The 72,089-nt window shown below is 37.2% G+C and overlaps 1 protein-coding gene across 1 annotated transcript; it reads right to left on the reverse strand.

The window, feature by feature from the left end:
• Positions 1-13,399: 13,399 nt before the first annotated feature.
• On the reverse strand, positions 13,400-52,131 carry LOC120144671 (the record flags this gene model as incomplete). The annotated part of the gene is made up of 7 exons (XM_039158693.1): positions 51,475-52,131; positions 21,913-22,701; positions 20,256-21,834; positions 19,367-19,911; positions 14,446-14,983; positions 14,204-14,283; positions 13,400-13,777 (listed from the first exon to the last, which is right to left on the reverse strand). Coding segments are annotated over exons 1-7 (4,566 nt in total), but the record flags the coding sequence as incomplete, so codon positions are not given.
• Between the last annotated feature and the right edge of the window lie 19,958 nt (positions 52,132-72,089).

Consider the following 72,089-nt stretch of genomic DNA (forward strand, 5'->3'; position numbering starts at 1 on the left):
GACGCCACAAGTATAAAATACTTGATAAGTCGATAAAAAGTCACCAGGACTTAAGAAGAGAATAATCTCACTTTAATTGAATAAAAGGTGTGCTTACAAATGAAATATTCTTTCCTATTTATAGGAAATGGAAGGATTTGGCCGAATGGTTACAAGAGGTTTCGGCCAGCCCTTGTGCCTCTATAAAATGACATAATTTAATTAAAAATAGAGAGGATGGTTCGGTTTAAGTGGAGGAAAATATCCTTTGGCCGAATAGTGCTTGTACCCCTTCAAGTTGGCGCCAAATTGGAGAGTAAGGAGTGCTTGGCCGAATGGTAAGAGGACTCTTCATCTTGGCGCCTAAATGAAGTCACACGCCAATCACATGGTGGTCTGATCACAAGGCGTGCACATGGCCTCTCTAGGATGCTTGTGGTGTAGCCTTGCGCATGGAATGATGGCTGATCATGGGTTCCATCTTAGGCGTGCATGTGTCTCCTTCCAAGCTAGCTTGAGTGTTGAGCTAGCTAGCAAGAATGGGGCTGTTTATAAATGATCTTCCTAGCCGAGTCCCTTTGAGCTCCATAACAGCATGTTCAGCTACATTCAGCTACCTTTGTCATCACTTTTAGCAACTCAGCTTCAAATAGTCCAACTAGCTAAGTTTAGCTAGCCTGAAGCTTATCCAGCTGAACCGAGCTTCCCTTAGCATTCCATGAGCTGCCTTGTACTTTGTGAGCTGTTTGTGAGCTATGCATGACGTCCAAATCATTCACCAAGCTACCTCAACGTGCATCACACTCCATTGTACCTATATGTGCAAGGAAACAAGGTAAGTTCATGATATTGAGCTAAAACGAGCTAAATACCTTGCTGCCATGTTTGTTTATGGTAATGTGAGCTAAGTATGATGGTCATGAGCTAAGTACATCATCTCCTAATATGTGTAAGATAATGTATAAAGCCTAAGAGTTAACATGAATGCAAATAAACTAATGAAATGAATTATAAGTATGCTGCCTTGATGTATATATAATAATCATGCATAATATGATAATAAAACTATCCTAACATTCTTAACATATTAAAATAACAATGTGTAATATGAATTCATACTAAGTTACTCTTTAGCTATTAAAACATTATATAACATAACATTAGAGAGTGTTAAGTTATCAAATGAATCAAAAGCTTCAAGACACTTAGTTAAGAGCACTTCCCTGAATTGTTTGGCCCTTGACCTAGTAATGGGACCGTGTGGCATGACCTCCGGATCTGGTGTAGACGTGACTATATCATCCCCCCTTCTTTTAAGCGATTTGCCCCCAAATCGTGTCCATCCTCAAAGGGAGATAAGTCAGTGATGTTGAATGAAGCACTGACGCCACCAAACTCACTGGGCAATTCAATTTTATAGGCATTGTCGTTGATCTTTTCTTTAATCTGAAATGGACCATCTCCTCGGGGTAATAGTTTAGACTTCCTTTGGTTTGGGAATCTTTCCTTCCTAAAGTGTACCCAAACCCAATCTCCTACGTCAAAAGTTACCTTCTTCCTTCCTTTGTTTGCTTGTTGTTCATATTGTCTTGTTCTTCTCTCAATATTGTCCTTGACTTGTTGATGGAGTCTTTTAACAAATTCTGCTTTGTTCTTTCCATCTTTGTTCACTACCTGATCATAAGGTAAAGGAAGTAAGTCCAAAGGAGTTAAAGGATTGAAACCATACACTACCTCAAATGGAGAATGTTTAGTTGCCGAGTGAATGGTTCGGTTGTATGCAAATTCCACGTGTGGTAGGCATTCTTCCCATGTCTTAATATTTTTCTTGATGATGGATCGTAGTAGCGTTGATAAAACTCTATTAACTACTTCAGTTTGACCATCCGTTTGAGGATGACATGTAGTAGAGAATAGCAGTTTTGTGCCTATTTTACTCCACAAAGTCCTCCAAAAATGACTTAGGAACTTAACATCTCTATCTGACACAATAGTTCGAGGAAGTCCATGTAACCTTACCACTTCTCGGAAGAATAAGTTGGCAACAAAAATAGCATCATCAGTCTTGTGACATGGTATAAAGTGAGCCATTTTGGAGAAATGATCAACCACCACAAATATTGAATCCTTTCCACTCTTTGTTTTTAGTAAACCTAAAACAAAGTCCATTGAAATATCTATCCATGGCATGGTTGGTATTGGCAAAGGCATGTATAATCCATGAGGCATGACTCTTGATTTTGCCCTTTTACATACTAAACACCTTTCACATACCTTTTCTACATACCTTTTCATCTTTGGCCAAAAGAGGTGTTCTTTCAGAATGCTAAGAGTCTTTTCAACTCCAAAGTGTCCCATGAGTCCTCCTTCATGTGCTTCTTTGGTTAACACTTCTCTTATGGAACCTTGTGGAATACATAATCGTCCTTCTTTGAAAAGATATCCATCATGCTGATAATACTTATCATGAGCACCTGTTTCACATAACTTATACCTTTCTCCAAAGTCCAAATCAGTAGCATAATGTTCCTTAATGAATGAAAAACCAAGAAGTTTGGAATCCAAAGTGTTAAGTAAGACATACCTGCGTGAAAGAGCATCTGCCACGACATTATCCTTTCCTCTCTTATAGTGGATGACATAGGGAAAAGACTCAAGAAATTCAACCCATTTGGCATGTCTCTTGTTGAGTTTGTGTTGTCCTTTGATATGCTTTAATGCTTCATGGTCAGTGTGTATCACGAATTCATTTGGCAATAAATAGTGCTGCCAAGTTTCCAATGCTCGAATGAGTGCATACATCTCTTTGTCATATGTTGGATAGTTCAGAGTTGCACCATTTAGTTTTTCACTAAAATAGGCAATGGGTTTTCCTTCTTGACTTAGAACAGCACCAATTCCAATTCCGGAAGCATCACATTCAACTTCAAATGTTTTCTCAAAGTTTGGCAAGACTAGTAATGGGGCCTTTGTCAAACAATCTTTGAGTTCGTTGAAAGATTTGTCTTGTTCATTGCCCCAAGAGAAGTTTGAATTCTTCTTAATAATCCCTGTTAAGGGTGCAGCAATGGAACTAAAGTTTGGTACAAACCTTCTGTAAAAGCTGGCTAATCCATGAAAACTTCGAACTTGACTGACATTAACCGGTTTTGGCCATTCTTGTATTGCCTTAATCTTCTCTGGATCCACTGATAATCCCTGTGAACTTACAATAAAGCCTAAGAAAGTAACTTGATTAGTACAAAAATCACACTTCTTGAGATTAGCATATAAATGTTCTTCTCTCAAAGTGCTAAGAATAGATCGTAAGTGTTCAACATGATCTTTCAATGACTTACTGTATATCAAGATATCATCAAAGTAAACAACACAAAACTTACCAATATAAGGCCGAAGGACATGATTCATTAAACGCATAAAGGTACTAGGGGCATTAGTCAAGCCAAAAGGCATGACTAACCATTCATACAAACCTTGTTTGGTTTTGAACGCAGTTTTCCACTCATCACCTTCCTTCATTCTTATCTGGTGGTAGCCACTTTTCAAATCAATTTTGGAGAAGATATTGGCCCCGCTAAGTTCATCAAGCATATCATCCAACCGAGGTATAGGGTGCCTATATTTGATAGTGATTTGATTCACTGCTCTACAATCCACGCACATTCTCCAAGTTCCATCTTTCTTTGGTACCAACAAAACGGGGACAACACATGGACTTAAGCTTTCTCGAATGTAACCTTTGTTTAGGAGTTCTTTGACTTGTTTTTGCAATTCCTTTGTTTCTTCAGGATTACTCCTATATGCTGGTCTATTAGGAATGGTGGCTCCAGGAATGAAATCAATTTGATGTTCAATTCCTCTAATCGGTGGTAATCCATCGGGAATTTCCTCAGGAAACATATCCTCAAATTCCTGCAAAAGATTAGAAATAGAAGAAGGCAAACCTTTAGGAGGGTTAGTAAGGAGAAAACTTTCCTTATACATAAGTATAAGTAGAGCTTTCTTAGTTGATAAATGTTTCCGAATATCTCCTCTGCTGGCATAGATATTCATCTTTGGAGTATGGATTTCTTTGGCCTTCTTTTCTTTCTCCCATTCTTCTATGTGTGATTTGAGGGTCACTTGACATTCCTGAACTTGGCTTGGTAACAAAGGTGCCAATATGATTTTCTTTCCCTGATGTTGGAATGAGTACTTGTTAGAGAATCCGTCATAGGTGGCTTTCTTATCATATTGCCAAGGACGTCCTAGTATAAGGTGACTTGCACTCATGGGCACCACGTCACAAAGGACTTCATCATTGTATCTTCCAATTGAGAAAGGTACAATCACTTGCTTGGTTACCTTGGCTTCTCCCACATCGTTGAGCCATTGGAGTTTGTAAGGATGAGGATGTTTGGAAGTCTTGAGACCCAACTTTTCCACCATGTGAGTACTTGCTACATTGGTACAACTTCCTCCATCAATGATCAACACACAAATTTTATCTCCCACGTGACATTTGGTATGGAATATGTTTTCTCTTTGTTCATCATCTTGACTTTGAATGATCAAAGTCCTTTTGACTACAAAAATGTTGGATGGAAAAGACATGTTAGCAAATAAGGACAAATTGAAATGTGTGTAGGACCTTACCAGAGTATAATCTCACAAAGCCTCACGAGTCACTCCAAGAAAACTTGATGTCACTCAATCCGCTTGTGTTTGCACTCTAGGACTTTTAATGGCTTTTACTTGTCCTCTTATGATCTCACACACGCTCCAGCCTTTTTCCTCTCGATTCTCTTGTCTCAAGTTCTAATGAACTTTTACTCAAGACTATATCAAGTAATTTCACTTGTTTGGCGTCGGCTGCAAATGGTTAGTAGGAATGGAAAGCAAATATAATTGAAAAGGTGGCTTAGAAATTAGAAAGAAGAGAATGAAAAGGGTTACTTACACAAGTCACTTCACAACCTTCTATCACCACAATCAATTTTAAAGGCTTACTTGAAAATGCTTGGTGATGAGAATTGTTGATGAGTGCTTCCAACTTTTCTTTCTTTTCTTTGCTTTTTCTTCTTTTTGAGTGCTTTGACTTTTGAGTCCTTCAATTTTCTTTGCTGTTTTTTTTTTTTTGACTTTGCACTTCACTTTTGCACTTCTTTTTGTATTTTTCTTTTTGTTGTTGTTGCACGTTGCTTCTTCCACCAAAGCTCTGATTACCGCTTGATGTAAGGTACTTGTACCTTTTCAAATGATTGTGGATCTAGGAAGGAAGCAAAACAACCTGCAAAGTGAATGGCTCAAAGTAGAATGGTTAAGGGTGGTAGACGTATGGGTGAATTGGTAGGCTATTTAAATAATGAGTAATGGAAGCGGAAGATAGTTGATAAGGCTATGGTTATGGTGATGAAATAAAAGGATGGTTGTGAGGATAGTATCTTGAAGAAATCTCAAAGAAGAACCAATGCTATATAGAGCAGAGACCCAATCTTTATATTGTTTCTTCAAGGGATGGTTTTAAGTACTTTGACCCACTAGTTATATGAACTAGGAACCAGAAGTATCAAGATGAAAGGAAGGGGTTGACGCCACAAGTATAAAATACTTGATAAGTCGATAAAAAGTCACCAGGACTTAAGAAGAGAATAATCTCACTTTAATTGAATAAAAGGTGTGCTTACAAATGAAATATTCTTTCCTATTTATAGGAAATGGAAGGATTTGGCCGAATGGTTACAAGAGGTTTCGGCCAGCCCTTGTGCCTCTATAAAATGACATAATTTAATTAAAAATAGAGAGGATGGTTCGGTTTAAGTGGAGGAAAATATCCTTTGGCTGAATAGTGCTTGTACCCCTTCAAGTTGGCGCCAAATTGGAGAGTAAGGAGTGCTTGGCCGAATGGTAAGAGGACTCTTCATCTTGGCGCCTAAATGAAGTCACACGCCAATCACATGGTGGTCTGATCACAAGGCGTGCACATGGCCTCTCTAGGATGCTTGTGGTGTAGCCTTGCGCATGGAATGATGGCTGATCATGGGTTCCATCTTAGGCGTGCATGTGTCTCCTTCCAAGCTAGCTTGAGTGTTGAGCTAGCTAGCAAGAATGGGGCTGTTTATAAATGATCTTCCTAGCCGAGTCCCTTTGAGCTCCATAACAGCATGTTCAGCTACATTCAGCTACCTTTGTCATCACTTTTAGCAACTCAGCTTCAAATAGTCCAACTAGCTAAGTTTAGCTAGCCTGAAGCTTATCCAGCTGAACCGAGCTTCCCTTAGCATTCCATGAGCTGCCTTGTACTTTGTGAGCTATTTGTGAGCTATGCATGACGTCCAAATCATTCACCAAGCTACCTCAACGTGCATCACACTCCATTGTACCTATATGTGCAAGGAAACAAGGTAAGTTCATGATATTGAGCTAAAACGAGCTAAATACCTTGCTACCATGTTTGTTTATGGTAATGTGAGCTAAGTATGATGGTCATAAGCTAAGTACATCATCTCCTAATATGTGTAAGATAATGTATAAAGCCTAAGAGTTAACATGAATGCAAATAAACTAATGAAATGCATTATAAGTATGCTGCCTTGATGTATATATAATAATCATGCATAATATGATAATAAAACTATCCTAACATTCTTAACATATTAAAATAACAATGTGTAATATGAATTCATACTAAGTTACTCTTTAGCTATTAAAACATTATATAACATAACATTAGAGAGTGTTAAGTTATCAAATGAATCAAAAGCTTCAAGACACTTAGTTAAGAGCACTTCCCTGAATTGTTTGGCCCTTGACCTAGTAATGGGACCGTGTGGCATGACCTCCGGATCTGGTGTAGACGTGACTATATCATCCCCCCTTCTTTTAAGCGATTTGTCCCCAAATCGTGTCCATCCTCAAAGGGAGATAAGTCAGTGATGTTGAATGAAGCACTGACGCCACCAAACTCACTGGGCAATTCAATTTTATAGGCATTGTCGTTGATCTTTTCTTTAATCTGAAATGGACCATCTCCTCGGGGTAATAGTTTAGACTTCCTTTGGTTTGGGAATCTTTCCTTCCTAAAGTGTACCCAAACCCAATCTCCTACGTCAAAAGTTACCTTCTTCCTTCCTTTGTTTGCTTGTTGTTCATATTGTCTTGTTCTTCTCTCAATATTGTCCTTGACTTGTTGATGGAGTCTTTTAACAAATTCTGCTTTGTTCTTTCCATCTTTGTTCACTACCTGATCATAAGGTAAAGGAAGTAAGTCCAAAGGAGTTAAAGGATTGAAACCATACACTACCTCAAATGGAGAATGTTTAGTTGCCGAGTGAATGGTTCGGTTGTATGCAAATTCCACGTGTGGTAGGCATTCTTCCCATGTCTTAATATTTTTCTTGATGATGGATCGTAGTAGCGTTGATAAAACTCTATTAACTACTTCAGTTTGACCATCCGTTTGAGGATGACATGTAGTAGAGAATAACAGTTTTGTGCCTATTTTACTCCACAAAGTCCTCCAAAAATGACTTAGGAACTTAACATCTCTATCTGACACAATAGTTCGAGGAAGTCCATGTAACCTTACCACTTCTCGGAAGAATAAGTTGGCAACAAAAATAGCATCATCAGTCTTGTGACATGGTATAAAGTGAGCCATTTTGGAGAAACGATCAACCACCACAAATATTGAATCCTTTCCACTCTTTGTTTTTAGTAAACCTAAAACAAAGTCCATTGAAATATCTATCCATGGCATGGTTGGTATTGGCAAAGGCATGTATAATCCATGAGGCATGACTCTTGATTTTGCCCTTTTACATACTAAACACCTTTCACATACCTTTTCTACATACCTTTTCATCTTTGGCCAAAAGAGGTGTTCTTTCAGAATGCTAAGAGTCTTTTCAACTCCAAAGTGTCCCATGAGTCCTCCTTCATGTGCTTCTTTGGTTAACACTTCTCTTATGGAACCTTGTGGAATACATAATCGTCCTTCTTTGAAAAGATATCCATCATGCTGATAATACTTATCATGAGCACCTGTTTCACATAACTTATACCTTTCTCCAAAGTCCAAATCAGTAGCATAATGTTCCTTAATGAATGAAAAACCAAGAAGTTTGGAATCCAAAGTGTTAAGTAAGACATACCTGCGTGAAAGAGCATCTGCCACGACATTATCCTTTCCTCTCTTATAGTGGATGACATAGGGAAAAGACTCAAGAAATTCAACCCATTTGGCATGTCTCTTGTTGAGTTTGTGTTGTCCTTTGATATGCTTTAATGCTTCATGGTCAGTGTGTATCACGAATTCCTTTGGCAATAAATAGTGCTGCCAAGTTTCCAATGCTCGAATGAGTGCATACATCTCTTTGTCATATGTTGGATAGTTCAGAGTTGCACCATTTAGTTTTTCACTAAAATAGGCAATGGGTTTTCCTTCTTGACTTAGAACAGCACCAATTCCAATTCCGGAAGCATCACATTCAACTTCAAATGTTTTCTCAAAGTTTGGCAAGACTAGTAATGGGGCCTTTGTCAAACAATCTTTGAGTTCGTTGAAAGATTTGTCTTGTTCATTGCCCCAAGATAAGTTTGAATTCTTCTTAATAATCCCTGTTAAGGGTGCAGCAATGGAACTAAAGTTTGGTACAAACTTTCTGTAAAAGCTGGCTAATCCATGAAAACTTCGAACTTGACTGACATTAACCGGTTTTGGCCATTCTTGTATTGCCTTAATCTTCTCTGGATCCACTGATAATCCCTGTGAACTTACAATAAAGCCTAAGAAAGTAACTTGATTAGTACAAAAATCACACTTCTTGAGATTAGCATATAAATGTTCTTCTCTCAAAGTGCTAAGAATAGATCGTAAGTGTTCAACATGATCTTTCAATGACTTACTGTATATCAAGATATCATCAAAGTAAACAACACAAAACTTACCAATATAAGGCCGAAGGACATGATTCATTAAACGCATAAGGTACTAGGGGCATTAGTCAAGCCAAAAGGCATGACTAACCATTCATACAAACCTTGTTTGGTTTTGAACGCAGTTTTCCACTCATCACCTTCCTTCATTCTTATCTGGTGGTAGCCACTTTTCAAATCAATTTTGGAGAAGATATTGGCCCCGCTAAGTTCATCAAGCATATCATCCAACCGAGGTATAGGGTGCCTATATTTGATAGTGATTTGATTCACTGCTCTACAATCCACGCACATTCTCCAAGTTCCATCTTTCTTTGGTACCAACAAAACGGGGACAGCACATGGACTTAAGCTTTCTCGAATGTAACCTTTGTTTAGGAGTTCTTTGACTTGTTTTTGCAATTCCTTTGTTTCTTCAGGATTACTCCTATATGCTGGTCTATTAGGAATGGTGGCTCCAGGAATGAAATCAATTTGATGTTCAATTCCTCTAATCGGTGGTAATCCATCGGGAATTTCCTCAGGAAACATATCCTCAAATTCCTGCAAAAGATTAGAAATAGAAGAAGGCAAACCTTTAGGAGGGTTAGTAAGGAGAAAACTTTCCTTATACATAAGTATAAGTAGAGCTTTCTTAGTTGATAAATGTTTCCGAATATCTCCTCTGCTGGCATAGATATTCATCTTTGGAGTATGGATTTCTTTGGCCTTCTTTTCTTTCTCCCATTCTTCTATGCGTGATTTGAGGGTCACTTGACATTCCTGAACTTGGCTTGGTAACAAAGGTGCCAATATGATTTTCTTTCCCTGATGTTGGAATGAGTACTTGTTAGAGAATCCGTCATAGGTGGCTTTCTTATCATATTGCCAAGGACGTCCTAGTATAAGGTGACTTGCACTCATGGGCACCACGTCACAAAGGACTTCATCATTGTATCTTCCAATTGAGAAAGGTACAATCACTTGCTTGGTTACCTTGGCTTCTCCCACATCGTTGAGCCATTGGAGTTTGTAAGGATGAGGATGTTTGGAAGTCTTGAGACCCAACTTTTCCACCATGTGAGTACTTGCTACATTGGTACAACTTCCTCCATCAATGATCACCACACAAATTTTATCTCCCACGTGACATTTGGTATGGAATATGTTTTCTCTTTGTTCATCATCTTGACTTTGAATGTTCAAAGTCCTTTTGACTACAAAAATGTTGGATGGAAAAGACATGTTAGCAAATAAGGACAAATTGAAATGTGTGTAGGACCTTACCAGAGTATACTCTCACAAAGCCTCACGAGTCACTCCAAGAAAACTTGATGTCACTCAATCCGCTCGTGTTTGCACTCTAGGACTTTTAATGGCTTTTACTTGTCCTCTTATGATCTCACACACGCTCCAGCCTTTTTCCTCTCGATTCTCTTGTCTCAAGTTCTAATGAACTTTTACTCAAGACTATATCAAGTAATTTCACTTGTTTGGCGTCGGCTGCAAATGGTTAGTAGGAATGGAAAGCAAATATAATTGAAAAGGTGGCTTAGAAATTAGAAAGAAGAGAATGAAAAGGGTTACTTACACAAGTCACTTCACAACCTTCTATCACCACAATCAATTTTAAAGGCTTACTTGAAAATGCTTGGTGATGAGAATTGTTGATGAGTGCTTCCAACTTTTCTTTCTTTTCTTTGCTTTTTCTTCTTTTTGAGTGCTTTGACTTTTGAGTCCTTCAATTTTCTTTGCTGTTTTTTTTTTGACTTTGCACTTCACTTTTGCACTTCTTTTTGTATTTTTCTTTTTGTTGTTGTTGCACGTTGCTTCTTCCACCAAAGCTCTGATTACCGCTTGATGTAAGGTACTTGTACCTTTTCAAATGATTGTGGATCTAGGAAGGAAGCAAAACAACCTGCAAAGTGAATGGCTCAAAGTAGAATGGTTAAGGGTGGTAGACGTATGGGTGAATTGGTAGGCTATTTAAATAATGAGTAATGGAAGCGGAAGATAGTTGATAAGGCTATGGTTATGGTGATGAAATAAAAGGATGGTTGTGAGGATAGTATCTTGAAGAAATCTCAAAGAAGAACCAATGCTATATAGAGCAGAGACCCAATCTTTATATTGTTTCTTCAAGGGATGGTTTTAAGTACTTTGACCCACTAGTTATATGAACTAGGAACCAGAAGTATCAAGATGAAAGGAAGGGGTTGACGCCACAAGTATAAAATACTTGATAAGTCGATAAAAAGTCACCAGGACTTAAGAAGAGAATAATCTCACTTTAACTGAATAAAAGGTGTGCTTACAAATGAAATATTCTTTCCTATTTATAGGAAATGGAAGGATTTGGCCGAATGGTTACAAGAGGTTTCGGCCAGCCCTTGTGCCTCTATAAAATGACATAATTTAATTAAAAATAGAGAGGATGGTTCGGTTTAAGTGGAGGAAAATATCCTTTGGCTGAATAGTGCTTGTACCCCTTCAAGTTGGCGCCAAATTGGAGAGTAAGGAGTGCTTGGCCGAATGGTAAGAGGACTCTTCATCTTGGCGCCTAAATGAAGTCACACGCCAATCACATGGTGGTCTGATTACAAGGCGTGCACATGGCCTCTCTAGGATGCTTGTGGTGTAGCCTTGCGCATGGAATGATGGCTGATCATGGGTTCCATCTTAGGCGTGCATGTGTCTCCTTCCAAGCTAGCTTGAGTGTTGAGCTAGCTAGCAAGAATGGGGCTGTTTATAAATGATCTTCCTAGCCGAGTCCCTTTGAGCTCCATAACAGTATGTTCAGCTACATTCAGCTACCTTTGTCATCACTTTTAGCAACTCAGCTTCAAATAGTCCAACTAGCTAAGTTTAGCTAGCCTGAAGCTTATCCAGCTGAACCGAGCTTCCCTTAGCATTCCATGAGCTGCCTTGTACTTTGTGAGCTATTTGTGAGCTATGCATGACGTCCAAATCATTCACCAAGCTACCTCAACATGCATCACACTCCATTGTACCTATATGTGCAAGGAAACAAGGTAAGTTCATGATATTGAGCTAAAACGAGCTAAATACCTTGCTGCCATGTTTGTTTATGGTAATGTGAGCTAAGTATGATGGTCATGAGCTAAGTACATCATCTCCTAATATGTGTAAGTATAAAGCCTAAGAGTTAACATGAATGCAAATAAACTAATGAAATGCATTATAAGTATGCTGCCTTGATGTATATATAATAATCATGCATAATATGATAATAAAACTATCCTAACATTCTTAACATATTAAAATAACAATGTGTAATATGAATTCATACTAAGTTACTCTTTAGCTATTAAAACATTATATAACATAACATTAGAGAGTGTTAAGTTATCAAATGAATCAAAAGCTTCAAGACACTTAGTTAAGAGCACTTCCCTGAATTGTTTGGCCCTTGACCTAGTAATGGGACCGTGTGGCATGACCTCCGGATCTGGTGTAGACGTGACTATATCATCCCCCCTTCTTTTAAGCGATTTGTCCCCAAATCGTGTCCATCCTCAAAGGGAGATAAGTCAGTGATGTTGAATGAAGCACTGACGCCACCAAACTCACTGGGCAATTCAATTTTATAGGCATTGTCGTTGATCTTTTCTTTAATCTGAAATGGACCATCTCCTCGGGGTAATAGTTTAGACTTCCTTTGGTTTGGGAATCTTTCCTTCCTAAAGTGTACCCAAACCCAATCTCCTACGTCAAAAGTTACCTTCTTCCTTCCTTTGTTTGCTTGTTGTTCATATTGTCTTGTTCTTCTCTCAATATATTCCTTGACTTGTTGATGGAGTCTTTTAACAAATTCTGCTTTGTTCTTTCCATCTTTGTTCACTACCTGATCATAAGGTAAAGGAAGTAAGTCCAAAGGAGTTAAAGGATTGAAACCATACACTACCTCAAATGGAGAATGTTTAGTTGCCGAGTGAATGGTTCGGTTGTATGCAAATTCCACGTGTGGTAGGCATTCTTCCCATGTCTTAATATTTTTCTTGATGATGGATCGTAGTAGCGTTGATAAAACTCTATTAACTACTTCAGTTTGACCATCCGTTTGAGGATGACATGTAGTAGAGAATAGCAGTTTTGTGCCTATTTTACTCCACAAAGTCCTCCAAAAATGACTTAGGAACTTAACATCTCTATCTGACACAATAGTTCGAGGAAGTCCATGTAACCTTACCACTTCTCGGAAGAATAAGTTGGCAACAAAAATAGCATCATCAGTCTTGTGACATGGTATAAAGTGAGCCATTTTGGAGAAACGATCAACCACCACAAATATTGAATCCTTTCCACTCTTTGTTTTTAGTAAACCTAAAACAAAGTCCATTGAAATATCTATCCATGGCATGGTTGGTATTGGCAAAGGCATGTATAATCCATGAGGCATGACTCTTGATTTTGCCCTTTTACATACTAAACACCTTTCACATACCTTTTCTACATACCTTTTCATCTTTGGCCAAAAGAGGTGTTCTTTCAGAATGCTAAGAGTCTTTTCAACTCCAAAGTGTCCCATGAGTCCTCCTTCATGTGCTTCTTTGGTTAACACTTCTCTTATGGAACCTTGTGGAATACATAATCGTCCTTCTTTGAAAAGATATCCATCATGCTGATAATACTTATCATGAGCACCTGTTTCACATAACTTATACCTTTCTCCAAAGTCCAAATCAGTAGCATAATGTTCCTTAATGAATGAAAAACCAAGAAGTTTGGAATCCAAAGTGTTAAGTAAGACATACCTGCGTGAAAGAGCATCTGCCACGACATTATCCTTTCCTCTCTTATAGTGGATGACATAGGGAAAAGACTCAAGAAATTCAACCCATTTGGCATGTCTCTTGTTGAGTTTGTGTTGTCCTTTGATATGCTTTAATGCTTCATGGTCAGTGTGTATCACGAATTCCTTTGGCAATAAATAGTGCTGCCAAGTTTCCAATGCTCGAATGAGTGCATACATCTCTTTGTCATATGTTGGATAGTTCAGAGTTGCACCATTTAGTTTTTCACTAAAATAGGCAATGGGTTTTCCTTCTTGACTTAGAACAGCACCAATTCCAATTCCGGAAGCATCACATTCAACTTCAAATGTTTTCTCAAAGTTTGGCAAGACTAGTAATGGGGCCTTTGTCAAACAATCTTTGAGTTCGTTGAAAGATTTGTCTTGTTCATTGCCCCAAGAGAAGTTTGAATTCTTCTTAATAATCCCTGTTAAGGGTGCAGCAATGGAACTAAAGTTTGGTACAAACCTTCTGTAAAAGCTGGCTAATCCATGAAAACTTCGAACTTGACTGACATTAACCGGTTTTGGCCATTCTTGTATTGCCTTAATCTTCTCTGGATCCACTGATAATCCCTGTGAACTTACAATAAAGCCTAAGAAAGTAACTTGATTAGTACAAAAATCACACTTCTTGAGATTAGCATATAAATGTTCTTCTCTCAAAGTGCTAAGAATAGATCGTAAGTGTTCAACATGATCTTTCAATGACTTACTGTATATCAAGATATCATCAAAGTAAACAACACAAAACTTACCAATATAAGGCCGAAGGACATGATTCATTAAACGCATAAAGGTACTAGGGGCATTAGTCAAGCCAAAAGGCATGACTAACCATTCATACAAACCTTGTTTGGTTTTGAACGCAGTTTTCCACTCATCACCTTCCTTCATTCTTATATGGTGGTAGCCACTTTTCAAATCAATTTTGGAGAAGATATTGGCCCCGCTAAGTTCATCAAGCATATCATCCAACCGAGGTATAGGGTGCCTATATTTGATAGTGATTTGATTCACTGCTCTACAATCCACGCACATTCTCCAAGTTCCATCTTTCTTTGGTACCAACAAAACGGGGACAGCACATGGACTTAAGCTTTCTCGAATGTAACCTTTGTTTAGGAGTTCTTTGACTTGTTTTTGCAATTCCTTTGTTTCTTCAGGATTACTCCTATATGCTGGTCTATTAGGAATGGTGGCTCCAGGAATGAAATCAATTTGATGTTCAATTCCTCTAATCGGTGGTAATCCATCGGGAATTTCCTCAGGAAACATATCCTCAAATTCCTGCAAAAGATTAGAAATAGAAGAAGGCAAACCTTTAGGAGGGTTAGTAAGGAGAAAACTTTCCTTATACATAAGTATAAGTAGAGCTTTCTTAGTTGATAAATGTTTCCGAATATCTCCTCTGCTGGCATAGATATTCATCTTTGGAGTATGGATTTCTTTGGCCTTCTTTTCTTTCTCCCATTCTTCTATGCGTGATTTGAGGGTCACTTGACATTCCTGAACTTGGCTTGGTAACAAAGGTGCCAATATGATTTTCTTTCCCTGATGTTGGAATGAGTACTTGTTAGAGAATCCGTCATAGGTGGCTTTCTTATCATATTGCCAAGGACGTCCTAGTATAAGGTGACTTGCACTCATGGGCACCACGTCACAAAGGACTTCATCATTGTATCTTCCAATTGAGAAAGGTACAATCACTTGCTTGGTTACCTTGGCTTCTCCCACATCGTTGAGCCATTGGAGTTTGTAAGGATGAGGATGTTTGGAAGTCTTGAGACCCAACTTTTCCACCATGTGAGTACTTGCTACATTGGTACAACTTCCTCCATCAATGATCACCACACAAATTTTATCTCCCACGTGACATTTGGTATGGAATATGTTTTCTCTTTGTTCATCATCTTGACTTTGAATGTTCAAAGTCCTTTTGACTACAAAAATGTTGGATGGAAAAGACATGTTAGCAAATAAGGACAAATTGAAATGTGTGTAGGACCTTACCAGAGTATACTCTCACAAAGCCTCACGAGTCACTCCAAGAAAACTTGATGTCACTCAATCCGCTCGTGTTTGCACTCTAGGACTTTTAATGGCTTTTACTTGTCCTCTTATGATCTCACACACGCTCCAGCCTTTTTCCTCTCGATTCTCTTGTCTCAAGTTCTAATGAACTTTTACTCAAGACTATATCAAGTAATTTCACTTGTTTGGCGTCGGCTGCAAATGGTTAGTAGGAATGGAAAGCAAATATAATTGAAAAGGTGGCTTAGAAATTAGAAAGAAGAGAATGAAAAGGGTTACTTACACAAGTCACTTCACAACCTTCTATCACCACAATCAATTTTAAAGGCTTACTTGAAAATGCTTGGTGATGAGAATTGTTGATGAGTGCTTCCAACTTTTCTTTCTTTTCTTTGCTTTTTCTTCTTTTTGAGTGCTTTGACTTTTGAGTCCTTCAATTTTCTTTGCTGTTTTTTTTTTGACTTTGCACTTCACTTTTGCACTTCTTTTTGTATTTTTCTTTTTGTTGTTGTTGCACGTTGCTTCTTCCACCAAAGCTCTGATTACCGCTTGATGTAAGGTACTTGTACCTTTTCAAATGATTGTGGATCTAGGAAGGAAGCAAAACAACCTGCAAAGTGAATGGCTCAAAGTAGAATGGTTAAGGGTGGTAGACGTATGGGTGAATTGGTAGGCTATTTAAATAATGAGTAATGGAAGCGGAAGATAGTTGATAAGGCTATGGTTATGGTGATGAAATAAAAGGATGGTTGTGAGGATAGTATCTTGAAGAAATCTCAAAGAAGAACCAATGCTATATAGAGCAGAGACCCAATCTTTATATTGTTTCTTCAAGGGATGGTTTTAAGTACTTTGACCCACTAGTTATATGAACTAGGAACCAGAAGTATCAAGATGAAAGGAAGGGGTTGACGCCACAAGTATAAAATACTTGATAAGTCGATAAAAAGTCACCAGGACTTAAGAAGAGAATAATCTCACTTTAATTGAATAAAAGGTGTGCTTACAAATGAAATATTCTTTCCTATTTATAGGAAATGGAAGGATTTGGCCGAATGGTTACAAGAGGTTTCGGCCAGCCCTTGTGCCTCTATAAAATGACATAATTTAATTAAAAATAGAGAGGATGGTTCGGTTTAAGTGGAGGAAAATATCCTTTGGCCGAATAGTGCTTGTACCCCTTCAAGTTGGCGCCAAATTGGAGAGTAAGGAGTGCTTGGCCGAATGGTAAGAGGACTCTTCATCTTGGCGCCTAAATGAAGTCACACGCCAATCACATGGTGGTCTGATCACAAGGCGTGCACATGGCCTCTCTAGGATGCTTGTGGTGTAGCCTTGCGCATGGAATGATGGCTGATCATGGGTTCCATCTTAGGCGTGCATGTGTCTCCTTCTAAGCTAGCTTGAGTGTTGAGCTAGCTAGCAAGAATGGGGCTGTTTATAAATGATCTTCCTAGCCGAGTCCCTTTGAGCTCCATAACAGCATGTTCAGCTACATTCAGCTACCTTTGTCATCACTTTTAGCAACTCAGCTTCAAATAGTCCAACTAGCTAAGTTTAGCTAGCCTGAAGCTTATCCAGCTGAACCGAGCTTCCCTTAGCATTCCATGAGCTGCCTTGTACTTTGTGAGCTGTTTGTGAGCTATGCATGACGTCCAAATCATTCACCAAGCTACCTCAACGTGCATCACACTCCATTGTACCTATATGTGCAAGGAAACAAGGTAAGTTCATGATATTGAGCTAAAACGAGCTAAATACCTTGCTGCCATGTTTGTTTATGGTAATGTGAGCTAAGTATGATGGTCATGAGCTAAGTACATCATCTCCTAATATGTGTAAGATAATGTATAAAGCCTAAGAGTTAACATGAATGCAAATAAACTAATGAAATGCATTATAAGTACTCTGCCTTGATGTATATATAATAATCATGCATAATATGATAATAAAACTATCCTAACATTCTTAACATATTAAAATAACAATGTGTAATATGAATTCATACTAAGTTACTCTTTATGATGTGAGGCTAACCAGGCTTCTTCAATTATGGAGAAGTTGGCAACCTTGTTGTTTCCCGATCTAGGAGAGACACCAAATGCTACACCTTGGATTGAAAGTAATCTGCACAGAAGAAGAAGAATTGATTAAGTAATATGATAATTAAGAAATGAAAAGTAAATAGAAATGAAAAGATTTGAAATGGATAGAATAGTTATCAAAGTTGGGCTGCAGAAATGTTGAATAAATCTCCTTCAAGTGATGTTGACTTCGGCCTCCAATGGTGGTGATGAAGTATGCCTTGTTGATGAATGAAGGATGATTTAATGGTGATGAAATGGTAATGAAAGGATGATGTTATTGGCGTGATATGGTGATGGATTATGATGATGATATAGGCGTGATAATGGTGATGGTCAGATTGTATCTTATAAAACTAAGAAGGAACCAATGCTATAAAGGAGCAAAGACCCGTTTCTTATAAGTTCTATAAGGGATGGTATGAAAGGACTTTGACCCTCTAGTTATTTAAACTAGGAACCAGAAGTATCAATGAGGGAATGACGCCACAAGCTTTAGAAAAGGCTTGCTTAATCGATATAGTTCTAAAAAGAACTTGAAGAGAGAATAATCTCACAAAAGGATTTTAATTATCAAAGGGTTGAGTTTACAAATGAATGCCAAAGCCTATTTATAGTTTTGTAAAGGCTTGGCCGAATAACTAGATGCCTTTTCGGCAAAGTACATGTCTTAAAATGAAAATAAATGATGCTTGGATGAGGGGAGATGTCTTTGGCCGAATGGTTCCCATAACTCTTCATCTTGGCGCCAATTTGAAGCATGATGATGTTTAGGCCGAATAGAGAGAAGCCTATTCATCTTGGCGCCTAATTCATTCACATGCAAAACACATGGGTGGCTGGTCATGTGGCACTCACATGGTTGGTGTTGAATGCTTAAGGCGTGGACTCTTCCATGGTGTGTAGATGAACAGCAACTTAGGCGTGACTTGGCATCAAACATGTGTCTAGGTGACTTGGCATCAATGGGGCAGCAACTAATTATGAAAGGTCACATTTGTGTGAAACAACCTTTTATTATTTGAACTACTTCCCATGAGTTTGAGCTGAAGATGAGCTGGCCATAGATGAATTGCATGAAGATGAGTCATTGGACAGCTCCTTGTGAAAGGTCACTTCTCGGATTGGCAACTTTTCGCGAAAAGGTACGAATTCACAAAATTTGACCTAGACCATATTTGTAGTGCTCTGCGTGGTGAAGATGATGGTGCAACTCTCCAGCTGAAATGAAGTCTCTAGCTAGCTCAAAAGTCCAGCTCAAGTGAGCTATGAGCTCGAAGGTCAGCTGACAACTTTTCACCATTTGTTCTTCATGATCTCCCAAGTCATCCTATGTAAGGTTTCCTAGCTCATTGACTTCAATTCTAGCTTTAAATCAGCTCCCATGATGTGGCCGAACATGTACCTACAAAAGAAAGCATTTATAAGCTAAGTAATATAAGATATAATATGTGGTTCATAGATTATATTATATGTCAACATAAAACATGTTATATAATCTATAGTTTGGGGATGCATTCTTAAATGATTCAAAAGTTTTAATGCATTTAGTTGTAAGAGCTTCCCTGAATAGTTTGGCTCTTGATCGAGTTATTGGTCCTTGTGGCATTACTTCCATATCCTTTGAAGGTAGCGTTGGTGAACTCACATCATCCCCCCCTTCTTTTAAGCGATTTGTCCCCAAATTGTCATCATCCTTGATTGGAGATAGATCTGCTATATTGAAGGTGGCACTTACATTGTATTCTCCGGGAAGATCCAACTTGTATGCATTGTCATTAATTTTCTCAATGATTTGGAAAGGACCGTCTCCTCTTTGTAAAAGCTTAGATTTCCTTTTAGTAGGAAACCTTTCTTTTCGCAAATGCAACCATACCCAATCTCCAACTTCCAAATGGAGTGGTTTTCGTCCCTTGTTGGCTTGTTGCTCATACTGTTTTGTTCTTCTCTCAATATTGTTCCGAACTTGTTCATGTAATTTCTTGATGAACTCAGCCTTGTTCTTGCCATCCTTGTTAACCATTTGTTCTTGGGGTAGAGGGAGAAGATCTAAAGGAGTTAAGGGATTGAATCCATACACTACCTCAAATGGTGAAGTTTTTGTGGCTGAATGAACTGACCGATTGTAAGCGAATTCAACATGTGGTAAGCAATCTTCCCAAGTCTTGATGTTTTTCTTGATGATGGCTCTCAACAATGTTGATAATACTCTGTTGACTACCTCCGTTTGCCCATCAGTTTGGGGGTGACAGGTGGTTGAAAACAACAATTTAGTTCCAAGTTTGTTCCATAATGTCCTCCAGAAATGGCTAAGGAACTTGACATCTCGATCAGAAACAATTGTTCTTGGTATGCCGTGCAATCTTACAACTTCTTTGAAGAATAGATTAGCCACATGGGTTGCATCGTCGGTTTTGTGACATGGTATGAAATGGGCCATTTTGGAGAACCTGTCAACCACCACAAATATAGAATCTCGCCCATTCTTGTTTTTGGCAAACCCATCACAAAATCCATGGAAATATCAACCCATGGTACTGTAGGAATGGGAAGAGGTATGTAAAGTCCATGAGGCATGACCTTCGACTTAGCCTTTTTGCAAACGATGCATCTATGACAAATCCTTTCAACATCCCTTTTCATCTTAGGCCAGTAGAGATGTTCTTTCAAGATTGCCAATGTCTTACCAATTCCAAAATGCCCCATGAGTCCTCCTTCATGTGCTTCTCGTACCAATACTTCTCGAAAGGAACCTTGTGGAATGCACAGCCTTTCTTCCTTGAATAGATAACCATCATGTCTATAGAATTTCTCCACTGCACCTTTTTCACAAGACTTGTATTTCTCTCCAAAATCATGGTCATTAACATAATAATCTTTAAGGAAAGAAAATCCAAGTAACTTAGAATCCAAAGTGTTAAGAAGAACATACCTTCGTGAAAGGGCATCTGCAACAACATTCTCTTTTCCTTTCTTGTAATGAATGACGTATGGAAAGGATTCAAGAAATTCTACCCACTTGGCATGTCGTTTGTTGAGTTTGTGTTGGCCTTTAATATGCTTCAATGCCTCATGATCAGTATGGATGACAAACTCCTTGGGCCATAGATAGTGTTGCCATGTTTCTAAAGCTCTTATAAGAGAATACATCTCTTTGTCATAAATGGGGTAGTTTAGTGAAGCACCACTTAACTTTTCACTAAAGTATGCAACTGGTCGTCCTTCTTGAGTCAAAACGGCACCTATACCAACTCCAGAAGCATCACATTCTATTTCAAAAGTTTTATCAAAATTAGGAAGTACCAGAAGTGGTGCTTTAGTCAAACAATCCTTAATGGCCATAAATGCTTCTTCTTGTTCTTTGCCCCATTCAAAGGTGGAATTCTTTTTAATTACCCCAGTTAAGGGAGAGGCAATAGAACTAAAGTTGGGTACAAATCTCCGGTAAAAACTTGCAAGTCCATGGAAACTTCTGACTTGACTTATTGATGTAGGTCTCGGCCAATCTTGAATTGCTTTAATCTTTTCCGGATCTACTTCAAGTCCCTGTGAACTTACAATAAATCCTAAGAAGGCAAGCTTGTTAGTGCAAAAAGAACATTTTTGAAGGTTGGCATAAAGTTTCTCTTTTTGGAGAGTTTCAAGTACTGACCTTAAATGTTGCACATGGTCATCCAAAGTTTGGCTATAAATCAAAATATCATCAAAATAGACCACACAAAACTTACCAATAAAAGCCCGGAGTACATGGTTCATCAACCTCATGAAAGTACTAGGTGCATTGGTTAGTCCAAAGGGCATAACCAACCATTCGTACAATCCTTGCTTTGTTTTGAAAGCGGTCTTCCATTCATCTCCTTCTCGCATCCTAATCTGATGATATCCACTTTTAAGATCAATTTTAGAGAAGATGGTGGCACCACTTAGTTCATCCAGCATATCGTCTAGCCTTGGAATTGGGTGTCGGTATTTGATAGTGATCTGATTAACTGCTCTGCAATCTACACACATTCTCCATGAACCATCCTTCTTTGGCACAAGCAAAACGGGAACAGCGCATGGACTTAGGCTTTCTCGAATGTACCCCTTTTCCATTAACTCACCAACCTGTTTTTGAAGTTCCTTTGTTTCCTCCGGATTACTTCTATAGGCTGGTTTGTTTGGGATAGTTGCACTGGGAATGAAATCGATTTGATGTTCAATTCCTCGAAGGGGTGGAAGTCCTCTTGGTATATCTTCTGGAAACATGGCTTTAAATTCCTGTAAAAGAGAAACAATAGAAGAAGGCAAACCTTCTTGGAGATTAGTTAAAAGTAGACTTTCCTTGTACATTAGTATAATGAAAGCCTTATGTGACAACAAGTGTTTCCGAATCTCCTTTCTTCCAGCATAGATGTTCAATGCTTTAGTCATCTCTTTTTCATTGTTTTTGAATGAATCCATGCTTTTCTTCAAATGAATCTGATCTTCATTCACTTGACTAGGAGATAGTGGCGTCAAAGTGAATTTCTTATCATTATGAAGGATAGTATATCTGTTGGTAAACCCATCATGGATTGCTCTTCGATCAAATTGCCATGGTCTTCCCAAAAGTATATGTCCAGCATCCATTGGTACAACATCACATAGAACTTCATCTTGATATTTACCAATTGAAAATGGAATGACAACTTGCTTTGTGATTCTTACTTCTCCACCGTCATTTAGCCATTGAAGTTTATATGGATTTGGATGCTTAGAAGTCTTTAGGCCAAGTTTTTCCACCATAAGAGTGCTTGCAACGTTCGTACAACTTCCTCCATCAATGATCATGAAACAAACTTTGTTGTTTACATGACAACGAGTATGAAAAATGTTTTCTCTTTGGTCATCTTCTATGATTTGAGTGCTTAAAGCCTTTTTGATAACAAAAACTTGTCTCAAATCTGAATGGAAATAAAACAATTCTTGTGACATGGTTAGTAAAATAAAAGATTAAATTACAACCTTACCAGCACACTCACAAAAACCTCTCTTGATCACTCCAAAGAAAATTTCAGATTGCACTCCACTCACTCTCGTGTTTGCACTCGGGGATATGATCCTTGGCTTTTTCTGATCCCCCTTCTGATCTCACCCTCTCGTTTGCCTTTTACCGCTCAATTCTCTCTTGTGGGTCCTTTTAAAGAACTAACTCAAGATTGAGCAAGTTTCTTTAGTTTGTGCGTCGGTTTAGAAATGGTTAAGGTATAGGATAAAGGATAGGCTAGAAAAAGTTAAGAAAGATGATAAGGTAATGGAATAAGAAAAGATGAAAGAAAAAGGAAATAGTAAATAAGTGAAGATGACTTACAACTCAAGTTGCAACACTTACTATCTTCCTTCACAAGAAACAACAAGGATACCTCCTTCAAGTTTGATGTTGGGCAGATTGTATGGTGCTTCTCTTTGAGTGTACTTTGCAACTTGCTTCACTTTTCTTTTGCTTTTGAATTTCTTCTTTTCTTTTCTTTCTTTTGCACTCCAAATTTGTTGTAGGAGTCTTTTCTTTTCTCTTTTGTTTTTTTTTTGTTGCTTTTTGTTGTAGCACTTTTAATGTCAATCCACCAAGGCTCTGATTACCGCTTGCTGTGAGGCTAACCAGGCTTCTTCAATTATGGAGAAGTTGGCAACCTTGTTGTTTCCCGATCTAGGAGAGACACCAAATGCTACACCTTGGATTGAAAGTAATCTGCACAGAAGAAGAAGAATTGATTAAGTAATATGATAATTAAGAAATGAAAAGTAAATAGAAATGAAAAGATTTGAAATGGATAGAATAGTTATCAAAGTTGGGCTGCGGAAATGTTGAATAAATCTCCTTCAAGTGATGTTGACTTCGGCCTCCAATGGTGGTGATGAAGTATGCCTTGTTGATGAATGAAGGATGATTTAATGGTGATGAAATGGTAATGAAAGGATGATGTTATTGGCGTGATATGGTGATGGATTATGGTGATGATATAGGCATGATAATGGTGATGGTCAGATTGTATCTTATAAAACTAAGAAGGAACCAATGCTATAAAGGAGCAAAGACCCGTTTCTTATAAGTTCTATAAGGGATGGTATGAAAGGACTTTGACCCTCTAGTTATTTAAACTAGGAACCAGAAGTATCAATGAGGGAATGACGCCACAAGCTTTAGAAAAGGCTTGCTTAATCGATATAGTTCTAAAAAGAACTTGAAGAGAGAATAATCTCACAAAAGGATTTTAATTATCAAAGGGTTGAGTTTACAAATGAATGCCAAAGCCTATTTATAGTTTTGTAAAGGCTTGGCTGAATAACTAGATGCCTTTTCGGCAAAGTACATGTCTTAAAATGAAAATAAATGATGCTTGGATGAGGGGAGATGTCTTTGGCCGAATGGTTCCCATAACTCTTCATCTTGGCGCCAATTTGAAGCATGATGATGTTTAGGCCGAATAGAGAGAAGCCTATTCATCTTGGCGCCTAATTCATTCACATGCAAAACACATGGGTGGCTGGTCATGTGGCACTCACATGGTTGGTGTTGAATGCTTAAGGCGTGGACTCTTCCATGGTGTGTAGATGAACAGCAACTTAGGCGTGACTTGGCATCAAACATGTGTCTAGGTGACTTGGCATCAATGGGGCAGCAACTAATTATGAAAGGTCACATTTGTGTGAAACAACCTTTCATTATTTGAACTACTTCCCATGAGTTTGAGCTGAAGATGAGCTGGCCATAGATGAATTGCATGAAGATGAGTCATAGGACAGCTCCTTGTGAAAGGTCACTTCTCGGATTGGCAACTTTTCGCGAAAAGGTACGAATTCACAAAATTTGACCTAGACCATATTTGTAGTGCTCTGCGTGGTGAAGATGATGGTGCAACTCTCCAGCTGAAATGAAGTCTCTAGCTAGCTCAAAAGTCCAGCTCAAGTGAGCTATGAGCTCGAAGGTCAGCTGACAACTTTTCACCATTTGTTCTTCATGATCTCCCAAGTCATCCTATGTAAGGTTTCCTAGCTCATTGACTTCAATTCTAGCTTTAAATCAGCTCCCATGATGTGGCCGAACATGTACCTACAAAAGAAAGCATTTATAAGCTAAGTAATATAAGATATAAATATGTGGTTCATAGATTATATTATATGTCAACATAAAACATGTTATATAATCTATAGTTTGGGGATGCATTCTTAAATGATTCAAAAGTTTTAATGCATTTAGTTGTAAGAGCTTCCCTGAATAGTTTGGCTCTTGATCGAGTTATTGGTCCTTGTGGCATTACTTCCATATCCTTTGAAGGTAGCGTTGGTGAACTCACATCACTTTAGCTATTAAAACATTATATAACATAACATTAGAGAGTGTTAAGTTATCAAATGAATCAAAAGCTTCAAGACACTTAGTTAAGAGCACTTCCCTGAATTGTTTGGCCCTTGACCTAGTAATGGGACCGTGTGGCATGACCTCCGGATCTGGTGTAGACGTGACTATATCACAAGGCATATTATGGTGGCTTGGTTAGCTAAAAGGATAAGCATAGCAGCTCACACTAGCTCTTTGAACGTTATGGCAGCTCATTTCATCACTTAAGGAGCTTCAACTTAGCTGGAGGAGCTAGCATGTAGCTGAACCTAGTTGGAGGAGAGCTTTGGACCAAATTGTTGAAAAGTGGACTAAAGGTAGCTGGAAGTAGCTGGGAGAGTAGCTGAGGAGATGAGAAGACCAAAGCTAACTAGCTTGAGTTCATCAAGCTATAACTCACCTAGTTAGCTACCAAGAGACTCACCTAGCTTACCTTGAAGCTAGTTCATCTCTAGGCTGCCCATGGACTTCAAGACATCATCCTATGGTTGTAACCTCACCAAAGCCTTGCAAGAAGACCCATGTGCGTTCAAGTAGGCTGCCATGTGCATCATTCAAGCATGTGCACTCCATGTGACATCAAATTGGCGCCAAAACACCAAGGGATGCTTCCTATTCGGCCAAAGACTCCTTCCTCTCCATTTTGGCGCCCAAATAACTTCCAAATGCATTCAAATCATCCTTAGGGCCAAACCAACACATAACCATTCGGCCAAGAGCATGTATCTTCATTAAAATCATGTATTTTCATCAAAAATCATATATTTTCAAAGGGGTTTCAACCTTGGCCGAACCATCATGTGTCTATTCGGCCTAAACCCTTTGAAAAACTATAAATAGGCTAGCGCATTTCATTTGTAATCATCTCATCTCTTATATAAAACATACTCTTGTGAGTTATTTCTCTTCAAAGTTCTTTGTGAACTTTATCGATTAAGCAAGTATAATTCATATACTTGTGGCGTCATTCTTTCCTTCTTGATTCCAAACTTCCTAGATTGATATCTAGTGGGTTGAAGACACTATCACCACCCCTCAAGCAAGTTTGTGAAGACCGGGATTGTGCTCCTTAGCACTATTTCATCTTTGGCGTGTTTGAGATACAATATCACCACCATTGCCATTACATCATCAACATCATCCATCAAGACCATCAATTTTCGCAGCCATCTCTATACCATTCTTTTAAATTCATTTCTTATCTTATTATTCCATTTATCCTTCCATTACTAAACATATTTATTTCTTATCTTATTTGCAGCCCAAACTTATAATTCAAGGACATCAGTACTTGTCAATCCTAGATCGGGACACAATAAGGCTATCTACTCTCTTCCATCAAAGCGTGTAGATTCGCCTTACATCAAGCGGTAATCAGAGTATAGTTGGATTGACAACAAAAGTGTCATTGGCGTGCAAAGCAAAAAGAAATTCAAAAGAGAAAAAGACTCCTTCAACAAATTGGAGTGCAAAAAGAAGAGAAAAATCAGAAAAGAAGAAAAGAAGAAAAGAAGAAAAGAAATGAAAAGAAAAGAAAAAGAGAAGTTCAAAAAGATAAAGCAAGCCAAGGAAAGTGCTCTACCATTGCAAAGTACATCAAAGAGGCCTATCTACACTAAGAGAAGATAACCTTATTGTTTCTTGAGAAAGGTTGCAGTAAGTGTTGTTTCTTGAATTGTAAGTCACCTCTTCCTTTTCTATCATTTCATTTTCCTTGTCTTCAACCATTTTTATCTTTTAATACCTTTAAATCCTTTCTTCTACCTTTACATTTCTTCTATTCTTTCTACCCTAACCTATTTGCAGCCGACGCACACAAGGAAAGAATTAACTTGTTCTAATCTTGAGTAAGTTTTTCAAAGGACTTAACAAGAGAAATTGAGTGGAAAAAGGCTAATTGAGAGAGTGAGATCAGAAGGGTAATTGTAAAAAGCCAAATTATATTCCCGAGAGTAAACATGAGTGTTGAGTGAGTGATCTCTTAATTTTCTTTGGAGTGAAGATTGTGAGGCTTTGAGAGCGTGCTGGTAAGGTTTTAATTTTTTTTTCTTTCTACTAACAATGTCTTATGATCTTTCATCTTTCCAAACAATGGAGAACGAACAACAAAGAACAAACACATTTCACACTCGTTGCCATGTAAATGGTAAAGTGTGTCTTGTAGCTATTGACGGAGGAAGTTGTACAAACATTGCAAGCACATACATGGTGAACAAATTGGGGCTTACAACGATTAAACATTCCAGCCCATATGAATTGCAATGGTTGCATGGCAATGAAGAATTGAAGGTTACTGAGCAAGTACTTGTTCCATTCTCACTTGGAAGTTACAAAGAAGAGATTCTATGTGACGTGGTACATATGAATACGAGTCATTTACTCTTGGGGAGGCCATGGCAATTTGACAAGCGTGCTATTCATGATGGTTTCACAAACCAATACTCCTTCTTTCACAATGAAAGGAAAATCATCTTGACTCCACTATCTCCTAGCCGAGTAAATGAAGATCAAAACACCTTGAAGAAGAACATTGAAGCAATGAAAGAACAACTTAAAGACAATGCAACTGAAGACTGTTTGGAGAAAAATTCAAATGAACAAAAGCATTTTGAAGTTGAACAAAATGTTGGAGTTGAAAATGATGAACGGAGAGTGGATGCAGAAACCGTTGGAGTTGAAAAGAATGAATTTGGAGGAAAAGAGGAGAGTGAAGAACAATTTTTATCTAACCTTACTTCTACTCCTATTCTCTCTTTTGTTTTGCAGGATAATTCAAGAGACATATCTTTTCAAGGAGATGATTCACAAAACATGTCTCTTGATATTTCAAAGGTTATGCCATTTGAAGTTCTAAAAAAAGCATCACTTGAAGTGCCAAGAGTTGTGTCCGTTGACATTCCAAGTACATTGCCAATCTAGAAAAGAATTCAGCAACCAACTCCCATTAAACATCCACCCTGGTTTGATATTTCCTTTCATCTTGTCAATAGTTTTTCATTTACATGTTTTGATTTATTTTGCAGAAATCCGATTCATATCTATGGTATTATCTTATCACTTGGTGATGGCAAGGTCATTCGAGAATGCCTATGGATGAAACGAAAGATCAAGGATGATTATTCTAACCATGTAATTATAGATTTTTTCTTTGATGTTTCAAATTTTCCAAGCGACACAACTTGTCAAATTGGGAGGCTAGGGGACGTGACCTTCAAAGAGCCAAGAGATGCGAGGCAAAGGGAGACATTTTATCATCCAAAGGACGTGTCTTATGAGGATTCTAAGGATACTTCCATTCTAAGAGTTATAACCTTTCATGATTCAATGAATACACCTATTGGAGGACCAAGGAACATGACTTTTGGGGACATGATCGTTCAAAGCAACATATCTTGTGATTCAAAAGACATCACTTTTGGCCATCCAAAAGATGTGAACAGGGAGTATACCTTTAACTTTCTAATGATTAATACTTCCCTTACTTATGAAAGTCTTCTTTCTTTTCAGGACAAGGAGGTTCAAAGTACTTATTCAAGATTCATGACCTTTCATGAGGAACCTTTCATAGATCGTTTCAAAAGGAAATGTCTTGAACAATTTGGTATTGAATGGATACATTTTGAAGTCAAATCAGTAACATTTGAATGGAAAGACACTAAGGAGAAGTTACCTTACGATTTGAGGACAAATCGCCTAAAAGAAAGGGAGGATGATGTGATCATGTTTTGCACCAACTTTCTTCATGACACACTCACATCATTAAAGATTCATCATGCTCAATATAAGGGAGTTATACCTTACTTTATATTATATTTACTCATTTATGCACTATATATTATTATGAGCATACATTTGCATCTTAAACTATGCTTGAATAATCATATGTTATCATTCACTTGCAACTATATGATTTTCATGCATAACATATGTTTTCACATCTTTACTTAGCTTTATATTATGTTTACATATGTTTTAGATTCATTTATTATGTTTGCATTTCATTTAGATATCATGGCAGCATGTATTCATTCATTCATTAACTCATGTCATGTTATTCTATCTCATGTTATGTTTACATTAGCTCACTACCTTTAAATCCATGATTCTTTAGCTCATTTGCATGCATACATCTATTTTCTAGCTCATATATGTTTTCTTAAAGCTCATAAACGTCCTATGCCTTTTATCTAGCTTATATACAAGTTATCTTAGCTTCTAGATGATCATTCATAGCTTATATCACTTAAACACCTCACGAAAGCATGCATTTTACCTTAAATGAGCTCACACATTGCTTACTTGGTTTGTTTGTTAATTCCTATAGGTGAAACACAAAGCAAGGCATATTATGGTAGCTTGGTTAGCTAAAAGGATAAGCATAGCAGCTCACACTAGCTCTTGAACGTTATGGCAGCTCATTTCATCACTTAAGGAGCTTCAACTTAGCTGGAGGAGCTAGCATGTAGCTGAACCTAGTTGGAGGAGAGCTTTGGACCAAATTGTTGAAAAGTGGACTAAAGGTAGCTTAAAGTAGCTGGGAGAGTAGCTGAGGAGTTGAGAATACCAAAGCTAACTAGTTTGAGTTCATCAAGCTATAACTCACCTAGTTAGCTACCAAGACACTCACCTAGCTTACCTTGAAGCTAGTTCATCTCTAGGCTGCCCATGGACTTCAAGACATCATCCTATGGTTGCAACCTCACCAAAGCCTTGCAAGAAGACCCATGTGCATTCAAGTAGGCTTCCATGTGCATCATTCAAGCATGTGCACTCCATGTGACATCAAATTGGCGCCAAAACACCAAGGGATGCTTCCTATTCAGCCAAAGACTCCTTCCTCTCCATTTTGGAGCCTAAATAACTTCCAAATGCATTCAAATCATCCTTAGGGCCGAACCAACACATAACCATTCGGCCAAGAGCATGTATCTTCATTAAAATCATGTATTGTCATCAAAAATCATGTATTTTCAAAGGGGTTTCAACCTTGGCCGAACCATCATGTGTCTATTCGGCCTAAACCCTTTGAAAAACTATAAATAGGCTAGTGCATTTCATTTGTAATCATCTCATCTCTTATATAAAACATACTCTTGTGAGTTATTTCTCTTCAAAATTCTTTGTGAACTTTATCGATTAACCAAGTATAATTCATATACTTGTGGCGTCATTCTTTCCATCTTGATTCCAAACTTCCTAGATTGATATCTAGTGGGTTGAAGACACTATCACCACCCCTCAAGCAAGTTTGTGAAGACCGGGATTGTGCTCCTTAGCACTATTTCATCTTTGGCGTGTTTGAGATACAATATCACCACCATTGCCATTACATCATCAAAATCATCCATCAAGACCATCAATTTCCGTAGCCATCTCTATACCATTCTTTTAAATTCATTTCTTATCTTATTATTCCATTTATCCTTCCATTACTAAACATATTTATTTCTTATCTTATTTGTAGCCCAAACTTATAATTCAAGGACATCAGTACTTGTTGATCCAAGATCGGGACACAATAAGGCTATCTACTCTCTTCCATCAAAGCGTGTAGATTCACCTTACATCAACATATATTCACAATGTTATTTCAAGCATGTTAAGTATGCTATATTAGTCTTGCATTCATTTAAGCATGATTATCACATATACATCAAGGCAGCATAATTATCATTCATTTTATCAGATCCTATGCATTCTTTTTAGCAATTAGGCTTTATGCATTAGTTCATACATATTATAAGATGATATATTTAGCTCATGACCTTCAATCATAGCTCACATTACCATATTCATGCATGGCAGAAAGGTATTTAGCTCATATCAGCTCAATGCCATGGACTTACCTTGTTTCCTTGCACATGTAGGTACATTGGATCATGGCACACATTGGGGTAGCTTGGTGGATTATTTGGACATCAAATGCAGCTCACAAATAGCTCACTAGGAACATGGCAGCTCATGGAACACTAAGGAAAGCTCAATTCAGCTGGAGGAGCTCAAGGCTAGCTAAACTCAGCTAGTTGAACTATTTGGAGCTGAGTTGTCAAAAGTGATATAAATGGTAGCTGAATGTAGTTGAACATGCTATTATGGAGCTCTCAAGGACTCGACTAGGAAGCTTGTTCACAAACAACCCCATGCTTGCTAAGCTAGCTCCACATTCAAGCTAGCTAGGAGGAGACACATGCACGCCCAAGATGGAGCACATGACCAGCCATCATCCCATGCACAAGGTTCCACCACAAGGCTCCCTAGATCACCCATGTGCATCATTCAAGTATGTGCACTCCATGTGACATAAAATTGGCGCCAAAACACCAAGGGATGCTTCCTATTCGGCCAAAGACTCTTTCCTCTTCATTTTGGCGCCCAAATAACTTCCAAATGCATTCAAATCATCCTTAGGGCCGAACCAACACATAACCATTCGGCCAAGAGCATGTATCTTCATTTAAATCATGTTTTTTAATTAAAAATCATGTCATTTTAGGAAGGTACAAGGGCTGGCCGAACCATCATGTATTTATTCGGCCATGTCCCTTCAAAACTATAAATAGGCCATTATATTTCATTTGTAAGCAGACCTTTTTGATTAATATAAGTGATATTATTCTCTTCCTTAAGTTCTGGTGACTTTTATCGACTTATCAAGTATTTTATACTTGTGGCGTCAATCCCTTTTTCACCTTGATACTTCTGGTTCCTAGTTCTTATAAATAGTGGGTCAAAGTACTTAATAAAACCCCTTAAAGAAGCAATATAAAGTCTGGGTCTTTGCTCTCTATAGCATTGGTTCTTCTTTGAGTCTTCTTTAAGATACTATCCTTACAAACATCCCTTTATTTCATCAGCCATAACCCATAGCCGTATCAATCATTTTCCGCTTCCATCTCTCATTTAAATAGCCCACCTATTCACCCGTACGTTTACCACCTTTAACCATCTCTTTTTGAGCCATTCACTTGTTCAGGTTGTTTTGCTTCCTTCCTAGATCCACAATCAATTGAAGAGGCACAAGTGTCTTATATCAAGCGGTAATCAGAGCTTTGGTGGAAGAAAGCAACATGCAACAACAACAAAAAGAAAAATAAAAAAGAAGTGCAAGTGAAAGAAAATAAAAAAATCAACAAAGAAAAAGTCAAGCACTCCAAAAGAAGAAAAGTCAAGTATTCAAAAAAGAAGAAAAAGAAAAGAAAAGAAAGAAATAAAGTTGAAGCACTCATCAACAATTCTCATCACCAAGCCATTCAAGTAAGCCTTTTAAATTGATTGTGGTGATAGAAGGTTGTGAAGTGACATGTGTAAGTAACCCCTTTTGTTTCTCTTATTTCTATTTTCTAAGCCATCCTTTCAATCATATTTTGCTTTCCATTCCTACTGACCCTTTTGCAGCCGACGCCAAACAAGTAAAAATTTACTTGATACAGTTTTTGATGTAAGGTAATTCTACCTTCTCGTTTGATTATGTATCTAGGAATGAAGCAAAACAACCTGCAAAGTGAATGGCTCAAAAATAGAAAGGTTAAGGTGGTAAACGTAAGGGTAAAGAGGTGGGTTGTTTAATAATTAAGAGATGGAAGCGGAAGTTGATGGATATGGCTATGGGTTTGGTTATCGAAACAATAGAATGGATGAGAGAATAGTATCTTAAAGAAGGCTTAAAGATGAACCAATGCTATATAGAGCAGAGACCCTGACTTTATATTGCTTCTTTAAGGGGTGGTTTTAAAGTACTTTGACCCACTAGTTATAAAGAACTAGGAACCAGAAGTATCAAGGTGAAAAGGAAGGGGTTGACGCCACAAGTATAAAATACTTGATAAGTCGATAAAAAGTCACCAAGACTTAAGAAAGAGAATAATCTCACTTCAATTAAAAATAATGGTCTTATTACAAATGATGATTGCTTTCCTATTTATAGGAAATGGGGAGACATGGCCGAATGGTTATAAAAGGATTCGGCCAGCCCTTGTGTCTCTATAAAATGACATAATTTTAATGCTAAATGACATAATGTTTTGGCCCTAGATGGAGGGAAATAACCCTTGGCCGAATAGCTCTTGTGTCCCCTCAAGTTGGTGCCAAATTGGAGAGAAAGGAGTGCTTGGCCGAATGGTGAGAGGACTCTTCATATTGGCGCCTAAATGAAGTCACACGCCTAGCACATGGTGGTCTAGTCACAAGGCGTGCACATGGCTTCTCTAGGATGCTTGTGGTGCATCCTTGTGCATGGAATGATGGCTGGTCATGTGCTCTCTCTTGGGCATGCATGTGTCTCCTCCAAGCTAGCTTGAGTTGTGGAGCTAGCTAGCAATCATGGGCTGTTTGTGAACAAGCTTCCTAGCTAAGTCCTTATAAGCTCTATAAAAGCATATTTAGCTACATTCAGCTACCTTTGGCATTACTTTTGGCAACTCAGCTCCAAATAGTCCAACTAGCTAAGTTTAGCTAGACTTAAGCTCCTCCAGCTGAATCGAGCTTCCCTTAGTGTTCCATGAGCTGCCTTGTACTTTGTAAGCTGTTTGTGAGCTGCATATGACGTCCAAATCATTCACCAAGCTAACTCAATGTTCATTATGCTCCAATGTACCTACATGTGCAAGGAAACAAGGTAATTCCATGGTATTGAGCTAATATGAGCTAATTACCTTGCTGCCATGTTTGATTATGGTAATGTGAGCTAAGTTTGAATGTCATGAGCTAATTATATCATCTCCTAATATGTGTAAGGTAAGGTATAAAGCCTAAGAGCTAATATGAATGCAAATGAACTAATGAAATGCATTATAAGTATGCTGCCTTGATGTATATGTTATAATCATGCATAATATAATTATAAAGCTGTCCTAACATGCTTAACATAATAAAATAACAATGTGCAAGATGTATTCATACTAAGTTATTCTTTATCTATTAAAACATTATATAACTTAACATAGGAGGGTGTGAAATTTGGTACGAACCTTCTATAAAAACTGGCTAATCCATGGAAACTCCGAACTAGGCCACTCTTGTATTGCCTTAAGCTTTTCTGGATCCACTGATAACCCCTGTGAACTTACAATGAAGCCTAATAAAGTAACTTGATTAGTACAAAAATCACACTTCTTGAGATTAGCATATAGGTGCTCTTCTCTCAAAGTGCTAAGAATGGAACGTAAATGTTCAACATGATCTTCTAGTGACTTACTTTATATCAAGATATCATCGAAGTAAACAACACAAACTTTACCGATGTAGGGCCGAAGAACATGATTCATGAGTCGCACAAAGGTACTAGGAGCATTAGTCAAACCAAAAGGCATGACTAACCATTCATACAAACCTTGTTTGGTCTTGAATGCAGTTTTCCACTCATCACCTTCCTTCATTCTTATTTGATGATAGCCACTTTTCAAATCAATTTTGGAGAAGATGTTGGCTCCACTAAGTTCATCGAGCATATCATCCAACCGAGGTATAGGGTGCCTATATTTGATAGTGATTTGATTCACTGCCCTACAATCCACACACATTCTCCAAGTTCCATCTTTCTTTGGTACTAATAAAACGGGTAACAAGGGTGCCAATATAATTTTCTTTCCTTGATGCTGGAAAGAGTATTTATTAGAGAATCCGTCATGGGTAGCTTTCTTATCATACTGCCAAGGACGTCCTAGTATAAGGTGGCTTGCACTCATGGGCACCACATCACAAAGGACTTCATCATTGTATCTTCCAATTGAAAAAGGTACAACAACTTGTTTGGTTACCTTGGCTTCACCCACATCGTTGAGCCACTGAAGTTTGTAAGGATGAGGATGGTTAGAAGTCTTGAGACCCAACTTGTCAACCATATGAGTACTTGCTACGTTTGTGCAACTTCCTCCATCAATGATAACCACACAAACTTTATCTCCCACGTGACATTTGGTATGGAAGATGTTCTCTCTTTGTTCATCCTCTTGACTTTGAATGCTCAAAGTCCTTTTGACTACAAGAATGTTGGATGGAAGAGACATGTTAGCAAATAAGGAAAAATTTGAAATGTGTATAGGACCTTACCAGAGTATACTCTCACAAAGCCTCACGAGTCACTCCAAGAAAATTTGATGTCACTCAATCCGCTCGTGTTTGCACTCTAGGACTTTAATGACTTTTACTTGTCCTCTTCTGATCTTACACACGCTCCAGCATTTTTCCTCTCAATTCTCTTGTCTCAAGTTCTAGAAAACTTTTACTCAAGACTATATCGAGTAAGTTTTACTTGTTTGGCGTCGACTGCAAAAGGGTTAGTAGGAATGGAAAACAAAATATAATGAAAGGGTGGCTTAGAAAAATAGAAAGAAGAGAAACAAAGGGTTTACTTACACAAGTCACTTTACAACCTTCTATCACCACAATCAAATTTAAAGGCTTACTTGAATGGCTTGGTGATGAGAATTGTTGATGAGTGCTTCCAACTTTTCTTTCTTTCTTTTTCTTCTTTTCGAGTGCTTTTAATTTCTTCTTTTGAGTGCTTTTATTTTCTTTGCTGATTTTTCTTGCTTTCTTTCACTTTTGCAGTTCACTTGCACTTCTTTTTGTATTTTTCTTTTTGTTGTTGTTGCACGTTGCTTTCTTCCACCAAAGCTCTGATTATCGCTTGATGCAAGGTAATTCTACCTTCTCGTTTGATTGTGGATCTAGGAAGGAAGCAAAACAACCTGCAATGAATGGCTCAAAAATAGAAAAGTTAAGGTGGTAAACGTAAGGGTGAAGAGGTGGGCTGTTTAATAATTAAGAGATGGAAACGGAAGTTGATGGATATGGCTATGGGTTTGGTTATCAAAACAATGGAATGGATAAGAGGATAGTATCTTAAAGAAGGCTTAAAGACGAACCAATGCTATAGAGAGCAGAGAACTAGACTTTATATTGCTTCTTTAAGGGGTGATTAAAAAGTACTTTGACCTACTAGTTATAAAGAACTAGAAACCAGAAGTATCAAGGTGAAAAGGAAGGGGTTGATGCCACAAGTATAAAATACTTGTAAGTCGATAAAAAGTCACCAAGACTTAAGAAAGAGAATAATCTCACTTCAATTAAAAATAATGGTCTTATTACAAATGATGATTGCTTTCCTATTTATAGGAAATGGGGAGACATGGCCGAATGGTTATAAAAGGATTCGGCCAGCCCTTGTGTCTCTATAAAATGACATAATTTTAATGCTAAATGACATAATGTTTCGGCTCTAGATGGAGGGAAATAACCATTGGCCGAATAGCTCTTCTGTCCCCTCAAGTTGGCGCCAAATTGGAGAGAAAGGAGTGCTTGGCCGAATGGTGAGAGGACTCTTCATCTTGGCGCCTAAATGAAGTCACACGCCTAGCACATGGTGGGCTGGTCACAAGGCGTGCACATGGCTTCTCTAGGATGCTTGTGGTTCATCCTTGTGCATGGAATGATGGCTGGTCATGTGCTCTCTCTTGGGCGTGCATGTGTCTCCTCCAAGCTAGCTTGCGTTGTAGAGCTAGCTAGCAATCATGGGCTGTTTATGAACAAGCTTCCTAGCTAAGTCCTTATAAGCTCCATAACAGCATATTCAGCTACATTCAGCTACCTTTGACATTACTTTTGGAAACTCAGCTCCAAATAGTTCAACTAGCTAAGTTTGGCTAGCCTTAAGCTCCTCCAGCTGAATCGAGCTTCCCTTAGTGTTCCATGAGCTGCCTTGTACTTTGTAAGCTGTTTGTGAGCTGCATATGACGTCCAAATCATTCACCAATCTAATCTACGTTCATTATGCTCCAATGTACCTATATGTGCAAGGAAACAAGGTAATTCCATGGCATTGAGCTAATATGAGCTAATTACCTTTGATACGATCCAAACTAGCTCCAATTTTCTCCATGACTTGATCGGTCTATGGACGTTTTTAACTACTGCTTCTAAGGGAGTTCTTCCTTACCCTATCTTATATTATATCATTTATACATTATATTCTATCATAACCATGCATTCACATATTAGTATAAATTATTATCTTATTATTTCTATCCTATGCTTATTTGATCATGTCTCTCATATCATTCAAATATATGCTATGATTACATATCATTTCTTAGGATATTATTATTACATGTTTCCATTTATCATTTATCATGAATACCATGTTATATGATATTCATGCATACAACATATTCACATCTTTATGATTGATACACATTGTTATTTAAATATGTTAAGCATGTTAGAATAGTCTTGCATTCATATTAAGCATGATTCATTACATTTATTTAATGGCAGCATGCTTAATCATACATTTGTTAGCTCATATGCATTTATTTTAGCTCTTAGACCATATACATTAGCTCACACATATTATATGATGATATACTTAGCTCATGACATGAATTCATAGCTCACAAGACCATGATCATGCACGGCAGCAAAGTATTTAGTTCATATCAGCTCAATACCATGAAATTACCTTGTTTCCTTGCACATGTAGGTACATTGGAGCATGGCACACGTTGGGGAAGCTTGGTAGATTATTTGGGATCCATATGCAGCTCACAATTAGCTCACAAACATCAAGACAGCTCGTGGAACACAATGGGAACTTCAACTTAGCTGGAGGAGCTAGCATGTAGCTGAACTTAGCTGGGGGAGAGCTTTGGACCAAAGTGCTGAAAAGTGGACTAAAGGTAGCTGGAAGTAGCTGGGAGAGTAGCTGAGGAGCTGAGAAGACCAAAGCTAACTAGCTTGAGTTCATTAAGTTTTAGCTCACCTAGTTAGCTACCAAGACACTCACCTAGCTTACCTTGAAGCTAGTTCATCTCTAGGCTGCCCATGGACTTCAAGACATCATCCTATGGTTGCAACCTCACCAAAGCCTTGCAAGAAGACCCATGTGCGTTCAAGTAGACTGTCATGTGCATCATTCAAGCATGTGCACACCATGTGACATCAAATTGGCGCCAAAACACCAAGGGATGCTTGCTGTTCGGCCAAAGACTCTTTCATCTTCATTTTGGCGCCCAAATAACTTCCAAATGCTTTCAAAATATCCTTAGGGCCGAACCAACACATAACCATTTGGCCAAGAGCATGTATTTTCATTAAGTCATGTATTTTCACACAAAAATCATGTCATTTTAGGAAGGCACAAGGGCTGGCCGAACCAACATGTATCTATTCGTCCAAATCCCTTCAAAAACTATAAATAGGCTTTCCTATTTCATTTGTAAGCAGACCTTTTATTCAATTAAAGTGAGATTATTCTCTTCTTAAGTCCTGGTGACTTTTTATCGACTTATCAAGTATTTTATACTTGTGGCGTCAACCCCTTTTCTTTCATCTTGATACTTCTGGTTCCTAGTTCATATAACTAGTGGGTCAAAGTACTTAATACCACCCCTTGAAGAAGCAATATAAAGATTGGGTCTCTGCTCTCTATAGCATTGGTTCTTCTTTGAGATTTCTTCAAGATACTATCCTTACAACCATCCCTTTATTTCATCTCCATAACCATAGCCTTATCAACTATCTTCCGCTTCCATTACTCATTATTTAAATAGCCTACCATTGCACCCCTACGTCTACCACCCTTAACCATTCTATTTTGAGCCATTCACTTTGCAGGTTGTTTTGCTTCCTTCCTAGATCCACAATCATTTGAAAAGGTACAAGTACCTTACATCAAGCGGTAATCAGAGCTTTGGTGGAAGAAGCAACGTGCAACAACAACAAAAAGAAAAATACAAAAAGAAGTGCAAAAGTGAAGTGCAAGGTCAAAGAAAGCAAAGAAAAATCAGAAAAGAAGCACTCAAAAAGATTAAAAGCACTCAAAAAGAAGAAAAAGCAAAGAAAAGAAAGAAAAGTTTGAAGCACTCATCAACAATTCTCATCACAAAGCATTTTCAAGTAAGCCTTTAAAATTGATTGTGGTGATAGAAGGTTGTGAAGTGACTTGTGTAAGTACCCCTTTCATTCTCTTCTTTCTAATTTCTAAGCCACCTTTTCAATTATATTTGCTTTCCATTCCTACTAACCATTTGCAGCCGACGCTAAAAAAGTGAAATTACTCGATATAGTCTTGAATAAAAGTTCATTAGAACTTGAGACAAGAGAATTGAGGGAAAAAGGCTGGAGCATGTGTGAGATCAGAAGAGGACAAGTAAAAGCCATTAAAGTCCTAGAGTACAAACACGAGTGGATTGAGTGACATCAAGTTTTCTTGGAGTGACTCGTGAGGCTTTGTGAGAGTATTCTCTGGTAAGGTCCTTTTACACATTTTCCATTTTTTATTTCACTAACAAAATTTTAATTTCTTCCATGGAGTGCGAACAACAAAGAGTGAATGCATTTCATACTCGTTGCCATGTAAGAAATGGTAAAGTATGTCTTGTAACCATTGATAGTGGAAGTTGTGCAAATCTAGCTAGCACATATACGATAGAGAAGTTGGGACTTGCAACATTTAAACATCCCAAGCCATATGTTTTGCAAGGATTTAACGAAGATGAAGAGTTAAAAGTCATAGAGAAAGTACTTGTACCATTCTCAATTGGAAAATATGAAGATGAGGTCTTGTGCGATGTTGTCTCCATGAGTTCGAGCCACCTTCTTTTTGGTCGACCTTGGCAGTTTGATAAACGAGCAACACATAATTGCTTCACCAATCAACTTTTCATTCATCCATAATGAAAAGAAGATTACATTGGTGCCAATGATGCCAAATCTAGTGCATGAAGACCAAACTCAACTTAAATCTCGAATAGAAGAATGGCTGAAAACTAAAGCCATGAAGAAAGCTGAAAAAGAAGTCTTGCAAGAGCAACAAGTTCAACAACCGAAAAATCAGATTGATATGACAAAAGTTGGAATTGATGAGTGTAGAGAAGAGAAGCAAAGTGAAGAACATATTTTAACCAACTTTTCTCTTCCATCTATTCTTCCTATTGTTTTGCAGGACAATTCAAGAGATGTATCTTTTCGGGAGGATGACTCCAGGATCATGAATTATGGAGGACTAAAGGATGTGACCTTTGAAGAACCAATAGGCGTGACTCTTTGTGATTCACAAGACATGTCTATTGATGTTTTAAGGGTTATACCATTGAATTTCCAATTAAAGGTGTCACTTGAAGTGCTAAGAAATGGAATCATTGACATCCCAAGTGCAATGCCAATTATTAGGAGAATTCAGCGACCAGCTCCAATTAAACATCCACCATGGTTTGCTAACTCTACTCATTTTGTTATTAGATTTTCATTTACTAATTTTGATTTCTTTGGCAGCAATTGGATTCGTATAAGTGGTGTTGTCCAAGTAATATATGATGATAAGATCATTTTTCATTTTGAATTTGATTGGTGCATCAAATACGACCACTTCAATGGAGATCAAAGGTTAGATGATTCAAGGAGACATGGAGTTACCAGATTCGAAGCCAAGAGGTTAAACATGTCGTGCGAATCATTTATTGGGGGAAAGCATGAGGAATCAATCTCTCCTACACTAAGAATGTCTTCAATAAGAAACTACTTCGATTTGAGGACAAATCGCTCTAAAGAAGGGGAGGATGATACGATCCAAACTAGCTCTAATTTTCTCCATGACTTGATCAGTCTATGGACGTTTTTAACTACTGCTTCTAAGGGAGTTCTTCCTTACCCTATCTTATATTATATCATTTATACATTATATTCTATCATAACCATGCATTCACATATTAGTATAAATTATTATCTTATTATTTCTATCCTATGCTTATTTGATCATGTCTCTCATATCATTCAAATATGCTATGATTACATATCATTTCTTAGGATATTATTATTACATGTTTCCATTTATCATTTATCATGAATACCATGTTATATGATATTCATGCATACAACATATTCACATCTTTATGATTGATACACATTGTTATTTAAATATGTTAAGCATGTTAGAATAGTCTTGCATTCATATTAAGCATGATTCATTACATTTATTTAATGGCAGCATGCTTAATCATACATTTGTTAGCTCATATGCATTTATTTTAGCTCTTAGACCATATACATTAGCTCACACATATTATATGATGATATACTTAGCTCATGACATGAATTCATAGCTCACAAGACCATGATCATGCACGGCAGCAAAGTATTTAGTTCATATCAGCTCAATACCATGAAATTACCTTGTTTCCTTGCACATGTAGGTACATTGGAGCATGGCACACGTTGGGGAAGCTTGGTAGATTATTTGGGATCCATATGCAGCTCACAATTAGCTCACAAACATCAAGACAGCTCGTGGAACACAATGGGAACTTCAACTTAGCTGGAGGAGCTAGCATGTAGCTGAACTTAGCTGGGGGAGAGCTTTGGACCAAAGTGCTGAAAAGTGGACTAAAGGTAGCTGGAAGTAGCTGGGAGAGTAGCTGAGGAGCTGAGAAGACCAAAGCTAACTAGCTTGAGTTCATTAAGTTTTAGCTCACCTAGTTAGCTACCAAGACACTCACCTAGCTTACCTTGAAGCTAGTTCATCTCTAGGCTGCCCATGGACTTCAAGACATCATCCTATGGTTGCAACCTCACCAAAGCCTTGCAAGAAGACCCATGTGCGTTCAAGTAGACTGCCATGTGCATCATTCAAGCATGTGCACACCATGTGACATCAAATTGGCGCCAAAACACCAAGGGATGCTTGCTGTTCGGCCAAAGACTCTTTCCTCTTCATTTTGGTGCCCAAATAACTTCCAAATGCTTTCAAAATATCCTTAGGGCCGAACCAACACATAACCATTCGGCCAAGAGCATGTATTTTCATTAAGTCATGTATTTTCACACAAAAATCATGTCATTTTAGGAAGGCACAAGGGCTGGCCGAACCAACATGTATCTATTCGGCCAAATACCTTCAAAAACTATAAATAGGCTTTCCTATTTCATTTGTAAGCAGACCTTTTATTCAATTAAAGTGAGATTATTCTCTTCTTAAGTCCTGGTGACTTTTTATAGACTTATCAAGTATTTTATACTTGTGGCGTCAACCCCTTTTCTTTCATCTTGATACTTCTGGTTCCTAGTTCATATAACTAGTGGGTCAAAGTACTTAATACCACCCCTTGAAGAAGCAATATAAAGATTGGGTCTCTGCTCTCTATAGCATTGGTTCTTCTTTGAGATTTCTTCAAGATACTATCCTTACAACCATCCCTTTATTTCATCTCCATAACCATAGCCTTATCAACTATCTTCCGCTTCCATTACTCATTATTTAAATAGCCTACCATTGCACCCCTATGTCTACCACCCTTAACCATTCTATTTTGAGCCATTCACTTTGCAGGTTGTTTTGCTTCCTTCCTAGATCCACAATCATTTGAAAAGGTACAAGTACCTTACATCAAGCGGTAATCAGAGCTTTGGTGGAAGAATCAACGTGCAACAACAACAAAAAGAAAAATACAAAAAGAAGTGCAAAAGTGAAGTGCAAGGTCAAAGAAAGCAAAGAAAAATCAGAAAAGAAGCACTCAAAAAGATTGAAAGCACTCAAAAAGAAGAAAAAGCAAAGAAAAGAAAGAAAAGTTGGAAGCACTCATCAACAATTCTCATCACCAAGCATTTTCAAGTAAGCCTTTAAAATTGATTGTGGTGATAGAAGGTTGTGAAGTGACTTGTGTAAGTACCCCTTTCATTCTCTTCTTTCTAATTTCTAAGCCACCTTTTCAATTATATTTGCTTTCCATTCCTACTAACCATTTGCAGCCGACGCTAAAAAAGTGAAATTACTCGATATAGTCTTGAATAAAAGTTCATTAGAACTTGAGACAAGAGAATTGAGGGAAAAAGGCTGGAGCATGTGTGAGATCAGAAGAGGACAAGTAAAAGCCATTAAAGTCCTAGAGTACAAACACGAGTGGATTGAGTGACATCAAGTTTTCTTGGAGTGACTCGTGAGGCTTTGTGAGAGTATTCTCTGGTAAGGTCCTTTTACACATTTTCCATTTTTTATTTCACTAACAAAATTTTAATTTCTTCCATGGAGTGCGAACAACAAAGAGTGAATGCATTTCATACTCGTTGCCATGTAAGAAATGGTAAAGTATGTCTTGTAACCATTGATAGTGGAAGTTGTGCAAATCTAGCTAGCACATATACGATAGAGAAGTTGGGACTTGCAACATTTAAACATCCCAAGCCATATGTTTTGCAAGGATTTAACGAAGATGAAGAGTTAAAAGTCATAGAGCAAGTACTTGTACCATTCTCAATTGGAAAATATGAAGATGAGGTCTTGTGCGATGTTGTCTCCATGAGTTCGAGCCACCTTCTTTTTGGTCGACCTTGGCAGTTTGATAAACGAGCAACACATAATTGCTTAACCCATCACTTTTCATTCATCCATAATGAAAAGAAGATTACATTGGTGCCAATGATGCCAAATCTAGTGCATGAAGACCAAACTCAACTTAAATCTCGAATAGAAGAATGGCAGAAAACTAAAGCCATGAAGAAAGCTGAAAAAGAAGTCTTGCAAGAGCAACAAGTTCAACAACCGAAAAATCAGATTGATATGACAAAAGTTGGAATTGATGAGTGTAGAGAAGAGAAGCAAAGTGAAGAACATATTTTAACCAACTTTTCTCTTCCATCTATTCTTCCTATTGTTTTGTAGGACAATTCAAGAGATGTATCTTTTCGGGAGGATGACTCCAGGATCATGAATTATGGAGGACTAAAGGATGTGACCTTTGAAGAACCAATATGCGTGACTCTTTGTGATTCACAAGACATGTCTATTGATGTTTTAAGGGTTATACCATTGAATTTCCAATTAAAGGTGTCACTTGAAGTGCTAAGAAATGGAATCATTGACATCCCAAGTGCAATGCCAATTATTAGGAGAATTCAGCGACCAGCTCCAATTAAACATCCACCATGGTTTGCTAACTCTACTCATTTTGTTATTAGATTTTCATTTACTAATTTTGATTTCTTTGGCAGCAATTGGATTCGTATAAGTGGTGTTGTCCAAGTAATATATGATGATAAGATCATTTTTCATTTTGAATTTGATTGGTGCATCAAATACGACCACTTCAATGGAGATCAAAGGTTAGATGATTCAAGGAGACATGGAGTTACCAGATTCGAAGCCAAGAGATTAAACATGTCGTGCGAATCATTTATTGGGGGAAAGCATGAGGAATCAATCTCTCCTACACTAAGAATGTCTTCAATAAGAAACTACTTCGATTTGAGGACAAATCGCTCTAAAGAAGGGGAGGATGATACGATCCAAACTAGCTCCAATTTTCTCCATGACTTTATCAGTCTATGGACGTTTTTAACTACTGCTTCTAAGGGAGTTCTTCCTTACCCTATCTTATATTATATCATTTATACATTATATTCTATCATAACCATGCATTCACATATTAGTATAAATTATTATCTTATTATTTCTATCCTATGCTTATTTGATCATGTCTCTCATATCATTCAAATATATGCTATGATTACATATCATTTCTTAGGATATTATTATTACATGTTTCCATTTATCATTTATCATGAATACCATGTTATATGATATTCATGCATACAACATATTCACATCTTTATGATTGATACACATTGTTATTTAAATATGTTAAGCATGTTAGAATAGTCTTGCATTCATATTAAGCATGATTCATTACATTTATTTAATGGCAGCATGCTTAATCATACATTTGTTAGCTCATATGCATTTATTTTAGCTCTTAGACCATATACATTAGCTCACACATATTATATGATGATATACTTAGCTCATGACATGAATTCATAGCTCACAAGACCATGATCATGCACGGCAGCAAAGTATTTAGTTCATATCAGCTCAATACCATGAAATTACCTTGTTTCCTTGCACATGTAGGTACATTGGAGCATGGCACACGTTGGGGAAGCTTGGTAGATTATTTGAGATCCATATGCAGCTCACAATTAGCTCACAAACATCAAGACAGCTCGTGGAACACAATGGGAACTTCAACTTAGTTGGAGGAGCTAGCATGTAGCTGAACTTAGCTGGGGGAGAGCTTTGGACCAAAGTGCTGAAAAGTGGACTAAAGGTAGCTGGAAGTAGCTGGGAGAGTAGCTGAGGAGCTGAGAAGACCAAAGCTAACTAGCTTGAGTTCATTAAGTTTTAGCTCACCTAGTTAGCTACCAAGACACTCACCTAGCTTACCTTGAAGCTAGTTCATCTCTAGGCTGCCCATGGACTTCAAGACATCATCCTATGGTTGCAACCTCACCAAAGCCTTGCAAGAAGACCCATGTGCGTTCAAGTAGACTGCCATGTGCATCATTCAAGCATGTGCACACCATGTGACATCAAATTGGCGCCAAAACACCAAGGGATGCTTGCTGTTCGGCCAAAGACTCTTTCCTCTTCATTTTGGTGCCCAAATAACTTCCAAATGCTTTCAAAATATCCTTAAGGCCGAACCAACACATAACCAATCGGCCAAGAGCAAGTATTTTCATTAAGTCATGTATTTTCACACAAAAATCATGTCATTTTAGGAAGGCACAAGGGCTGGCCGAACCAACATGTATCTATTCGGCCAAATCCCTTCAAAAACTATAAATAGGCTTTCCTATTTCATTTGTAAGCAGACATTTTATTCAATTAAAGTGAGATTATTCTCTTCTTAAGTCCTGGTGACTTTTTATCGACTTATCAAGTATTTTATACTTGTGGCGTCAACCCCTTTTCTTTCATCTTGATACTTCTGGTTCCTAGTTCATATAACTAGTGGGTCAAAGTACTTAATACCACCCCTTGAAGAAGCAATATAAAGATTGGGTCTCTGCTCTCTATAGCATTGGTTCTTCTTTGAGATTTCTTCAAGATACTATCCTTACAACCATCCCTTTATTTCATCTCCATAACCATAGCCTTATCAACTATCTTCCGCTTCCATTACTCATTATTTAAATAGCCTACCATTGCACCCCTACGTCTACCACCCTTAACCATTCTATTTTGAGCCATTCACTTTGCAGGTTGTTTTGCTTCCTTCCTAGATCCACAATCATTTGAAAAGGTACAAGTACCTTACATCAACCTTGCTGTCATGTTTGATTATGGTAATGTGAGCTAAGTTTGAATGTCATGAGCTAATTATATCATCTCCTAATATGTGTAAGGTAAGGTATAAAGCCTAAGAGCTAATATGAATGCAAATGAACTAATGAAATGCATTATAAGTATGCTGCCTTGATGTATATGTTATAATCATGCATAATATAATTATAAAGCTATCCTAACATGCTTAACATAATAAAATAACAATGTGCAAGATGTATTCATACTAAGTTATTCTTTATCTGTTAAAACATTATATAACTTAACATAGGAGGGTGTTAAGTTATCAAATAAATCAAAAGCTTCTAAACACTTTGTTAAGAGAACTTCCCTGAATTGTTTGGCTCTTGACCTAGTAATGGGACCATGTGGCATGACTTCCGGATCTGGTGTAGGTGTGATTATATCAGTTTTGAGTAAAGTCCTCTAAAACTTGGGACAAGAGAATCGAGAGGAAAAAGGCTTGAGTGTGTGTGAGATGCAAACACAAGCGGATTGAGTGACATTCAAGTTTTCCTTGGAGTGACTCGTGAGGCTTTGTAAGAGTATATTCTGGTAAGGTCCTACACACATTTCGTTTTTTCCTTATTTGCTAACATGTCTCTTCCATCCAACTTCTTTGTAGTCAAAAGGACTTTGAACATTCAAAGCCAAGAAGATGAACAAAGATAGAATATCTTCCATACAAGATGTCACGTGGGAGATAAAGTTTGTGTGGTGATCATTGATGGAGGAAGTTGTACAAACATAGAAAGTACTCACATGGTGGAAAAGTTGGGTCTCGAGACTTCCAAACATCCTCATCCATCGAACTTCAGTGGCTCAATGATGTGGGTGAGGCCAAGGTAACCAAACAAGTTGTTGTTCCTTTCTCAATTGGAAGATACAATGATGAAGTCCTTTGTGACGTGGTGCCCATGAGTACAAGCCACCTTATACTAGGACGTTCTTGGTAATTTGACAAGAAGCTACTCATGATGGATTTTCCAATAAGTATTCTTTCCAACATCAAGGAAAGAAAATCATATTGGTGTCTCTTCTTCCAAGTCAAGTCCATGAATGCTAGTTTACCCTCAAATCACGTATAGAGGAATGCGATAAAACTAAAGACATGAAGAAAGTTGAAAGAGAAGTTTTGCATGAGAAACAAATAAGCTTGGAGAGAGTTGAAAATGAGAAAAATGAAAGGATTGAATTTAAAGCAAAGAGGAAAAGGAAAATGAGGGTGAAGAACATATTTTATCTAATCCTACTCCTATTCTTTCTTTTAATGTGCAGGACAATTCAATAGACATGTCACTTCAAGTTAAAGATTCAAGAAACATGTCTTTTGAAGAACCAATAGTCATGACTTTTGGTGATCCACAAGACACATCTTTTGAAGAACCAATAATTATGTCCCTTGACGTTCCAAAGGATATATCACTTGAAGTGCCAAAGAATGGGATCATTGATAATCCAAGTACATTGCACATATTGAAAGGAATTCAGCAACCAATGGAGATTTCCATCATTAAGCAACCAATGCCTATCAAACATCCACCCTGGTTTGCTAATTCTAATCATTTTGTTATTAGTTTTTCATTTTATAACTTTGATTCATTTTCTAGCAATGTGATTCGTATAAGTGGTGTTATCCAATCAAGCTATGATGGCAAGATCAATTGTCATTTTTAGTTTGATTGTTACATCAAATTCAGCCACTACGATGGTGTGAAGCAAGCATTGTCCACCTTTTTAAAGGCCATCATCTGGAAGAGCACAAAGCTTAAAGTTGTTGACTTTATCCACTTGCTAGAAGGAGATCAAAAGTCAAATTTCTTCACCAACCATCAAGATGATTAAAAGAGTAAGAGTAAAAAGATACAATATTTTGAAAGGATACATTATGTCCTCCCATAAAAGGACTTGAAGTTACCAGATTTGAAGCTAAGAGGTTGAACATTTCGTGTGATTCACCTATTGGAGGAAAACATAAGGATTCAATCTTTCCTACACCAAGAAGGTCTTCAATGAGAAACTACATCGATTTGAGGACAAATCGCCTAAAAGAAGGGGAGGATGATACAATCCAAACTAGCTCCAACTTTCCCCATGACTTTATCACACCATGGATGTTATTCAAAGCTGTTTCTAAGGGAGTTCTTCCTTACCCTCTCTTATATTATGTCATTTATACATTCTATTCTATCATAAGCATGCATTCACATGTTAGTATAAATTATCATAATAATTCCATCCTGTGCCTAGTTGATCATGTCCTTCATACCATTCAAATATATGCTATGATTATATATCATTTATTATGAATACCATGTTAAATGATATTCATGCATACAACATATATTCACAATGTTATTTCAAGCATGTTAAGTAGCTATATTAGTCTTGCATTCATTTAAGCATGATTATCACATATACATCAAGGCAGCATAATTATCATTCATTTTATCAGATCCTATGCATTCTTTTTAGCACTTAGGCTTTATGCATTAGTTCATACATATTATAAGATGATATATTTAGCTCATGGCCTTTGATGTAAGGCTAACCAGGCTTCTTCAATAATGGAGAAGATGGCAACCTTGTTATTTCCCGATCTAGGAGAGACACCAAATGTTACACCTTGAATTGAAAAGAAATCTACACAAAGAAGAATGATTGGTTAAGTAAATGAGTAATTAAGAAAGGAAATGGAAAGAATTGAAATGGATAGAATAGTTATCAAAGAAGGGCTGCGGAAGTGTTGTAGAATGATCCTTCAAGTGATGATGGATTCGGCCTCCAATGGTGGTAAATGGACGAATGCCTTGTTGATGATGAAGGATGATTATATGGGTGTGAAGGGATATGGATAATGGTGATAGAAATATTAATTGAATGGAGTTGGCGTGATAGTGATGATGGAAGGTGGTAATGAATAGATAGTATCTTATAAGACTAAGAAGGAACCAATGCTATAAAGGAGCAAAGACCCGTTTCTTATATGTCGTTATAAAGGATGGTATTAAGGACTTTGACCCTCTATCTATAGGAGATAGGAACCAGAAGTATCAAGGTGAAGGAATGACGCCACAAGCTTTAGAAAGGCTTGTTTAATCGATATAGTTCTAAAAAGAACTTGAAGAGAGAAATATCTCACAAAGAGTTTTTAATTGATCAAAGGGTTCTCTTACAAATGAAATATCCAAGCCTATTTATAGGCTAGCATAGGTTTGGCCGAATAAATAGGTGTCTATTCGGCTAAATACATGACTATTAAATAGAAATACATGATGTTTTAATGAATGAAGATGTCCTTGGACGAATGGTCTCCTTGCTCTTCATCTTGGCGCCAATTTTGAATCAAAAAGATGCTTAGGCCGAATAGAGAGAACCCTCTTCATTTTGGTGCCCATTTCATCCACACGCATGGCACATGTGTGGGCTGGTCATGAGGCACTCACATGGGTGGCTTGGGGTCTTATGTTGTGTCTCCTACTTCGCGTGAAGTTGAGCAGCAACTTAGGTGTGACTTTGCATCGAACTTGCTTCTAGATGACATGGCGTCAATGGGGCAGCAACTATTTATGAAAGGTCACATTTGTGGAAGGCAACCTTTCATCATTTGAGCTACTTCCAATGTGTTTGAGCTGAAGATGAGCTGGCCATAGATGCAATACATGACAATGAGTCTTAGGACAGCTCCTTGTGAAAGGGCACTACTCGGATTGGCAACTCTTCGCGAAAAGGTACGAATTCACAAAATTCGACCTAAACTATATTTGTAGTGCTCTGTGTGGTGAAGATGATGGTGCAACTCTCCAGCTAAAAAGAAGTGTTTAGCTAGCTCAAAAATCCAACTCAAGTGAGCTATGAGCTCGGAGGTCAGCTAACAACTTTTCATCATTTGTTCTTCATGATCTCCCTAGTCATCTTATGGAAGTTTTCCTAGCTCATTGACTCCCATGCTAGCTTTAAACCAGCTCCCAACATGTGGTCGAACATGTACCTACAAAAGAAAGCTTTTATAAGCTAAGTAATATAAAATATAAAAATATAAATATGTGGTTCATAACAATAACTTCATACATTCATAATATCATCATCATAACTATAAATATAATGTATGTAAGCTATTGTCATAACTATGGTATAAAGAAAGATTAAGTTGAAAAAAATCCTCCTTTGATTATTGTGAAAGGTTGGAGATGCAAGTCCATTTTTGACGCTGAATCGGATCACATCATCCCCCTTCTTTAAAGAGATTTGTCCTCAAATCGAAGGGTGGTTTCTTTTCAACGTTCCTCCATTCCATAGTTGTTGTTTCGTCAGAAATTGAGATTCCTTCTTTAGGCTCTTGAATGAGATATGCCCATGTAATTTTGCTTTGAATGTTTAGGTCCCTTGATATTCCAAAAGTGGTGTCTCTTAATGCTCCAATAGGCATGATCATGGAATCCTCATAAGTCACGTCCATTGGTTCTTCTAAAGACACGTCCTTTGAATGAAAAATGGTGTTCTTTTGCTGCTCAATGGACATATCTTTTGTATTCCCAAAGGTCACTTCTCCTAAACATTTCTTTTGGAAAATGGTGTCTCTTGATACAACCTACAAGTCAAAGAAACAATCTACATTTTCAAAGTTAGAATAATCATCTTTAACCTTGCATTTTATCAATAGGCATTCTCGAAACAAGCACTTTGAGGAATAAGCACTTGTTCTTGGATCAATTTCCTCCATGGTTGTTGCCTTTCCTTTCCTTATAGCCTCAACACTTTGCTTCATTTTGGCTTGATCATTCTGGACTTGTTTAGGCGTTAAAGGAGTAAGGATAATCTTCTTCCCTTTATGGCTGAACGAGTATTGATTGGTAAAACAATCATGAATAGTTCTTTTGTCGTATTGCCATGGCCTCCCAAGAAGTAGATGGCTAGCGTGCATAGAGACAACATCACACATAACCTCATCTTTGTATTTGCCAATGGAAAAAGGAATTATCACCTGTTTGCTAACGTTGAGTTCTCCTCGTTCATTGAGCCACTGCAACTTATATGGATTCGGGTGCTTCATTGTTTTCAAACCAAGTTTTTCCACCATTATTGTACTGGCCACATTAGTACAACTTCCACCATCTATAATAACAAAGCATACCTTCTCATTCACATGGCATCGGGTATGGAATATGTTTTCTCGCTGTGCATTGTCTTCTGCAACTTGAAGATTCAAACTTCTTCTAATTACCAAAGCTTCTCCTTGTTCAACAGGATCTGCAAGAGTGATTTCTTCATTGACTTCAATAGGTGCCTCTTGTTCTTCCTCTGATTCAGATTCTATTTTGGCATTTCCAAGTAAAAGCATAGTGTTCCGGTTAGGGAATTGTGTATATACATGGCCCCTCCCAAGACATTTAAAGCATCTAATGTCTCTTGAACGTTCAGTAGTTTGCTTTCCTCGGTTGAAGTCTTTGTTTGCTTGTCGATTCTTTGAAGATTCGTCTTGTTCTTTGACAAGAGGAGGAGTTGGCTTTTTGATGTTGTTTGGACTCCATTTGTATGATGTAGGTGCAATATTGCGAGTTGTGTCTCTCCTCTTTAGTTGCCTTTCAATTTTCATTGCCATTTGCACCATCTCATCCATTTCGATGTAATGATACAATTCCAAGGTATTGGCAATTTCGGGATTAAGTCCGGAAAGGAATCTCGCCATATTTGCTTCACGATCCTTCTCAATGTTGACTCGGATCATTGCCACTTCCATCTCTTTATAATAGTCCTCCACACTCCTATGGCTTTGTTTCAGATTCTGTAACTTTTGAAACAAGTCACGATGATAGTGAACATGAATGAATCGTTTCCGCATAATACCTTTCATTTCAAGCCAAGTTGAGACCGGTCGTTCTCCATTCCTCCTTCGGTTCAAAGTAAGTTGATACCACCATATTAAAGCATAGTCTATGAACTCCATGGCTTCCAATCTAACCTTCTTCATTTCGGAATAGTTGTGGCAACTAAAAACATGTTCCACTTTGCTTTCCCATTCGAGATAAGCTTCAGGATCAGTTTTTCCTTGAAATTAAGGAATTTTGATCTTGATATTACTCAGATTATCATCAACAATGGCACGTCTAGGGACTTGGAATGCTACTTGTTCTCCCTCGTCAAAATTTTCTTGAACTTCTTCTTCTGGAGGGGTGGTGGTTGTTGTCTTCTAGGAACTATATTATTACGGCCTGGTGGTAGATCCTGGCGTTGATCTATCTTTTCATGAAGAGCATCGAACTCTTCACGAAACATTCTCATCATTTCGCCAATGAGTGCCTGCATTTGTAAGTTTGGTGTTCCTGTATTTTCTCTAGGGCTTTGAGACATGGTTAGTGCAAATAAAATGAATTGAAAACCTTACCAGCACACTCACAAATCCTTACTTGATCACTCCAAGAAAATTTAGATTGCACTCCACTCACTCTCGTGTTTGCACTCGGGGATATGTTCCTTGGCTTTTTCTGATCCCCCTTCTAATCTCACCTTATCGTTTGCCTTTTACCGCTCAATTCTCTCTTGTGGGACCTTTTTAAGAACTAACTTGATGTAAGGCGAATCTACACGCTTTGATGGAAGAGAGTAGATAGCCTTATTGTGTCCCGATCTAGGATTGACAAGTACTGATGTCCTTGAATAAGATAAGAAATAAATATGTTTAGCAATGGAAGGATAAATGGAATAATAAGATAAGAAATGAATTAAAAGAATGGTATAGAGATGGCTGCGGAATTGATGGTCTTGTTGGTTGATGTTGATGGTGCAATGGAGATGGTGATGTTGTATCTCAAGCACGCCAAAGAGTAAACAATGCTAAGAAGCACAATCCCGTTCTTCACAAACTTACTTGAGGGGTGGTGATAGTGTCTTCAACCCACTAGATATCAATCTAGGAATTTTGGAATCAAGATGGAAAGAATGACGCCACAAGTATATGAAATATACTTGCTTAATCGATAAAGTTCACAAAGAACTTTGAAGAGAAATAACTCACAAGAGTATGTTTTATATAAGAGATGAGATGAGTTACAAATGAAATGCCAAAGCCTATTTATAGTTTTCAAAGGGTTTAGGCCGAATAGGTACATGATGGTTCGGCTATGCATGAAACCCCTTTGAAAATACATGACTTTTAAATGAAAATACATGATTTTAATGAAGATACATGCTCTTGGATGAATAGTAAGGTGTTGGTTCGGCTTAAGGATGTTTTGAATGTTTTTGGAAGTCATTTGGGTGCCAAAATGGAGAGGAATAAGTCTTTGGCCGAATAGGAAGCATCCCCTGGTGTTTTGGCGCCTATTTGATGTCACATGGAGTGCACATGCTTGAATGATGCACATGGCAACCTACTTGAACGCACATGGGTCTTCTTGCAAGGCTTTGGTGAGGTTGCAACCATAGGAAAATGTCTTGAAGTCCATGGAATGAAGATGGCAGCAACTAGGCGTGACTTGACTTCCAACATGCATCTAGGTGTCATGGTCTTCAATGGGCTGCAACTTGTCATGAAAGGTTATATTTGTGGAAGGTAACCTTTCATCATTTGAGCTACTTCCCATGTGTATGAGCTGAAGATGAGCTGGTCATAGGTGAATTACATGAAGATGAGTCTTTGGCCAGCTCCTTGTGAAAAAGTACCTCTTGGAATGGTAACTCTTCGCGAAAAGATACGAATCCACAAAAATTGACTTAGACCATATTTGAAGTACTTTGTGTGGTGGTGATGATGGTGTAACTCTCCAACTGAAATGAGGTCTCTAGCTAGCTCAAAAGTCCAGCTCAAGTGAGCTATGAGCTCGGGGGTCAGCTGACAACTTTTCATCATTTGTTCTTCATGATCTCCCGAGTCATCCTATGTAAGTTTTCCTAGCTCCTTATAATTAGTTAAGCTCAAATATAGCTCCCAAGTGTTGGTCGAATATGCCTACATGCATAACATAAAGAAATAAACTAAGTATATAAACTATATAATGCATATAATATAATGATGTGCATATTATAAAGATGTGAACTATAGGTTATAATAATAATTCATGCATCATATGATATTGAATGAATATTAATATTATAACTATAGATTATATACATGAATATCAATCAATGATGCAAACCATAGGATATAATGAATGAATGCACATACTATGATAATTCAAGTATAGTCTAATATGCAAATGTATGCTCATAATAATATATATAGTGCATAAATAAGTAAATATAATATAAAGTATGGTAGAACTCCCTTATATTGAGTTTGATGGTTTTTCAATGATGTGAGTATGTCATGCAGAAAGTTGGTGCTAAACAGGATCACATCATCCTCCCCTTCTTTTGGGCGATTTGTCCTCAAATCGAAAGATGACATCTCCAAATTATACGCCCATTCAATCGTTGCTGGTTTGCTTCCATAGATCATCTTTATGAAAGGATTCTTATCAAGAGTCATATCCCTTGAATAGGTTCCTTGAATGTCCATGACCTGAAAAGGTAAGAAACTTTCATAAGTAAGAGAATTGTTAATTATGAACAAGTGAAAATTGTACTCCCTGTTCTCATGTTTTGAATAGCCAAAAGTTATGTCATTTGAATCAGAAGACATGTTGTTTTGAATGATCACTTCTTTTTGCACTCTAAAAGACATATTCTTTGGTTTCCCAAAGATCATGTCCTTTAAATGAAAAGTCATATCTTCTAGTACTTGAGAAGATAATTCTCTTAAGCTTCCAAGGATCGCGCCTTTTGGTTCCTCTATTTGACAAATTGAATCATTTGGAATATCTCCTTGATCCGACACATCATATTCGTTAAAAAGAATATCTATATCTTCATATCCACTCTTTGAATCATCATGATGGTTTGTGGAGAGTCTTAACCTTTGAAACTTCTTGAAATGCTTGAGTTCAATGCACCAATCAAGCTTATAACGACAAATGATCTTATCATTAACGTTTGGTAAGATAATACCATGTACATAACTCAAATTCCTGCAAAGTAAATCAAAGTTAAAATATAAGAAATTATTAATAAGATGAATGGAAACATTAAACCAAGGTGGATGTTTAATAGGAGTTGGTTGTTGAATTCTTTTCATGATTGGCAATGCACTTGGAATGTCAACGAACACAACTCTTGGCACTTCAAATGACGTTTCTTTTGGAACTTCAAATGGCATCATCTTTGAAACATCAAGAGACATGTTTTGTGGATCAAAAGTATCAACTATATGCTCTTCAAAAGTCACATCTTTTAGTCCTCCAAAAGACATGATTCTTGAATTATCTCCTTGAAAAGATATGTCTCTTGAATTGTCCTGCAAAACAAAAGGAAGAATAGGAGAAAAAGTAATGTTAGATAAAATTTATTCTTTACTCTCCTCTTTGGATCCAATTTCACTCCTCTCATTTTCAACTCCAACGTCTTCTTCAAGTTGCTTGTCTTTAATTTGCTCTTTCATTATTTCAATGTTTTTCCTCAAGGTATTTTGATCTTCATTCACTCGGTTAGGAGATAATGGAGTCCATATGACTTTTCGTTCATTGTGAATGAATGAATACTGATTTGTGAATCCATCATGGACAACCTGCTTGTCAAATTGCCATGGCCTCCCTAAGAGTAAATGACTCGTATTCATAGGCACTACGTCACATAGAATCTCATCTTTGTAACTTCCAAGTGAGAATGGCGCAAGTACTTGTTCAGTGACCCTTAACTCTTCCTCGTCATCCAACCATTGCAAGTCATATGGGATGGAATGTTTAATTGTCGTAAGCCCTAATTTGTTCACCATGTATGTGCTTGCAATGTTTGTACAACTCCCTCCGTCAATAGTTACAAGACACGCTTTACAATTTACATGGCAACGAGTGTGAAATGTATTTGTTCTTTGCTGTTTGTCCTCCAAGGTTTGGAAAGATGAAAAATCACAAGACATTTGTTAGTAAAAGAAATTAAATAAAAATTAAAACCTTACCAGCACATTCACAAAGTCTCACAAGTTCACTCCAAAGAAATGATAAGATCACTCCACTCAATACTCGTGTTTACTCTCGGGAATATATCTTGCTTTTAACAATTCCCCTTCTGATCTCACTCTCTCAATTAGCCTTTTTCCACTCCAATTTCTCTTGCTAAGTCCTTTAAAGAACTTACTCAAGATTAGAACAAGTTAATTCCTTCCTTGTGTGTGTCGGCTGCAGATAGGTTATGGTAGAAAGAATAGAAGAAATGGAAAGGTAGAAGAAAGGTTTTAAGGTATTAAAAGGAAGAAATGGTTGAAGACAAGGAAAATGAAATTATGGAAAAGAAAGATGTGACTTACAATTCAAGAAACAACACTTACTGCAACCTTTCTCAAGAAACAATAAGGTTATCTTCTCTTAGTGTAGATGGCCTCTTTGATGTACTTGTATTGGTAGAGCACTTTCCTTGACTTGCTTTCTCTTTTTGAACTTCTCTTTTTCTTTTCTTTTCTTTTTTTCTGATTTTTTTCTGATTTTTTTCTCTTCTTTTTGCACTCCAATTTGTTGAAGGAGTCTTTTTCTCTTTTGAATTTCTTTTTTTGCTTTGCACACCAATGACACTTTTGTTGTAAATCCGACTATGCTCTGATTACCGCTTGATGTAAGGCGAATCTACACGATTTGATGGAAGAGAGTAGATGGCCTTATTGTGTCCCGATCTAGGATTGACAAGTACTGATGTCCTTGAATTATAAGCTTGGGCTGCAAATAAGATAAGAAATAAATATGTTTAGTAATGGAAGGATAAATGGAATAATAAGATAAGAAATGAATTTAAAAGAATGGTATAGAGATGGCTGCGGAATTGATGGTCTTGTTGGTTGATGTTGATGGTGTAGATAGTGCAATGGAGATGGTGATGTTGTATCTCAAGCACACCAAAGAGGAAACAATGCTAAAAAGCACAATCCCGTTCTTCACAAACTTACTTGAGGGGTGGTGATAGTGTCTTCAACCCACTTGATATCAATCTAGGAATTTTGGAATCAAGATGGAAAGAATGACGACACAAGTATATGAAATATACTTGCTTAATCGATAAAGTTCACAAAGAACTTTGAAGAGAAATAACTCACAAGAGTATGTTTTATATAAGAGATGAGATGAGTTACAAATGAAATGCCAAAGCCTATTTATAGTTTTCAAAGGGTTTAGGCCGAATAGGTACATGATGGTTCGGCTATGCATGAAACCCCTTTGAAAATACATGACTTTTAAATGGAAATACATGATTTTAATGAAGATACATGCTCTTGGCTGAATAGTAAGGTGTTGGTTCGGCTTAAGGATGTTTTGAATGCTTTTGGAAGTCATTTGGGCGCCAAAATGGAGAGGAATAAGTCTTTGGCCGAATAGGAAGCATCCTTTGGTGTTTTGGATCCTATTTGATGTCACATGGAGTGCACATGCTTGAATGATGCACATGGCAGCCTACTTGAACGCACATGGGTCTTCTTGCAAGGCTTTGGTGAGGTTGCAACCATAGGATAATGTCTTGAAGTCCATGGAATGAAGATGGCAGCAACTAGGCGTGACTTGGCTTCCAACATGCATCTAGGTGTCATGGTCTTCAATGGGCAGCAACTTGTCATGAAAGGTCACATTTGTGGAAGGTAACCTTTCATCATTTGAGCTACTTCCCATGTGTATGAGATGAAGATGAGCTGGTCATAGGTGAATTACATGAAGATGAGTCTTTGGCCAGCTCCTTGTGAAAAAAACACCTCTTGGAATGGTTACTCTTCACGAAAAGATACGAATCCACAAAAATTGACTTAGACCATATTTGAAGTACTCTGTGTGGTGGTGATGATAGTGCAACTCTCCAACTGAAATGAGGTCTCTTGCTAGCTCAAAAGTCCAGCTCAAGTGAGCTATGAGCTCGGGGGTCAGCTGACAACTTTTCATCATTTGTTCTTCATGATCTCCCGAGTCATCCTATGTAAGTTTTCCTAGCTCCTTATAATTAGTTAAACTCAAATGTAGCTCCCAAGTGTTGGCCGAATATGCCTACATGCATAACATAAATAAATAAACTAAGTATATAAACTATATAATGCATATAATATAATGATGTGCATATTATAAAGATGTTAACTATAGGTTATAATAATAATTCATGCATCATATGATAATGAATGAATATTAATATTATAACTATAGATTATATACATGAATTTCAATCAATGATGCAAACCATAGGATATAATGAATGAATGCACATACTATGATAATTCAAGTATAGTTTAATATGCAAATGTATGCTCATAATAATATATATAGTGCATAAATAAGTAAATATAATATAAAGTATGGTAGAACTCCCTTATATTGAGTTTGATGGTTCTTCAATGATGTGAGTATGTCATGCAGAAAGTTGGTGCTAAACAGGATCACATCATAACTCATGATTAAGCAAATTTCTTTAGTTTGTGCGTCGGTTTAGAATGGTTAGGAATAGAAAATGGTTATGATAAGGGTAGTATAGAAAAAGGTTTAGAAAAAAAATATGGTAATGAAATAAGAAAAGATGAAAGAATAAAGAAATGAAATGATAAAAAAAATGAAGATAACTTACAACTCAAGCTGCAACACTTACTATCTTCCTTCACAAGAAACAACAAGGATACCACTGTCAAGTTTGTTGTTGGGGCAAATTGTAATATGCCATTATATTTCATTTGTAAGCAGACCTTTTTGATTAATATAAGTGAGATTATTCTCTTCCTTAAGTCCTGGTGACTTTTACCGACTTATCAAGTATTTTATACTTGTGGCGTCAATCCCTTTTTCACCTTGATACTTCTGGTTCCTAGTTCTTATAACTAGTGGATCAAAGTACTTAATAACACCCCTTAAAGAAGAAATATAAAGTATGGGTCTTTGCTCTCTATAGCATTGGTTCTTCTTTGAGTCTTCTTTAAGATACTATCTTCACAAACATCCCTTTGTTTTATCAGCCATAACCCATAGCCATATCAATCATCTTCCGCTTCCATCTCTCATTTAAACAACCCACCTATTCACCCGTACGTTTACCACCTTTAACCATCTCTTTTTGAGCCATTCACTTGTTCAGGTTATTTTGCTTCCTTCCTAGATCCACAATCAATTGAAGAGGCACAAGTGCCTTACATCAAGCAGTAATCAGAGCTTTGGTGGAAGAAAGCAACGTGCAACAACAACAAAAAGAAAAATAAAAAAGAAGTGCAAGTGAAATAAAATAAAAAAATCAGCAAAGAAAAAGTCAAGCATTCTAAAAGAAGAAAAGTCAAGTACTCAAAAAAGAAGAAAAGTAAAGAAAAGAAAGAAAGAAAGTTGAAGCACTCATCAACAATTCTCATCACCAAGCCATTCAAGTAAGCCTTTTAAATTGATTGTGGTGATAGAAGGTTGTGAAGTGACTTGTGTAAGTAACCCCTTTTGTTTCTCTTCTTTCTATTTTCTATGCCACCCTTTCAATTATATTTTGCTTTCCATTCCTACTAACCCTTTTGCAGCCGACGCCAAACAAGTAAAAATTTACTTGATACAGTTTTGAGTAAAGTCCTCTAGAACTTGGGACAAGAGAATCGAGAGGAAAAAGGCTTGAGTGTGTGTGAGATCAGAAGAGGACAAGTAAAAGCCATTAAAGTCCTAGAGTGCAAACACGAGCGGATTGAGTGACATTCAAGTTTTCCTTGGAGTGAGTCGTGAGGCTTTGTGAGAGTATATTCTGGTAAGGTCTTACACACATTTCATTTTTCCTTATTTGCTAACATGTCTCTTCCATCCAACTTCTTTGTAGTCAAAAGGACTTTGAACATTCAAAGCCAAGAAGATGAACAAAGAGAGAATATCTTCCATACAAGATGTCATGTGGGAGATAAAGTTTGTGTGGTGATCATTGATGGAGGAAGTTGTACAAACATAGCTTGATGTAAGGCTAACCTGGCTTCTTCAATAATGGAGAAGTCGGTAACCTTGTTGTTTCCTGATCTAGGAGAGACACCAAATGTTACACGTTGAATTGAAAGTAATTTGCACAAAAGAATAAGAAGTTGTTAAATAAATGGATAATTAAGAAAAGAAATATAAATGGAAAGAATTGAAATAGAAAGAAATGTTATCAAAGATGGCTGCGGAAGTATTGTAGAAGAATCCTTCAAGAATTGATGAATTCGGCCTCCAAATAATGTTGATGGACGAATGCCTTGATGATGTTTGAAGGATGATTGAATGATGAATAGATGGTAAGGGATTGGTGGTTATATAGGCATGAAATGGTGATAGAAGATGGTAATGATATAGGCGTGCAATGGTAATGGAAGATGGTGATGTTATAGGCGTGAAAATGGTGATGGAAGATGGTGATGTTTAGGTAGTATCTTATAAAACTAAGAAGGAATCAATGCTATAAAGGAGCAAAGACCCATTTCTTATAAGTCTTATAAGGGATGGTATGAAAGGACTTTGACCCACTAGTTATATAAATTAGGAACCAGAAGTATCAATGAAAGGGGTATGACACTACAAACTATGAAAGCTTGCTTAATCGATATAGTTCTAAAAAGAACTTGAAGAGAGAAATATCTCACAAAGAGTTTTTTTAATTATCAAAGGGGTTAAGTTACAAATGAAATGCCAAAGCCTATTTATAGGCTTGCATAGGTTTGGCCAAATAATTAGGTGTCTATTCGGCTAGATACATGTCTTAAAACGAAAATAGATGATGCTTGGATGAGGGGAGATATCTTTGGCCGAATGGTTCCCTTGTCTATTCAGCTTGGCGCCAACTTGAAGCAAGATGATGGTTTGGCTGAATGGAGAGAACCCTCTTCATTTTGGCACCCATTTCATCCACATGCATAGCACATGTGTGGGCTGGTCATGAGACACTCACATGGATGGCATAGGGTGCTTATGGTGTGGCTTCTCCTTGGCGTGAAGTTGAGCAGCAACTAGGTGTGACTTGGGTTCCATCTTGTATCTTGGTGACATGGCATCAATGGGGCAGCAACTAATTATGAAAGGGCACATTTGTGTGAAGCATCCATTCATCATTTGAGCTACTTCCCATGTGTTTGAGCTGAAGATGAACTGGCCATAGATGAAATACATGAAGATGAGTCTTAGGATAGCTCCTTGTGAAAGGGCATTTCTCGGATTGGCAACTCTTCGCAAAAAGGTACGAATTCACAAAATTTGACCAAAACCATATTTGTAGTGCTCTGTGTGGTGAAGATGATGGTGCAACTCTCCAGTTGAAAAGAGGTCTCTAGCTAGCTCAAGTCAGCTATGAGCTCGGAGGTCAGCTGGCAACTTTATCTCAAAATGTCCTTGAGCTATCCCAGAGTTGTCCTAGTCAAGTTTCTTTAGCTTAATGACTCCAATTCTAGCTTTAAGTCAGCTCCCATCATGTGGCCGAACATATACGTACAAAAGAAAGCATAATATAAGCTAAGTATTTAAAGATATAATTATGTAAATATGTGGTTCATAATAATAACTTCATACATTCATAATATCATCATCATAACTATAAATATAATGTATGTAAGCAATTATCATAACTATGTTATAAAGAAAGATTAAGTTAAAGAAAGTCCCCCTTAGATTATTGAGAAATGTTGGAGATGCAAGTCCATTTTTGATGCTGAATTGGATCACATCATCCCCCATTCTTTAAAGTGATTTGTCCTCAAATCGAAGGGTGGTTTCTTTTCAATGTTCCTCCATTCCACAGTTGTTGTTTCGTCAGAAATTGGGATCCCTTCATAGGTTCTTGAGTGAGATATGTCCATGTTATTTTTCTTTGAACGTTTAGGTCCCTTGATTTCCCAAAAGTGATGTCTCTTAATACTCCAATAGGCATGATCATTGAATGGTTCATGTCCATTGGTTCTTCCAATGATACGTTCTTTAAATGAAAAATTGTGTCCTTTTACTGCTCAATGGATATATCTTTTGGATTTCCAAAGGTCACGTCTTCTAACCCTTCATTTTGGCAAATGGCGTCTCTTGGTACATCCTGGAAGTCAAAGAAAAATTCTGCATGTTCAAAGTTAGAATAATCATCTTTATCCTTGCATTCTGTCAATAGACATTCTCGAATCAAGCACTTTGAAGAATAAGCACTAGTTCTCGGATCAGTTTCGTCCATGGTTGTTGTTTTTCCTTTCCTTATAGCCTCAATACTTTGCTTCATTTTGGTTTGATCATTCTGGACTTGTTTAGGCGTTAAAGCAGTAAGGATAATCTTCTTCCCTTTATGGCTGAATGAGTATTGATTGGTAAAGCAATCATGAATAGTCCTTTTGTCGTATTGCCATAGCCTTCCAAGAAGTAGATGACTAGCGTGCATAGGGACAACATCACAAATAACCTCATCTTTGTATTTGCCAATGGAAAAAGGAACTAACACCTGTTTGCTAACATTGAGTTCTCCTCTTTCATTTAGCCACTGCAACTTATATGGCTTCGGGTGCTTAATTGTTTTCAAACCAAGCTTTTCCACCATTATTGTACTGGCCACTTTAGTACAACTTCCACCATCTATAATAACAAAACATACCTGATACATGCACCACACCCTAAAGCTAAGGATGATGAATTTACTATACCACTTGGCCCTATCACACGAGGTCGGACCAAACTTCTTAAAGACAAGCTTCAAATCGCAGTTCAAGCATTCATCCGCAAGGGTCTAATAGCAGCAGATTTTCAACAACGTTTTTAAGGGGATACAGTTGTTATCCGGTCAACATGTATTCTGGAGATACAACCGTCTGTCTCTTATCTTTCTAACGGTTCTTGAATCGCATCAATCCGATATCGGGAACTCAAGATATGACCATTTTACTAAAGGCAGTGCATGCAGGAAATCCTATACGGGATTAATACGTGATTTTGTAAATATTACGAATTTTCAATATTTATATTGATTATTTGTAATATAATTTAATATAGGATGATCAATTATCTTTTAGGATCATATTTATTATTTTATTAGGAATTAAGGTTGGGTTAAAACAATATTTTTAGTTATTATTATTTTATTAGGAATTAGAGTTAAAACATGTTTAATTTATTATTATTTTATTCTCTAATTATTTAGAACCTTTAGGATTCAGCCCCTATATAAAGGAGGCTTCATTGAACTTTGTAAATCAGATTTCTTTGATCAATAATACAACGAGAGTTTGTTTTTGCAAGTGCTGATTGCCTTGTGCCTTCGAAGCTTCTTCTCCTGGAGTTCTTTCAAGTTCTTGTGAGGGAGATTAATCTTCACACTCCAATTTACCTTTTCATTGCGACTAGGAGGGTAGGTTAGAGCCATATTATCATGTTTGCCTTTTCATTGCGACTAGGAGGGCTCGATAGGATATTATCCATCGATTTTCCACATATCCATCCACGCCATCAATCATCTTTACCGTTCACTTTCATAAGGGAGATCTTTTGATTTCTTGGTTATTTTTTTTATTTTCAATTCTTTTATATTTTATTTATCTTGTTTTAATCTTATTTTTTTATCTTATTTCCAGCACCAAAAAAAACCCTAAAGAACCCTAGCTATTACCGCCACCTTCCCCATTCATCCCTTATTGTTCTTCATCGAGTCTAGATCTTTTCTAGGTTTGATTCTTCAACAAGAGCAACGTTCATCAATCTGCCACCGCTTCCCTATCAATTGGTATTAGATTTGGGTTGATTCTTGGAAAGAAGCAAGCAATCTAGTCTAGAAAAGATTCATCGTTTCAGGTTCTTTTTATTTAATTTTAATTTATATTCAAATTCTTCTTGTTAGTTTGCTATTTTTTTCAAAAACAAAAAAGCCAAAATTTTAAAAATATTGCAAACGAAGGTATTTAGGGCTGATTTTCTCCAGATATCATATTCATCCTAATATAAATCTCCAGTGCGAAAGTCACCCAAACCGGAGTTCATTAGAGCCTCCAAATATGTTCTTTAAGTTTCATCGGCAGATTCAGTCTAGGATCTTGTCGAATTTCTTGAAAACTCTATAGGAGGAATTTCGTGGTGAAATTTTCCATATTACAATTTCATATATTGAAGATCAATAATATTTGGAGATCAAGAACACCTTCGAAAAAAGCGATCAAGAAAAATAGATTGTTTGAGGAGTCACCGTTCAACAGAGTCCACTGGATACTACTGAAGCTATTTGGTTCTGAAATTTTACAGGTGGTTTCTTGACGCATTGAAAGACATTCAAGAATTTTCCCAATATTTTTGGACATCGGTTTCTAGGTTTCTGGGTTGGTTCTTTTTTTTCTTTGACTCTTAGTGCTTTAAGTTCTTTTGTTTTTTCTTTTTATTGTTCTTGTGCATTATCTTACACATTATCTTTCTTGTGTTAGTAGGACTAAAGAGTTTGCATACTTCTTCCTTCTTTTCATTCTCGTTCTCTTGGAGTCTAACCCTTGTTTGGCCTCTTAGAACTTTTAAGTGTTTCTTATCGCCTTTGATAGTAATCAAACTCCGATACGAACTGTGGAAGACTACTTGGTAAAGTGAGTTTTAAAGAGTATAAGATTGGCTTACTTGCCTCTCGTTGTGTTACTTTCTTGGAGTGACTTGTGAGGTTTCTTGCTTTGTTAAATTTACTTCCTTTTATTTTTATTTTACTTTAAAATCTTCTTTTCAGTGTTATAATTACAGGATGGTTGACAATAACAATGAGATACTTACGACTATCTTAGTCGCACTTGAACGGCTCACAACTCAATTTGATCAACTTAATAATGCTTTGAGAAAACGACAAGAACTACAACTGGATCTACCAAACCAGAATCCAAGGCCAAACAATGTTGAACTTTTGCCCCCCAGGCGAGCACAACCATGTTTTTAAACACCCGAACTCTTTGCAAAACCAAAGTTCACGATCCTGTCTTTTAAAGGAGACTACGATCCGGACAAATACATCGATAGGGAAGGAAAAGTTGATCTCATGTTCGTATACCATGATTGCCCCCAAACTGAGCAAGTTCCCCTCATTACTTTGGAATTCGAAGGATATGCTCACACTTGGTGGATGCAAACAAGGAAAAAGATTGAAAACTTCCAAATTCAACCAATCACTTCTTGGACCGAACGCAAACATGTTATCAGGAACCGATTCCTACCGACACATTATACACGAGAAGTTAAACAACGACTACACCGACTTCGACAAGGTAGAAGTTCAGTTAAGGATTTGATGTGATCATGTTTTGCACCAACTTTCTTCATGACACACTCACATCATTGAAGATTCATCATGCTCAATATAAGGGAGTTATACCTTACTTTATATTATATTTACTCATTTATGCACTATATATTATTATGAGCATACATTTGCATCTTAAACTATGCTTGAATAATCATATGTTATCATTCACTTGCAACTATATGATTTTCATGCATAACATATGTTTTCACATCTTTACTTAGCTTTATATTATGTTTACATATGTTTTAGATTAATTTATTATGTTTTCATTTCATTTAGATATCATGGCAGCATGTATTCATTCATTCATTCATTAACTCATATCATGTTATTCTAGCTCATGTTATGTTTACATTAGCTCACTAGCTTTAAATCCATGATTCTTTAGCTCATTTGCATGCATGCATATATTTTCTAGCTCATATATGTTTTCTTAAAGCTCATAAACATCCTATGCCTTTTATCTAGCTTATATACATGTTATCTTAGCTTCTAGATGATCATTCATAGCTTATATCACTCAAACACCTCACGACAACATGCATTTTACCTTAAATGAGCTCACTCATTGCTTACTTGGTTTGTTTGTTAATTCCTAAAGGTGAAACACAAAGCAAGGCATATTATGGTAGCTTGGTTAGCTAAAAGGATAAGCATAGCAGCTCACACTAGCTCTTGAATGTTATGGCAGCTCATTTCATCACTTAAGGAGCTTCAACTTAGCTGGAGGAGCTAGTATGTAGCTGAACCTAGTTGGAGGAGAGCTTTGGACCAAATTGTTGAAAAGTGGACTAAAGGTAGCTGGAAGTAGCTGGAAGTAGCTGGGAGAGTAGCTGAGGAGCTGAGAAGACCAAAGCTAACTAGCTTGAGTTCATCAAGCTATAACTCACCTAGTTAGCTACCAAGACACTCACCTAGCTTACCTTGAAGCTAGTTCATCTCTAGGCTGCCCATGGACTTCAAGACATCATCCTATGGTTGCAACCTCACCAAAGCCTTGCAAGAAGACTCATGTGCGTTCAAGTAGGCTGCCATGTGCATCATTCAAGCATGTGCACTCCATGTGACATCAAATTGGCGCCAAAACACCAAGGTATGCTTCCTATTCGGCCAAAGACTCCTTCATCTCTATTTTGGCGCCCAAATAACTTCCAAATGCTTTCAAATCATCCTTAGGGCCGAACCAACACATAACCATTCGGCCAAGAGCATGTATCTTCATTAAAATCATGTATTTTCATCAAAAATCATGTATTTTCAAAGGGGTTTCAACCTTGGCCGAACCATCATGTGTCTATTCGGCCTAAACCCTTTGAAAAACTATTAATAGGCTAGTGCATTTCATTTGTAATCATCTCATCTCATATATTAAAAATTACTCTTATGAGTTAATTTCTCTTCAAAGTTCTTTGTGAACTTTATCGATTAAGCAAGTATAATTTCCTATACTTGTGGCGTCATTCCTTCCATTTTGATTCCTAAATTCCTAGATTGTTATCTAGTGGGTTGAAGACACTATCACCACCCCTCAAGCAAGTTTGTGAAGACCGGGATTGTGCTTCATAGCATAGTTTCCTCTTTGGCGTGTTTGGGATACAAATCACCACCATCTCCATTTCATCATTTCCATCATCAACAACATCCATCAATCTATCAATTTCCGCAGCCATCTCTATTATATCTTTATTTCATTTCCATTACTTATATTATCATCCATTTCTTAATTCCATCATTAATCTTATTTCCTTTCTTATCTTATTTTGCAGCCCAAGCTTATAAATTCAAGGACAGCAGTACTTGTCAATCCTAGATCGGGACACAATAAGGCTATCTACTCTCTTCCATCAAAGCGTGTAGATTCGCCTTACATCAAGCGGTAATCAGAGCATAGTTGGATTGACAACAAAAGTGTCATTGGCGTACAAAGCAAAAAAGAAATTCAAAAGAGAAAAAGACTCCTTCAACAAATTGGAGTGCAAAAAGAAGAGAAAAATCAGAAAAGAAGAAAAGAAAAGAAAAGAAAAAGAGAAGTTCAAAAAGATAAAGCAAGCCAAGGAAAGTGCTCTACCATTGCAAAGTACATCAAAGAGGCCTATCTACACTAAGAGAAGATAACCTTATTGTGTCTTGACAAAGGTTGCAGTAAGTGTTGTTTCTTGAATTGTAAGTCACCTCTTCCTTTTCTATCCTTTCATTTTCCTTGTCTTCAACCATTTTTATCTTTTAATACCTTTAAATCCTTTCTTCTACCTTTACATTTCTTCTATTCTTTCTACCCTAACCTATTTGCAGCCGAAGCACACAAGGAAAGAATTAACTTGTTCTAATCTTGAGTAAGTTTTTCAAAGGACTTAACAAGAGAAATTGAGTGGAAAAAGGCTAATTGAGAGAGTGAGATCAGAAGGGGAATTGTTAAAAGCCAAATTATATTCCCGAGAGTAAACACAAGTGTTGAGTGAGTGATCTCTTAATTTTCTTTGGAGTGAAGATTGTGAGGCTTTGAGAGCGTGCTGGTAAGGTTTTAATTTTTTTTCTTTCTACTAACAATGTCTTATGATCTTTCATCTTTCCAAACAATGGGGAACAAACAACAAATAACAAACACATTTCACACTCGTTGCCATGTAAATGGTAAAGTGTGTCTTGTAGCTATTGACGGGGGAAGTTGTACAAACATTGCAAGCACATACATGGTGAATAAATTGGGGCTTACAACGATTAAACATTCCAGCCCATATGAATTGCAATGGTTGCATGGCAATGAAGAATTGAAGGTTATTGAGCAAGTACTTGTTCCATTCTCACTTGGAAGTTACAAAGAAGAGATTCTATGTGACGTGGTACATATGAATACGAGTCATTTACTCTTGGGGAGGCCATGGCAATTTGACAAGCGTGCTGTTCATGATGGTTTCACAAACCAATACTCCTTCTTTCACAATGAAAGGAAACTCATCTTGACTCCACTATCTCCTAGCCGAGTAAATGAAGATCAAAACACCTTGAAGAAGAACATTGAAGCAATGAAAGAATAGCTTAAAGACAATGCAACTGAAGACTGTTTGGAGAAAAATTCAAATGAACAAAAGCATTTTGAAGTTGAACAAAATGTTGGAGTTGAAAATGATGAACGGAGAGTGGATGCAGAAATCGTTGGAGTTGAAAAGAATGAATTTGGAGGAAAAGAGGAGAGTGAAGAACAATTTTTATCTAACCTTACTTCTACTCCTATTCTCTCTTTTGTTTTGCAGGATAATTCAAGAGACATCTTTTCAAGGAGATGATTCATAAAACATGTCTCTTGATATTTCAAAGGTTATGCCATTCGAAGTTCTAAAAAAAGCATCACTTGAAGTGCCAAGAGTTGTGTTCGTTGACATTCCAAGTACATTGCCAATCCAGAAAAGAATTCAGCAACCAACTCCCATTAAACATCCACCCTGGTTTGATATTTCCTTTCATCTTGTCAATAGTTTTTCATTTACATGTTTTGATTTATTTTGCAGAAATTCGATTCATATCTATGGTATTATCTTATCACTTGGTGATGGAAAGGTCATTCGAGAATGCCTATGGATGAAACGAAAGATCAAGGATGATTATTCTAACCATGTAATTATAGATTTTTTTCTTTGATGTTTCAAATTTTCCAAGCGACACAACTTGTCAAATTGGGAGGCTAGGGGACGTGACATTCAAAGAGCCAAGAGATGCGAGGCAAAGGGAGACATTTTATCATCCAAAGGACGTGTCTTATGAGGATTCCAAGGAAACTTCCATTCTAAGAGTTATAACCTTTCATGATTCAATGAATACACCTATTGGAGGACCAAGGAACATGACTTTTGGGGACATGGTCGTTCAAAGCAACATATCTTGTGATTCAAAAGACATCACTTTTGGCAATCCAAAAGATATGAACAGGGAGTATACCTTAAACTTTCTCATGATTAATACTTCCCTTACTTATGAAAGTCTTCTTTCTTTTCAGGACAAGGAGGTTCAAAGCACTTATTCAAGATTCATGACCTTTCATGAGGAACCTTTCATATATCATTTCAAAAGGAAATGTCTTGAACAATTTGGTATTGAATGGATACATTTTGAAGTCAAATCAGTAACATTTGAATGGAAAGACACTAAGGAGAAGTTACCTTACGATTTGAGGACAAATCGCCTAAAAGAAGGGGAGGATGATGTGATCATGTTTTGCACCAACTTTCTTCATGACACACTCACATCATTGAAGATTCATCATGCTCAATATAAGGGAGTTATACCTTACTTTATATTATATTTACTCATTTATGCACTATATATTATTATGAGCATACATTTGCATCTTAAACTATGCTTGAATAATCATATGTTATCATTCACTTGCAACTATATGATTTTCATGCATAACATATGTTTTCACATCTTTACTTAGCTTTATATTATGTTTACATATGTTTTAGATTAATTTATTATGTTTTCATTTCATTTAGATATCATGGCAGCATGTATTCATTCATTCATTAACTCATATCATGTTATTCTAACTCATGTTATGTTTACATTAGCTCACTAGCTTTAAATCCATGATTCTTTAGCTCATTTGCATGCATGCATCTATTTTCTAGCTCATATATATTTTCTTAAAGCTCATAAACGTCCTATGCCTTTTATCTAGCTTATATACATGTTATATTAGCTTCTAGATGATCATTCATAGCTTATATCACTCAAACACCTCACGACAGCATGCATTTTACCTTAAAGGAGCTCACACATTGCTTACTTGGTTTGTTTGTTAATTCCTATAGGTGAAACACAAAGCAAGGCATATTATGGTAGCTTGGTTAGCTAAAAGGATAAGCATAGCAGCTCACACTAGCTCTTGAACGTTATGGCAGCTCATTTCATCACTTAAGGAGCTTCAACTTAGCTGGAGGAGCTAGCATGTAGCTGAACCTAGTTGGAGGAGAGCTTTGGACCAAATTGTTGAAAAGTGGACTAAAGGTAGCTGGAAGTAGCTGGGAGAGTAGCTGAGGAGCTGAGAAGACCAAAGCTAACTAGCTTGAGTTCATCAAGCTATAACTAACCTAGTTAGCTACCAAGACACTCACCTAGCTTACCTTGAAGCTAGTTCATCTCTAGGCTGCCCATAGACTTCAAGACATCATCCTATGGTTGCAACCTCACCAAAGCCTTGCAAGAAGACTCATGTGCGTTCAAGTAGGCTGCCATGTGCATCATTCAAGCATGTGCACTCCATGTGACATCAAATTGGCGCCAAAACACCAAGTGATGCTTCCTATTCGGCCAAAGACTCCTTCCTCTCCATTTTGGCGCCAAAATAACTTCCAAATGCATTCAAATCATCCTTAGGGCCGAACCAACACATAACCATTCGGCCAAGAGCATGTATCTTCATTAAAATCATGTATTTTCATCAAAAATCATGTATTTTCAAAGGGGTTTCAACCTTGGCCGAACCATCATGTGTCTATTCGGCCTAAACCCTTTGAAAAACTATTAATAGGCTAGTGCATTTCATTTGTAATCATCTCATCTCATATATTAAAAATTACTCTTGTGAGTTAATTTCTCTTCAAAGTTCTTTGTGAACTTTATCGATTTAGCAAGTATAATTTCCTATACTTGTGGCGTCATTCCTTCCATTTTGATTCCTAAATTCCTAGATTGTTATCTAGTGGGTTGAAGACACTATCACCACCCCTCAAGCAAGTTTGTGAAGACCGGGATTGTGCTTCATAGCATAGTTTCCTCTTTGGCGTATTTGGGATACAAATCACCACCATCTCCATTTCATCATTTCCATCATCAACAACATCCATCAATCTATCAATTTCCGCAGCCATCTCTATTATATCTTTATTTCATTTCCATTACTTATATTATCATCCATTTCTTAATTCCATCATTAATCTTATTTCCTTTTCTTATCTTATTTTGCAGCCCAAGCTTATAAATTCAAGGACATCAGTACTTGTCAATCCTAGATCGGGACACAATAAGGCTATCTACTCTCTTCCATCAAAGCGTGTAGATTCGCCTTACATCAAGTACTACAAGGAGATGCAGTCCTTACTCAATAGGGCTAACATAACTGAAGAAGAAGAGGACACCATGTCAAGATTCGTTGTCAGCTTAAACCCAAACATCACTGATCTTCTTGATCTCCATGGGTATGAAAACCTTGAAGATACACTAAAGAAAGTAATGACAATCGAAGCACAACTCCAAAAGAGATTCCGATTCAGAGAACAATACCAAGGTACTTCATTATCTCACCAAGGTAATCCTTCAATTCCTTCCACGTCTTCTACTACATCTTCTCAAAAAAAAGTCTAGAGATGACAAATCCGATAAGGAGAAACAACGACCAGTAAAAAATGACACACTTCTAGCCTCTAAAGACGATACCTGAGCAAGAGACATCAAGTGTTTTAAATGCTTAGGAAGAGGCCATATTAGCCGCAATTGCCCAAACACGAGGACCCTAACCATACTAGGTGATGGATCTTACAATTCTGACTCCGATGACGA

The sequence above is a fragment of the Hibiscus syriacus genome, unplaced genomic scaffold, assembly GCF_006381635.1.
Source record: "Hibiscus syriacus cultivar Baekdansim isolate YM2019G1 unplaced genomic scaffold, ASM638163v2 tig00110890_pilon, whole genome shotgun sequence".
Taxonomy (NCBI): Eukaryota; Viridiplantae; Streptophyta; class Magnoliopsida; order Malvales; family Malvaceae; genus Hibiscus; species Hibiscus syriacus.